This window comes from Lepisosteus oculatus, chromosome 14, assembly GCF_040954835.1.
Source record: "Lepisosteus oculatus isolate fLepOcu1 chromosome 14, fLepOcu1.hap2, whole genome shotgun sequence".
Taxonomy (NCBI): domain Eukaryota; kingdom Metazoa; phylum Chordata; class Actinopteri; order Semionotiformes; family Lepisosteidae; genus Lepisosteus; species Lepisosteus oculatus.
Window position 1 is genome coordinate 57,824,179 of NC_090709.1, and position 56,488 is coordinate 57,880,666.

The 56,488-nt window shown below is 40.9% G+C and overlaps 1 protein-coding gene and 2 non-coding genes across 3 annotated transcripts; 1 reads left to right on the forward strand and 2 right to left on the reverse strand.

Annotated features, from left to right (window-relative positions):
- The first annotated feature begins 11,098 nt into the window (after positions 1-11,098).
- On the forward strand, positions 11,099-11,192 carry trnai-uau (transfer RNA isoleucine (anticodon UAU)). Its single transcript has 2 exons — positions 11,099-11,136; positions 11,157-11,192. It is a non-coding gene; the product is annotated as a tRNA-Ile (tRNA).
- Positions 11,193-18,491: 7,299 nt separating this feature from the next.
- trnat-agu (transfer RNA threonine (anticodon AGU)) lies at positions 18,492-18,565 on the reverse strand. Its single transcript has one exon. It is a non-coding gene; the product is annotated as a tRNA-Thr (tRNA).
- A 17,039-nt stretch (positions 18,566-35,604) lies between these two features.
- LOC138243129 (uncharacterized) lies at positions 35,605-52,567 on the reverse strand. The gene is made up of 3 exons (XM_069198631.1): positions 52,115-52,567; positions 45,930-46,373; positions 35,605-38,262 (listed from the first exon to the last, which is right to left on the reverse strand). Exons 1-3 carry the CDS (start codon positions 52,500-52,502, stop codon positions 36,671-36,673), a joined length of 2,424 nt encoding a protein of 807 aa, XP_069054732.1. The 5' UTR covers positions 52,503-52,567; the 3' UTR covers positions 35,605-36,670.
- Between the last annotated feature and the right edge of the window lie 3,921 nt (positions 52,568-56,488).

Consider the following 56,488-nt stretch of genomic DNA (forward strand, 5'->3'; position numbering starts at 1 on the left):
TTGGTGTTGCTGGAGTCATCCTGGCAATCCTGGGAGTATGGGTCGGGATGAGGAGATCAAGGACGACGATCAGGAATGACGGGACCTATGAACTGACAAGGAGAGATGATGCCCCGAATGACAGCAGCTCAGCGATCAGTCCTCCAGCAGATCAACCAGAAACTGGTAGTAAGAATGGAGTCTGTCCTCAGGTCCCTGGTGTCCAGGTGACTGAGGAGACAGGAGACGGACACTCTAATCCTGTTGTCTCCAATGGACACAGACTGCAGGGGTGATGAGGAGAGTCAGGGCAGTATATTGGGGGTGTAGCAGCAATGCTTGTTAATAAGACAGAATTAAGTGTTGCTGCTTTCCCAACTGAGGCCTCATCTCTCCCTTCATCTCTGTGGTGCAACCACAGAGAAACTATTCATGCAGGCTGATTTAAAGATGTTTTCTTTCATAAGGGACAGCTCCCAAAGGGAGATGCACTTAGCTAAGCCTGGCTATCATGATCAAAGGTCATCCATTGGCGCCTATCTGTCTAGGGAGTGCCAGATATACATCTGGACTGCATTCCTAGGTGTCAGGAGTAAGTGACTCATAACTCACCTTGATCAACCAATCAGGGACTGGTAGGGCCGAGTAACCCACGTGGGACTCTGATGCCCATGGAACTTTCAGCCAATGAACGAGCTGAAGTTCCTCCAGGTAAAAACAGGCAACACAGAGGGCCTGGGAGACTTCTGAGGACTTTCTGAAAGGGAATTCAAAGGAGAATTCCAGGGTAGGACGGCCTTAGGAGCAGAAGGCTCCCAAGGGCAGGACATTCTCTCAGTGTGCCTCCTGACCATCCTGAGACTCAGCCTGGACAACCACGGAACGGCCAGTGTGTCTGAGTGCCAGAACTTTCCTTTGTTCTAAGAGTCTAGAGCGGAGGTTGCCAGAGAGTAACCAGAGGATCCACCCGAGGTTAGCATCAGCAGCAGGCCTCGTGAACAGGTCAGAACTGTGGACAGCTGAATCACTATTCAGAACTCTTCATCAGCAACGAACCGGTCCTCTTCCTTACTTGCTGGAGAAAGTCATCTGGAGAAAAGATGACTGTGGGTCCCAGCAAGTCAGGAAGAGGACCTGTTCGTTCCTGATGAAGAGCTAGTTCTGAATAGTGATTCAGCTGTCCACAGTTCCGACCTGTTCACGAGGCCTGTTGCTGGTTACTCTCTGGCAACCTCCACTCTAGACTCTTAGAACAAAGGAAAGTTCTGGCACTCGGACACACTGGCCGTTCCGTGGTTGTCCGGGCTGAGTCTCAGGATGGTCAGGAGGCGCGCTGAGAGAATGTCCTGCCCTTGGGAGCCTTCTGCTCCTGGGCCGTCCTGCCCTGGAATTCTCCTTTGAATTCCCTTTAGAACAGTCTACAGAATCCTCTCCAGAATCTTAATGAATCTTGTTGAATCTGAATCTGAATCTGAATCTCTCAGGCTCTCTGTGTTGCCTGTTTTTACCTGGAGGAACTTCAGCTCATTGATTGGCTGAAAGTTCCATGGGCATCAGAGTCCCACGTGGATTACTCGGCCCTACCAGTCCCTGATTGGTTGATCAAGGTGATATATGAGTCACTTAGCCCTGACACTTAGTAATGCAGTCCATTTGTCCAACTGACACTCCCTAGACAGATAGGCGCCAATGGATGACCATTGATCATGATAGCCAGGCTTAGCTAAGTGCATCCCCCTTTGGGAGCTGTCCTTATCAAAAGAAAACATCTTACATGAATAGTTTCTCTGTGGCTGCACCACAGAGATGAACAGAGAAATGGGGCCTCATTTGGGAAGGCTCAGAACACTTAATTCTGCCTTATTATTAAGACTCGCCGCTACACTAGTATGATTCCTTATTATTAGGTTACCCAAATAGTACCCTATCTACAGTACCTTTCAGAGAGGACATAGTGCTAAAATGATTCTAACCAAAACAATAAAACACAATCACATCATCGAAGTCCGAACCCCACTGACTTTCAATATCATACCATGTACATCTCCAGGCTTGGAGACTCACAAAAAAGAACAGCCTAGACACCAAAGTGATCCTTTTCTTCCAGTAAGATTATGGCAGGATGCTATCTAGATCAATGAACAGATTACGTTAACAATAGCGAGCAGGTAGCAGAGCATTTAGGCACACAGCCCCTAAATTGTGAAATATGTCAGACTTTATTAAGGATGCCCCATACCTACAAGCATATTTAACAATGTTGTAGTCTTCTACATCATCGCTGTAGTCTTCTTTATCCCGAGTGATCTAATTCTTTAGGAGGTGTAGAAACAGATATCAAGTGGGTAAGTAGACAACCACGTTGCAATTGTTTTTTTCTGCGTCTAACCCATTTTTTTTTCTCCACACCATGCCTGCCACTGTTCTCTCTTCGGTGCCATTGGTTGATATCGAGCTCCGTCCCCCATGACAAGGGATCCTCTTTGATTTCTGAAGCAAGAAACCCAGCCAATATGAGTCCCTACAAAACTCAAGATCCTGTACTGCTCAACCCAGTGGATGGGATACACTCAACATTAACATCTAGTCTGACATAATGTATAAAATAGAATTCAACGTGTCAATCTGCATGGTTGTGCATGTGAACTGTTTATAGTAACTGCTTTTCATACACAGCCGGGACCTGGAGGGGAGGTCAACCATCAGGCCTTGGACACCCAGAGATTTTTTTTTTCCTCCTTTGGAGTTTTTTGTTTTTCTCTCCTTCGCACCTGATGGTTACACAGTCTCATTATCAAGACTGCATACCACACCTTCATTGTGATTTGCTACAGATACAGCTTATTTAAAATTAGGACAAAACTAAAAGAAAAATGTGAAATAAAAAGAATGTCAAATCTAAAATTTTCAGATGTTGTGATGAAGCTTTTGACTCATGAATAGTACCCCCCATCCCAGTGTATTGCATGTTTAATCATAAAAAATAAAAAAAAGGTTTCACAACCCTAAGCAAGGTTGTATCAGGTGAGGGGGCCTACCTAGTGAGTAAAAACACTTGGTTATAGCATTGTGAATGTTGTGCTTGAAAAGCTATTGACTCGTGAATAGCCCTCCCCTATCCCCATGTACCGCCTGACTAATGGTGCCATAATGAAAAAAATCATAAAAATAAGGAAAAGTTTCACAACCAAAAGCAAGGTTGTATAAGGTGAGGGGGGCTGTCTGGTGTGTAAAACACTTGGTTGTAGCATTGTGGGTGCTGTGCTTAAAAAGCTATCGAGTCATGAAGAAGACCCCACTGTCTCAGTGTATTGCATGTCAAATGGTGCCATATTAAAATAAATATATATAAAAGGTTTCACAACCCAAAGCAAGGCTTGGGAAGGTCAGAGGACCTCCTTAGTGTGTAAAACACTTAATTGCAGCATTGTGGGTGCTGTGGTTTAAATGCTATTGGTTTGTGAACAGCATACCCCATCCCAGCGCAGAGTGTCACATTAAATAAAAGCATGAGAAAATGAGATTCAGAACGCAAAGCTGTATCACTCTTCTGTGTAAAAAGTCGGTTTGAACATCATGGGAGCTGTTTTAAATAAGCTGCTGAGTTTTCCGCTGTCAGCAGGATTGTGTATATAGTTGACCCTTACCAGAATTAAAACAAGACATAAAGAAAGGGTTTCAGAAATCAACCAAAGGTTTATTCCCATGCTTACAGTCTGGATAATTGGAGACTGCGCTATCCTGCTTCCTATAGTGATATATGGGTTTTTCACACAAAGCTAGTAGTAGTAGTAGTAAAATCAGAAAGTTCATGTGTAAATCCAACTATTTTCTAATCGCTTTATCCAGGACAGGTAACAGTTTCACCAATACTATTTGGTAACTTTTTACGATTGTCAGACTTCAGAATGCTTCCACTGATGCTTATAGATTTGACATAATGCGCACTGTGTTAAAGAGCTATTGAGCACAGAACATCTTTACACTTGTAATAAATACAAGTTTGTGAAAACAGTGACAAATCACCCCAAACAAAATACAATTTTAGAATACAAGCAGTTTGAAATGATTAGTTGTTATTAATAAATCACTTAACTTTGAACATGTTGTGATATTTAGAAATAACAACAAATCAATATAATTTACTATTTTAGTTTTTCAAATAAATGTTTTTGTTAAAGGAAAACTCATGCCAGGAGATGGGTTCAAACAAAGCTATAGCTGAAAAGGGCAGGCAAAACGTTTAAGTAATCATGGGTGAATGAGAAATTGATGCAGATGTTTAGAAAGAAAGTGGACTACAGTAATATTTTGAGCTTACAGCCTATCCAATGTTATTCATTATTAATCTTTTTTAATATTTTTTTTAATGTAAGAGGCAATACACAATTTGTGTCCTCTATAACACTTCAGTGTAGTTTTTAATCAGTTTAATGTTTAACAATGTAATACAAAGCTTAAACTTATTAAATTGTATATACCATTTAGACTGTTAAATTCTGTAATTGACAAAAGATTGTCCCTCAGCATTGACAGGGATTCAAAACAAAGTGTTTTCTGGCAAGAGCCCAAATGCTGCACATGATAGCTTTCATAGCTCCACCTGGTGGTTTTACAAGATATTCCACCCTACTTCGATACATCATGCGGTATCCTACAGTTCTTTGCAGAACGAGCACTGCGATTTACTGCAGCATACCTTGCACATTTTGAATGGTTGGATCTGTAGTTCTACTCAGTTTGGTGAATTCTTGATAAACCAAACTGGTGCCCTCCCTCTAACTCACCATTCCTCCCTTATGGTAGTGTATGCAGAGAAACCCATGTATATAAACCCATAGGGTCAAATGCAATGGACTTCCCGAGTTAAAACACAGCCGCGTACTAAGTTAGTATGGTACATTCTGGACATCATCTCCCGCTCCAAGTTCAATTGCAGCAAAAAATATGTGGAACAAAGTTGGAGCCCAGCTCAACTTGTGCTTAATCCGGTTCCAAGGGCTCGGCCTTGTTGTACTAATTAGCCCGAACTGGAGAGGACTGTACATCAGAACACTTCTGATTAGTAGAATAATATGTAGGCCACATTAATATTCAATTACTTTTCTGTTTCTCATTTATATTCAAACTAAATTTCCTGACAAATCAGTTAGTTTTTAATTTAAGAATTGCATTTAGTCGACAATTCACCTGATGAGGCTACATAGTTATTAATGAGATACCCAATTATAATTAGTCATGAAACAAATGAGAACAGCAGCTGTGCATTTGAAATTAAACACTACGGTATTATTGCAGAATTAATTTTGTTTAACACTCCAGATGAATAAGCAGACATCATTACAGCTAAATCGTTACAAAAGACACCGACTAATAATCAGTAAAGTTAAGTTTTATTTTTAACAGAACTGGAAATTAAACTTATAAAAATACTTGAGCAAAAAAAAAAAACAACACAACAATTGTTCCTCTGACCTTCTAAGCATTTTTTTAAGGCAATACATTTCTTTAGCAGGGTGTGCCTTGTGCTTACTTTTCAGAACTTTGATTTTCTCTCTCCTGTGTCAGTTCAGATTAAGCTCTTTAATCAGTTCCAACATCTTCCTTTCAAAGTGGGGAAGTGCTTGCTGGCGTGTTGTTTTGCCAAGTCGTGCCTATCCTTTATGACGGTATCTTCTGACACCTGCGCACAATCCAACAACATTACAAGACCAGCGCTATAACAGGAGTCATAAAAACACAAGAAGCCACATTGAACGAGCTTTCAGAATTGTAAAACAACGCTTTGCTTGTCTGTCATTTGGTTTGCATACCAGTCCATCAAGAGCTAGCACAACCCTGGCTGTTTCAACACAGTCATTGGATCACAGCCACAGGACAGAAAAGGGACTGTAAACCATCATAAATCACTTAAGATGCTGAGTTTTTTCCTTTAACATACTTGGGTGCCACCTATTTCCTCCTCATCCCTGCTTTCCTCCAATGACCACAAATACGGAGACCCATCACTAAAATATTTAACAAATCTATCCAGTTGACTCCTCGATTTTATAGAACACTTAAAAGCCTCAGGCTACATTTATATAAATAATAGCTTAAGTTCTGTTCTCTTCACTTCCAATGAATGGAGAAAATTTAAAAGAACAGTAGTCTGTCATTAAGTGAAGGGAGAATGTGTGATCCTAGCTGCAGAATAATTTTAGTTTCAGTGGTCTTTCTGATGTATGAGTTTGGAAAACCGTGCTCAGTACCATCGAGGTGTAAGAGGGTCAAGGATGAGCAGGAAACTTTGTTAATAAGGAGATGGACACCGCCCAACATGGGGTTTAAACCCACACCCCTGAGCTAAAGAGTCACATGCTCTACTGACTGAGCTAGCCGGGCACCAGTGTTCGCAAAGACGGTTTTCCAAACTCATACATCAGAAAGACCACCGAAACTAAAATTATTCTCACACATTCTCCCTTCCCTTAACGACAGACTACTGTTCTTTTCAAATTTTCTCCATTCATTGGAAGTTTCATTTCATACCTCTCTGCACCAATTCTGACTTCACACCTCTTGATTGGCCTCTCTTTCTGTCCCCTGCTCCCGCCTCTCACTCCTCCTCCCTCCCAACCTTTGTTCTCCCGCTACTTTACCTTTGTCTACTGCCCTGTCTCTCTCACACCTGAAGAAGGCTCCACGGCCGAAACGTTGTGTTCTCTTTCTTCTTTTTTTTCAGCATGGAATAAACCTTTTACTTGTTCCTTTGCAGCCTACGCATGCTGGCGCAGCTACCCACCTGAACTAAGACAATTAAACTGTCTGGTGATATTGCTGCACGGGGCGCAAGATCACAATAGAACACGTTATTGTAAAAAATGTTAACATTCGTGAATGAGTTTTTTTTTTAATTATACCAAATGTCCGTTAAATAATGAATGATGTTTTTCAGACCATAAACACTATTATATGAAAAAAAAACATTTACTATATATCCATTTAACTTGTTTTTTTTTAAAAAAAAACATTACAATACGGTAGATGAAAATTGTTGTTCAGCGCTCTTGTATTAAATATACTCTACCAGCCTTTTAAGTCATGTGTCAGAAATAAAGTGTATAAAATTCGCTAAATCAAACAAAACACAAACGCTACGAAAAAGAAAAAAAATGTGTTTATCCTGCAATTTTATCTCGTTGAAACGTTTTTTTTTTCTCTGTGGCACTAACGGGCTAACGGTTGGGATTCCTGGTTTCCTGATTACATAGAAATGTGTCTCTCTTCCCTTACGATGTCCAAATGATCAGTTCAGTGTAGAAAAGAGCACCGTAAAACCCCGTCAGGCGTGCAAAACGTAAAAATGAAAGAGATCGCTTTGTTTCTGCCCGCTTTCTCACTGAAGCCCTTTGGTGTGTTAATAGAAGGTTATAACCGCTACACCGTGCGATGTGGGGAGGGGTGATTTACAAGCAGAGTTGACCTTTGAGAAAGGACTCGTCTCGGGAATATATTTCCACATTTTGAAGAGATTTTCTCCATTTCTGTAGCCTGATTTCCACTATTGCTAGAGAGCTGTAGAATCTGGAATCACCTATCTGGGAACAGTGTGTAGATGACAGGTTTGTGACTTTCTCATGAGCACGGTATATGAATCCATCAGATTAAAGACACTGTGAGCATTTGAATAAAATTTAGGATAGTCTGTCCCAGCTCGCCGCGATGGTATAGTGGTCAGTACTTTGTGCTGTGACCGCAATACCCGCGCTTTGAATCCGGGTGACAGCAGCCCAAGAGAGTTTCCTTCGTCTATGTTATTTCAGTGAAGGGGGGCATGCGTGTACAGCGAGCGATCATCGAGTTGATGTGTTGCCCCATATAAGCAATGTGAACCAACACTGCTTTACAAAGGAGCACGGTCTGATCTTATAGTTGATAATCTGGAGACCAGACCGACCTCTTCTCTGACGAGAAGAAAAGGTCAGGAGCCGCAGTATTTAATATAAATAAGAGATTTCATTTTTTTCTGTGGCGCAACTAGTGCCAAACACTTAATCTCGGGGTTGTGAATTCGAGCTCCACGCTGGTAAGAAATCATATAGGTTATGATAAATTTACTTTTTTAAATAAAAAGTAATATTATAAAACTTTCTCGATACCAGTTTGCAGGTGACATGTTCTTTATAAAAATAATCTTTAGTATGGGATCAATAACCGCGCCGGAACAAATATCGGAAAGAATCGCCTGTCACTAAGGTATTTAAGTAAAGTAGAGATATAATCAGAAAACCTACATTTTAGTTGTTAGTTACTTTGTATGTGCTTTAGCGTTTTCTTTTATATACCGAAAAAAAGGTTCAAGGCGTTCTAGTCGCTGTACTCCTCGTAGATAATCTCAACGAAATCACAATACAGTACAGGACACGCAGTGAGAAGCTCACGCAACGAATAGTCTTGAACATGCCAAGCGTAAAGGCACACTGCACATCTGCGAAACATCACATCCTAGTTTAGTTTCAGTGAGATTATAGACTGGAAGCTAGGAAGTCTCAGATCACTTTTTTATTAAATGTTCAAGCAAACCCAAATACCTTTGCAAGAGACATTTCAGAATCCCAGTCAAATCCAGTATGATTGCTGGATCCCTCGAATTCGACAATATCACAGATCTGCAGTCCACGTTGTGCAAGACATACCGCACAGAGCATTTCTAAGACAGGAAATACATTTTCGTTACGAAAAGAGATATACTGTACGTAGAGTGAAATGGTCTGGTACGAGTCCTAAATTTGAATTAAACATTAAAGCTGTGCGGAGTTTATCTTGATTTACCTAGTTTAATCGTTTCAGAAAGTGTAATTGTATTATTTTATGTACCCTTGACGATTCTACTGATGTTATAAGTGCTCTTGTTTATATTGAATCTATTTTGTTGTTCAAATAAAAATTAAAAAAAAAAAAACATTCCGGATGCGTCTGCTGTAGAAATAAAATGACATCAAAGGCGTTGTACGTAGAGTTCTGAAGCCTGTTCCACAGAAGAACTAGCTGAGATGAAAAGCTCGATATTCTACTGACAGGGCTATTCCCATCAACTCAGTTTCTTTCTGAAACAACGTTTTCCAAGAAAAACTTACACTTTGCAAAATTTGAAATAAAATACTTGCTTAAAAGTGCAGATTATTTTTTTCCCAAAAACTGTAAAAGGAGAAAACCGACCCGTTGGAGTCTCTGTCGTACCATTGCTCAGTGCGGTCAGGTCGGGACTAAAACGATAGTAAGGTGCTGGTTCAAGCACATCTAGGCACGACTTTCTCACTGTTCCATCGTGAACATCATCTAGAGAAAAAGTGGCATGTAATGTTTAATACATTATTGGCCTTATTAATAATTTGAGGGAATATAAATGCTTTGGATGTATCGAATTACAGCACGTAACAACTGAGTACCTGAGTCGATATCACCGGGCAATTTCCAATAACGACCAACATCAGACACTTCAAGAAAAATAAGATTCCATATCTTGGAATGTAGGGCGGGAGAATTCATTTATACTCCTGTTGCATCTTGAGCTAAACTTTTTAAAAAAAAATACGACGCAGATTTGCTCAAGATAATTGTAATCGCCTTAAAGAGAGTTTTCATGAAAACGTACATCGGCTAGCTCTCCACTGTTAATTGACAGAACTTTTGAAGAAACTGTTCTTATATAAGCAACATTCAAATTACACATCTTAATGACCATGAAGGGAAATCTATGGAAGCCCGTTTCCGCCAGGGAGTAAAAAAAAACGCGCTATGGTATCTCATTGTATGTCCTTTTTACTTAAAAAAGGTCTTCTTTAGCTCAGCTGGCAAGACCTGGGTTCGAGCTAATGCAGTGAGGCACGAACTAGGGTGGGAGCTGCGAGGGCACAAGCCCTAGAACCCGAATCCATTACAATAACAAAAGGACAGACATTGAAATATGGGCTATTTCGAAGTCGCAAATGTGAGATATAAAGTCGGAATTCTGAGTTACTAAATCGCAATTCTGAGTTGCTAAGTCGGAATTCTGAGATACCATAGAGGTTTTTTTTGCTTACTGGCGGAAACGGGCTTCCATAGAAATCCGGGTTGTGAATAACAACTGTCACTACACACGATTGAGATCTTGAGGCTGGCACCTAAGACCACTCAGCCATCCTGACAAGCAGTGGAGGATGCCGGTTGCTTTGTTAAAGGATTATTAACTACTTTTCTTTTCTTATTACAGAGATTTCTACATTGCAAGACAATTGACGATTTAGATAAAGGTATATCGTGGTACGCAAACCAGGCACGGAGAGGGCTTGAACCCGCGCTCTTCGGTTTATGAGACCGATGCCTTACCACTTGACCACCGCGCACACAGTTTAGTTTTTTTCCCATCAAGGCTAATACATTTTGAAGAAAAAAATCTTTGCACAAATTGCAATGCCAGGAGAAGTAAAACAAATATGATTATGATGTACAGTAATTGTTCACTTAGTGAAATACTCACTTTTTTGGACCACTGAATATAGTTCTTCTGTGGAGCTGGCTTCAGACTCTGCTTATAGCGCCCGTCAAATAAAATAGATATTTAATTTTTACAGGAAGACGCATTCCGAAATGTATCTCTGCAGTTTTAGAAAACGCACAAACCGTATTCTAATTGCAGACTGCAGATCTGTGCAGCAATCGTACTACATTTCACTGTGATTCTGAAATACGTCTAGCAAACATATTCAGGTTTCCTTGAACTTTTAATAAAAAACGACTTCGCTTTCAATCTCTGATGTCACTGTAAACATCGGACGTGATGTTCCGCAGATGTGCAGTGTGTGCCTTCTTGTCTTATTCAAGTTTACTGGATTTTTGAAACGAAAATACAAACTGGACAGTTTCAGACACATGAAGACTCATAAATAGTGTAAATCCGCCGAGCTGATTTACGTGTCTGACCATCTCTCTCCTCCCTCTTTTGCAGTGAGCACTATTTTTTCATTTTCTTCCCTTGTAGTTTCCTCGCTCTTTTACTGTCCCTTTCTCCCACGGAGAGACGGAAAACGTGCCGAAATCGTTTTCACCCTGTGTTTGTTCAACGTCAGTGTGTGAAGGGAAAGCACTTTCCACGGCTCCAGTGGCGCAATCGGTCAGCGCGCGGTACTTATACAGCAGTGCACAGCGGAGTCATGCCGAGGTTGTGAGTTCGAGCCTCACCTGGAGCAGCGTGTCCTGTCTTTAGCTACTGAAAGCAACTGTCCACTTTAGATACTGCTACTTATAGGTCGTCCTTAACACTTTATCTAACGGGATTGTAGCCTGTTAGGTATTTGCTGGAAATCCGGTCTAAATTAACATCAACGGAACAGGTAAAGGTTTATTCCACGTCACACCCGAAGAAGGTTCCATGTTGTGTTTCCTTCTCCTTTCAGCATGGAATAAACCTATACTTTTTCCTTTGCACCTGACGCAGGTCACTACTTAAATTCCCATCAGCTGTGGACCCCCAGCTGATCTCTACACAGATAGATGAGAGATATCTTCTTAGATGAGAGGTCTACTGGGACTAAGGGAGCATGATGGGGTACCAAAGACTTGAAAAAGCTCTCGCATTAGATTCTGTTTTTGTTGTTTCCCAGATTTGTTTTTAATGTTCTTTTTGTTTTGAAGTTGTTCCTTTAAGTATTTTTTTTATTTTATTTTCTGTAGTCGTTAGACTACTACAGTGATTTACCTAGGTTCCCGGAAGGCTTCTCGCATCGTGGTTGTTGTGTTTTTGGGTTACAAGTATTTTTTTTCTATTGATAGGACCCCACGCATTACTGTGGGACTAGTTAACTTAAGTTCTTACATTGAACCTGAAATTACCACATAAACTACTACTCTGTTTTTCTTTTTTTAAATAAAGGCACAAATGATGTTTTTTTTTCTTGCAGCTGATTGGCAATGACCCTACAACGGGTCATTGCAACAAATGTGGCTGCTGAAATTTGTCAGCAGCTCCATACTAAACCTGTTCTCAATTGCAACAAACCTAAAATAACATATGCTGCCCATTAGATGCTACCGATGTAGGAGACTAACTTAAACCACCTCTTCACAGGGTTTATGTAGCTCAGTAGAGGAACAGTCGATCGCATTTGAACTGTTCTGAATGTAGTGGAAATAATATAGTCACAAAGTAACGAACAAACGCACCACTCGCTTGAAATATTTACTGTAGCTAAAATTGTTTTCTAGACACCACAACTATTCACAATGAATTTGATCAATACATGTCTTTATTAATAAAAGTGTAATTTATTAATAATTAAGATTAATGTATATCTTTATTAGTAGCTGTATTACCGGTAATGCATGTACAGTCCTTAATATGGGATAGTGAACTTTCAGGTATCCTGGGGAGGTAAGAAAACTGAAATGAAGGAAATACATATTTAAAGGGGGTGTAAGTCTTAAATGTGTTCTGTTACATCTGGGTGTTAACTGAATAGATTGTATTACTTATTGTGATTTGACACATGTCTTTCTCAGGAGACAGCAGAAAAATTGGGGAATTTGCAGGTACAGAAATGTTATGTTAAAGAAAAAAAAACTTTGTCACCTTTTTCAACATGATTATTTAAGACAGTTTATCAGAACCGTATCTCTCCTCGATTCTGTGGCTGTGGTCCAACAGTAACGGTGGTGAAACAAGCAGAATGCGCAGAAAGAATTGGAGACGTAACGGGAGACTCATCCAGTCGATAGAAGGGTTGTGTACGCTGAGAAGTGTAGTTTAAAAGCTTAACAAGCCAGGGAGGAGTCAAACCTACAATCTTCTGATCCAAAGTCAAACACATTATCCATTGCGCCACTGGCTCTGATACCCTAAAGCCACCACTGTGAGCTTTGTGCTGCTATTAGTAATACTGTAGTACTCCAGTGTTCACAACAGCCCCCCACCACCAGAGACTCAAACCCAGGCCTCCTGTATCACTCAACAGGGACCTAGCCTGTTGAGCTAAAGAGCAATCTCCCTTCAGTCCTGCGGCTGTGGCCCTGCTATTACAGGGAAGGGTAGTGACATCACCGCTCTGGTAAGCCGGCTCTTACACACTCAATGGTGGCCGTATGCGTTACACTCTCCCCCGCTTAACTCACCAACCTTAGCAAAGGGCTATCCCATCCCACTGCTGACACCAATGTAACGCTCCAGGGTTCACATGGGCATCCTCGCCACTGCCACATCAGGTCAGTCCCCCAACGTCAAGGACTCAAACCCAGGCCTCTGGCATCACTCAACAGGGACCCAGCTATGGTGGCGGTTGAGCTATGGTGGCGGTCGCAGGTTTGAGTCCCCGACGGTGGGGGGCTGACTTAAGTGGCAATGGCAAGGGTGCCCGCCTGAACCCCCAACCATTACAATACTATACATCGCTCTGGTCCAAATTTTCTCAATTAGATTCCCGTGTTTTCTAATTGTATTTAGCTACTAGGTCTTTCATTTGGTCTGTTTTAAAAATAGCATCTCAAACGATGTTATGTGTCATGCTGAAATTCACACACGGGGGATGTCACATGAAAGACAATCACAGATAAGATGTTGCGTTTAAAAAGAAATCCAGAGTGGCAGTAGAAAACAAAGCCTTATACACGAGATGCAAGTGCTCTACCACTGAACTAAACTGACAGGCACTTTTGCCTATGGCTCTTTAATTGAGTTAGGGAGAGTGAAGGGTCTACACAGTGTACAATTTAAAGGTCGAAGCAAGACAATCTGATGCCAGGAGAATTCACAAAACGAGCCACTGCTTTATCGTTTACTGAGCTTTCAATGAACATCTAAGTGAAAGACAAATTCACTATTTTCACTTTTTGTTTAAAGAACACTTTTATCACGTTCTGCACTCCCGATGGTGTTTAACGGTGCTCTTTTCTACACTCCTGATTTGAGGATCCCAAGCTAAAATATTTTTTAAATACAACAAAATTCCGATATATTGAATAGTATTTATGTTTACATTTATATTCACTCGTGCCAAAAGCTTGTGTTCTCTGCATATATCAGGATGTGGAAAGAGGCCCAATCACATTTGGAGTAGATAGTATTTAGGTCAAAGCTTATTCGAAGTGCATCTCTGGGTGTGTTTGAATTACCTACGTGTTTGACTGAAGGACAAGCTAAAAATTTAAGGACTCATAAAAATTGAGACTCGTCATCTTTTCTTCTACATTCACAGGTTTTACGCTAAAGACAAAAAAAAATTGTTGTCGTTTTCATGCCAGCTGGCACTAATTATTCTGCACCAACAGGGAAGATTAGTATTTTATCTATCGCAATATGTGTGGAATTTGTTTTTAAAAAAGTTGTTCCAGAAATGAACACTTCCATTAAAGTTAAGGCAGACACCTGTTGCTGTCCACAACGACCAACTCTGCATGGCAAGAGAGGAAGAAAAGCACTGTGGTGATTTGAACCCAGAAGCTTATTTACTAGACATGCATGTTAACCAGCTAAGCCACAGCACCAACAGAGCACTCTCCTTTTACAGCCTCTTAGACACACCGCTCTGAGATACCTGCGTTCTGTGTGCGCTGAGCCTGCTCGCTGAGCAAGTGATGAGAAATGGCTTTTATCTGGTAATTTCAAGTCCAAGGAGCTCAATATGCTTTTTATGTTTGACATCTTCAAGGAAAATGGTGAAATCGCAGGTGGAAGAGGAAAATGATCCTTGAGTAGAGGAAAGATGACCATCTTGAGCACTAACTCATGTCAGGAGGCTAACTTCTGGGATGAGGTGGTGGAGTGGTAAGGCGATGGACTACTAATCCATTGTGCTCTGCACATGTGGGTGTGAATCCCATCCTTGTGAAGTTCAGCAGTTGACAAATGTGCCTTTTTAAACTGGGTGTGCTTTCGTTTCATCTTTTGCTCCTGTACTACAGCAGTAATATTTCTAGATGTGCATGAACATGGTATAGTAGGCTGACGGCAGGAACACGGGGCCCACAAGCAGTGACAGTATCAGAGGTGTCTGCAGTGTGTTGGTTTGTGAGCACTAATAAAATAACTTGCCGTGGAAGCACGTGTGCCTGCATTAATACAGCTCCATTGAGCAGAAAAAGCAACACAAACACCGACTTGTCAACAGGAAGTTTCCGTAGCTGAAAACACAGCCATTGTGCTCCAGGTGAAGCTTGTGTCGCAGGATGTGTGTCATTGAGGCAGTCACGGTCTGGGATTGATTGGGTTATGTTGATTTGTGTTACAGGGTGTGAGTCATTGAGGCAGTAACAGGCTGTGATTGATTAGGTTATGTTGATTTCCAGGATGGTGTCAATGTTGCCTCTCACTCAAGGGGGTGACTGCAGTTGTCCCAATTAATACAGGAACAGTCAGTAAAAACAGTCAAACCCAAGTCGTTCAGGGAGCAATTAGGTATCGAGACTTGGAGGTGTGAGGAGTTGCTGAGCCAGTTTTAGCCAGACCAAGGGGTGAACTGATAAGGTTCCATGACACCTAGCTCAGCACTCCCACACCCCTCAAACAACACAAGCTTCCTCCTGGACCCGTTTCTGACAGGGACAGTGGAAACCCCCCTGAAAGGGATTGGCTAAGGAGAGGGATAAAAAGACCTGAGACAGAACAGAGGGGGCTCCCGATTCCCACTGGACCCTGGAGATGACACAGGCAGCACAAGGGAAGCTGCAGAGTGCAAGACCCCGAAGGTACTCCGCAGAGACTTCTAATACCTGGAGGCAAGGATCTACTGGTTCAGTAACTGACGACAATGAGAGACATTGGCATTGAAACAGGTACTGTACAGAGACTTTTAACACCTGAAGGTGAGGAACAAGGAAACTGGCACAGTTAGCTGATTCAAACTGAGAGGAATGTAATACAGTCGCAGAGGATTTCTATTGTTACCTGAACAGAGACTGGGTAAATAGGACTGGGCGATACCCCTCTCCTCAAAGTGGGCCATCAGAGACTACAGGTACTAAGTAGAGACGTTCGAGTGACCTCTCTTTAGTATTTTACAGGAAAGACTGCTGCCCCTCTCTATTCATTTTGACCCTGGGAAGGACCTCTTGCTGCTGTGAATTCTGTTTTCGTTGTGTTTTTGGGTGATAGTGCATGTGAATGTAGTTGGAAAATAAACAGGGCACTTATACAATACAAATGCTTGTCGCTGGTCTGTGTGTGCATTGGTAATTCTAGGAGATAACAGAACCTGTGGTAATGTAGAGGGGCCCTAGCACCCCGTTTGTATTGCTAGGTGGTGTAGTCGTACACGAGGCAGGAACATCCCTCGCCCATAGGGTTCACCTTACTGTGACACCTTCTTCGTCTATGTTTTTTGAGTGTACTGCAAATGATCTTAGTATCGAAGTGCCGTCCCACATAACCGATCCGAACAGTCTGCTTTACAGAGGAGCACTGCCGGAGCTTATCGTTGGCAAACTGAAGACCAGGCTGAACTCTTCTGTGACTCTTGAACACTGAGTCTCAAGGTTGTGAATTCAATCTCCACGCTGGCGGGAAATTCCATAGGTAATGATCACATTTTCTTGCATGCTAATCAAAAGAAATATTAAGAAACTTTTCCCGATACCAGTTTTTTACAAAAGTAAAGGCACATGGCACATGTGTGCCACATCACGTCCGAGTTTAGTGACAACTACCTCAGAGTTTGTAAGCTGGGTAGTTTCAGATCAGATCACTTTTTTTATCAAAGGTTCAAGCAAACCCGAATACTTTTGCAAGAGACATTTCAGAATCCCAGTCAAATCCAGTACGATTGCTGGATCCTTCGAATTCGACTGAACTATAGCACAGATCTGCAGTCCACCATTAGAATACTGTGGGTGTGTTGTATAAGCCATACCGCCCAAAATAGTTCTAAAACAGGAGATGCATCCTCGTTTAGGAATGTGATATAAAGTGAAATGGTCTGGGAAGAGTCCTATGTTTGAACAGTTCAAAATAGATGTAAAGGGGTATTTACGGATTCTTTTGAAATGTAAGACAAGCTGTGCGGACCTTATCTTTATTTACCTTGTGTAATCGTTTTTCATAAAGTGTAATTGTATTATAGCATGTGCCCCTGACGATTTTCTTGATACGTAATATGTGCTCTTGTTTGTATTGTATGTAGTTTTGTTGTTTAAATAAAATGTAAAAGACACAACTTTCCTGATGCGGCTGCTGTAAAAATAAAATGACATCAAGGGTGCTGTATGCAGAGGTCTGAAACCTGCTCAACAGAAGATCTTTATCAAGAGGTGTTAAAGAAGTCGAGATCTCACCATGAGAGGGGAAGCATCTCAGAAAAAGCAGGTGCAGTCGGTTCCACGGTCATAACGCCACTAATTCGGGCGACAAGAGCAAAACCCACCCGGCTTCCTCCGGGCAAGTAATGAGACAAAGAGACAGCATACAGCAGGTAATGTGGCCGAGCTGTCTAAGGCACTGGATTAAGGCTCCAGTCTCTTCGGGGGTGTGGGTTTGAATCCCACCGCTGCCAGGTGCTTCTGTCAAGACCCCCTTTCAGCTGGCTTCAGACGAAAGGGAGGGAACTGCTTTTTGGCAGTCTCTCGAGAAACTAAGCAAAGTGTTTAAAGATACTTTCTCAGCTTGACATCAAGGCACAAAACAAAAACCTTCTTGCGTCCTCTCAACCCAAAAGCGCTTTGCCACTTTTTGCGTTATGCAGGGAACGACGTCTGCCCAGATCACTTTTGTGTCAATGCAAATCGTAGTGTGCCCTCCGTTTTAATGTTGGCTGTGCTGGCGTGCTGCTTCTGTCTGTGAAACTTGAATGTTCTGCTTCTTCACACCAAATCATCGGCGGGGGTTGAGCTTGTTAAATCTTTGCGCATAGCGCTCCTTTGGAAGTACTTTGTCCAAGTTCAAAAGCGATTGTGGGATTTACTTCATGCGTGCCAAAAAGCATGCCTCGCACGACAGATTTAAATGGGGAATGGAGCCTGCTTCTTGCTGTTTTTCCTGTGGTTGCAGTTACAAAGTTGATCGTGCTTTCACATTCTGTTAACAGTATTCACTGGCTGAGCTTTATCAGTTGGTTCGTAAAGGAATCTCTGCTTCGGTTCCAGAAAAGTCATCTGTAGTGTGTTTTTTTCCGTGCCCATGGCAGTCTTTTAAAGCTGGTAGTAATGGCGGCGAAGTTAATTTTTTATCCTCTTTAAAAGAATAAGGACGGGCTGGGGCGAGCTCCATTTACCACTCTTTCAGCTAACCGCCAAACTCGCAAACTGATTACACTGCAGAGCCACAGGCGCCTCGCATTTCTCCATTCTCTGGGTTAGGGTGAAAAAAAAACTTTGCTGGTATTAGCTGGCCTGCTGGGAGTACCTCTTCTTCACTGATAAGCAAGATTTGTGTTTCATCTTTCGCAAGCTGTATAGATTTCTTTCAAAACAAGTTGTTCCAGAAAGGAAACGAACACTTGCATTCACCTGAATTAAAAGGCATGGGATTTGCCAATAAGGATAAATTCTGTACAGTAAGACAGGAAGAAAGGCACCGCTGGGAATCAGACCCAGGATCTCCTGTTTACTAGACAGGCGCTTTAGCCAACTAAGCCACGGCGCCGGCAAAGTGCTGTCCTTTGACAGCCACTTGGACACGTCTCAGCTGCTCTGAGACATCTGCGTTCAGTGTGCACCGAGCCTGCTCGCCTTGCAAGTTGCCTCATTTACATGCGATAGCTCCACCACTAAGAGAAAGGATGAGAAATGGCTTTTATCTGGCACTTTTCATGTCAGAGGATCTCAATCTGCTTTCCGTGTACAAGAGGATGTCCAACTCATGTAGCTAAAGACGTAGACGACAGTGGTCCACTGAAATCTTGATCTCACAACCCTCGGCATGACTCCGCTGTGTTCTGCTTTAGACAAAGGGGGGAAAAGACTTCTTTCATCACACGTTTTGCACTGTTTACGGTGTTTGCAGTGCTCTTTCTTAAATGAAAACCAGGAATCGGCACCATATGAGGTGAGACTAGATAATAGTGGAACAAGTAGCCTCGCCATTCCATGCGTGACGTGAGCAAAGTGTAATTCCTGTCTTTATAGTGTGCTTGTTAGAGACATAGCTGGCACCCAGAGCGCTTTAAATCCGGGAGTCAGCAGCCCAAGACAAGAGAGTTTCCTTTGTCTATGTTTTTTGCGTGAAGGGGGAAACCGTGCATGTGCTGCAAACGATCTTAGTATCGAAGTGCCGTCCCACATAACCGATCCGAACAATCTGCTTTACAGAGGAGCACTGCCGGAGCTTATCGTTGGCAAACTGAAGACCAGGCTGACCTCTTCTGTGACTCTTGAACACTGAGTCTCATGGTTGTGAATTCAAACTCCACGCTGGTGGGAAATTCCATAGGTAATGATCACATTTTCTTGCATGCTTCTGTAGGGTTTGGGCATTTACTTGGACAATTATTAATTGTGGCAGTAAATCACAAAATTGATTCTTTTGATGGCTTTAGAATCCAACCATGCAATATAACTCAAACAACGCACACACACAGGTACTAATACACGAGGATACATTTATTAATACATAGAATATGCATATAAACAGATCTTATCGAGAGGGTTATCAGAATACAAAAGGTATATATTCAGTCAGTTACAAAGAGTTACATATATCAAGAGGACATACATTCAGTATATCATTCATTTAGACCGTTTCGTAATTGAACTTGGTTATAACTTCTACATTAGATACTCAAAACAAGTACATAACTCTGGTTGGGATAACAATTGAATTCTCGAGCAGTAATGCATTGAAGTTGAATACTCATCCAATCTCTTGGGATTCAGATCTCCTGCGGGCACAAAGAAACAGTTGCAGGCTGTTGCTTTCCAATCCGCACTCTCTGGCTCGGTGCCAGGCTGTGCTGTGCGGCTTGCGACGGTGCGCTGCTGATGCTCACTGACCGGCTAGTTAGTGTTGGCTTTAACTAGCAAAGTTTGCACACAGGAGAAAAGATGACTGTGAGTCCCAGCAAGTCAGGAAGAGGACCGGTTCGTTCCTGATGAAGAGCTAGTTCTGAATAGTGATTCAGCTGTCCACAGTTCCGACCTGTTCACGAGGCCTGCTGCTGGTGCTAACCTCTGGTGGATCCTCTGGTTACTCTCTGGCAACCTCCGCTCTAGACTCTTAGAACAAAGGAAAGTTCTGGCACTGGCCGTTCCGTGGTTGTCCGGGCTGAGTCTCAGGATGGTCAGGAGGCGCGCTGCAAGAATGTCCTGCCCTTGGGAGCCTTCTGCTCCTGGGCCGTCCTGCTCTGGAATTCTCCTTTGAATTCCCTTTAGAAAAGTCCACAGAATTCTACACTAAAGGCTCTCTGTGTTGCCTGTTTTTACCTGGAGGAACTTCAGCTCGTTGATTGGCTGAAAGTTCCATGGGCATCAGAGTCCCACGTGGGTTATTCGGCCCTACCAGTCCCTGATTGGTTGATCAAGGTGAGATATGAGTCACTTACTCCTGACACTTAGGAATGCAATCCAGATGTCCATCTGGCACTCCCTAGACAGATAGGCGCCAATGGATGCCCATTGATCATGATAGCCAGGCTTAGCTAAGTGCACCCCCCTTTGGGAGCTGTCCCTTATCTTTAAATCAGCCTGCATGAATAGTTTCTCTGTGGCTGCACCACAGAGATGAACAGAGAGATGAGGCCTCATTTGGGAAAGCACTGAAACACTTAATTCTGTCTTATTAACAAGCATTGCCGCTACACTGGGATAGGACATTCCACACTGGAGTATTATTATTGAGAGACAGGCTCACTGTCTCTTCCTAAGGCTGGGAAAGGAGGTCACACACTGTATTATTATTATTATTGAGAGACAGGTTCACCGTCTGTTCTTCAGGCTGGGGCAGGAGATCACATTGTATTATTATTTTTGAGAGACAAGCTCACTGTTCCTCAGGCTGGAACAGGAGATGACACACTGTATTATTATTATTGAGATACAGCCTCAGTGCTCCCCAGGCTGGGTCAGGAGATCACACACTGATCTATTATTATTGAGAGACAAGCACACTTTTTGTTCCTCAGACTGGGACAGGACATCCTACACTGGATTATTATTATTGAGAGACAGGATCACTGTCTGTTCCTCAGGCTAAGAAAGGAGCTCACACACTGGATTATTATTATTGAGAGATAGGTTTACTCTCTGTTCCCCAGGCTGGGACAGGAGATCACACACTGTATTATTATTACTACTGAGATACAGGCTCACTGTCTGTTCCTCAGACTGGGACACGAGATCACACACTGTATTTTTATTATTGAGAGACAAGCTCACTTTTCCTCAGGCTGGGACTGGAGATCACACACTGTTCTATTATTATTGAGAGACATGCTCACTGTTTGTTCCCTAGACTGGGACAGGACATTCCACACTGGATTATTATTATTGAGAGATAGGTTTACTGTCTGTTCCCCAGGCTGGGACAGGAGATCACACACTGTATTATTATTATTGAGAGACAGGTTCACTGTCTGTTCCTCAGGCTGGGACAGGAGATCACACACTGGATTATTATTATTGAGAGACAGGTTCACTGTCTGTTCCTCAGGCTGGGACAGGAGATCACACACTGGATTATTATTATTGAGAGACAGGTTCACTGTCTGTTCCTCAGGCTGGGACAGGAGATCACACACTGGATTATTATTATTGAGAGACAAGCTCACTGTTCCTCAGGCTGGGACAGGAGATCACATTGTATTATTATTATTGACAGATAAACTCACTGTTCCTCACTGTAATTATTATTGAGAGTCTGGCTCCCTGTTCCCCAAGCTGGGACAGGAGGTCACACACTGTATTATTATTATTATTGAGAGACAGGCTCGCTGTCTGTTCCTCAGGCTGGGACAGGAGATCACACACTTTATTATTATTATTGAGAGACAGGCTCACTGTTTGTTCCTCAGGCTGGGACTGGAGATCACACACTGTTCTATTATTATTGAGAAACAGGCTCGCTGTCTGCTCCTCAGGCTGGGACAGGAGATCACACACTGTATTATTATTATTGAGAGACAGGGTCACTGTCTGTTCTTCAGGCTGGGATAGGAGATCACGCACTGTATTATTATAATTGAGAGACAGGCTCGGTGTCTGTTCCTCATGCTGGGAGAGGAGATCACACACTGTATTATTATTATTGAGAGACAGGTTCGGTGTCTGCTCCTCAGGCTGGGACAGGAGATCACACACTGTTGTAGTGTGCTCTCACGAGGCACCAGTTCTGTAGGGGTTTGGGCATTTACTGGGACAATTATTAATTGTGGCAGTTAATCACAGAATTGATTCTTTTAATGGTCTCAGAATCCAACCATGCGAGATAACTCAAACAACGCACACACAGGTACTAATACACGAGGTTAGATTCATTAATATATATAATACGCATGTAAACCAAACAGATCTTATCGTAAGGGTTATCAGAATACAAAAGATATATATTCATTCAGTTACAAAGAGTTACACATATCAAGAGGACATACGTTCGGTATATCATTCATTTAGACCGTTTCGTAATTTAACTTGGTTACAACTTCTGCATTAGATACTCAAAACAAGTACATAACTCTTAGGAATTAAATTGATATCAACTGGTTTGGATAACAATTGAATTCTCGAGCTGTAATGCAGTGAAGTTGAATACTCATCCAATCTCTGGGGATTCAGATCTCCTGCGGGCACAAAGAAACAGTTGCAGGCTGTTGCTGTCCAATCCGAGCTCTCTGGCTCGGTGCCAGGCTGTGTTGTGCGGCTTGCGACGGTGCGCTGCAGATGCTCACTGACCGGCTAGTTAGTGTTGGCTTTAACTAGCAAAGTTTGTGCACAGGAGAAAAGATGACTGTGAGTCCCAGCAGGTCAGGAAGAAGACCAGTTCGTTCCTGATGAAGCGCTAGTTCTGAATAGTGATTCAGCTGTCCACAGTTCTGACCTTTTCACGAGGCCTGCTGCTGGTGCTAACCTCGGGTGTATCCTCTGGTTACTCTTTGGCACCCTCTGCTCTCGACTCTTAGAACAAAGGAAAGTTCTGGCACTTGGACACACTGGCCGTTCCGTGGTGGTCCAGGCTGAGTCTCAGGATGGTCAGGAGGCGCACTGCGAGAATGTCCTGCCCTTGGGAGCCTTTCTGCTCCTGGGCCGTCCTGCCCTGGAATTGTCTCACACTCCTGGAATTCTCCTTTGAATTCCCTTTAGAATAGTCTTGGAGCTCTTGCTGCCTGTTTTTACCTGGAGGAACTTCAGCTCGTTCATTGGATGAAAGTTTCATGGGCATCAGAGACCCACGTGGGTTACTCGGCCCTACCAGTCCCTGATTGGTTGATCAAGGTGAGATATGAGTCACATACTCCTGACACTTAGGAATGCAGTCCAGATGTCCATCTGGCACTCCCTAGACAGATAGGCGCCAATGGATGCCCATTGATCATGATAGCCAGGCTTAGCTAAATGCATCCCCATTTGGGAGCTGTCCCTTATCAAAAGAAAACATCTTTAAATCAGCCTGCATGAATAGCTTCTCTGTGGCTGCACCACAGAGATGAAGAGAGAGATGGGGCCTCATTTGGGAAAGCACAGCAACACTTAATTCTGTCTTATTAACAAGCATTGTCGCTACAATTAGTAGGAAGAAAGATACAATGTTTTGAAAATGTAATATGTTTTAAAGGATTAAAGGGAAAAGAAATACTTTATATACGCAAACTAATTCAACTGAACTCCTCTAAACTATATAGCCTGAAGAATTGCCAAAGCACAATGTATCAATTTGGGTGACACTGGGGGGAAAGGATCACAACATTGAAAACCACAACGCTTATTTTTAACAGCAAAATTTGTGCTTGAAAATATTTGACAAAAAAAGGAATATTACACGCACGGAAACCAATATTTACCACTAGGGTAGAATGCAGCATAGAACAGTTGGATAGAAGGTTAATGTAACTCTATAGTGCATCACAGAGGTCAGTCTCTTCCCCCTCTTTATGCAGGCTGACTTGTTCACAGTGAACTGTCCTCCAGCGATAGTCAGCTGTAATCACTGACGCAGACCTGATGTTAATACTCTGACAGCATCTTGGCTGATTTGGTTAAAGTGTTTTCCTATTAAACAGGAGATTCTGCGTTCAAATCCCACCAGTGTCTTTCTTCCTGTCTTGTCTTACAAAATGTATCACTATGGATGATTACATGCAGCTTGATTTTGTTTAATGCAAGTTTTCATTCCCTTTCTGATGGCTCTCTCTACAGTAATTTTTAAAAGTACTAATCGGGATGGATTACTGTACATATCCTCAGTTAAGGGGAATATATAAGTAGTGACTATCCAAATTGCATTTTTGTGTGAAACACATTTCAGAAAATCGAAAACCAATTTTCAAAACTCACAAGTTCACTTTCACTTCATGCATATTTACCACAACCTTGCCTTCTGATCATAAAAAGTCTTAATTTTAATATAGCAGTTTTAAATGGGACATTCAGAACATGACATATGAGAATATATGGTTAACCGAGGATGAGCAAAGGATGATCGCACTTTCTGCTTATTGCTATGAACCTACCCCTGGTTATAAAAATGTCTCAAAATTCTGACACTGAGGTGTGAGACACAATGTAACAGGCTCTAATAATCCCGAAATACAATAAATTTTACTGTAGCGTTTTATAAATTTGACCCTGTGAACATTGCATGTCCCTCCTTCCTCATTACCAAAACATCTCATTTGTTTGTTACGTACATTTGTAATTACAACACTTCACTGTTTCATTTATGAGTTGTGACATTGTGAACATGGCATGTTAAAGTATATTGAAAATCTAGATCAGAACAGGCTAAATGCAATTCCTAGTGATTTATCATTTTCTTACTTTCTAAATGAAAAAAATATTTTTTCAGTGATTATGACACTTCAGTATGACATAAAACATGCTTCAATGACAGAATAAATAATAATAATAATAATAAATAATCATGGAAAAAATACCCAAAGTGGACATTCATAGTTGTGATTATAGAATGTTAGATATCAGGTGGGTAGCTGCGTCAGCATGCGTAGGCTGCAAAGGAACAAGTAAAGGACTATTCCAGCTGAAAAGAGAAGAAAAGAATCACAATGTTTCGGCTGTGGAGCCTTCTTCAGGTGTGAGAAAGACAGGGCAGTAAGCAAAGATAATTTTCATTTTATCTTTGCTGAGTGCAGTTTATCTCTGATGACAACATCAAAGACATTAAGGAGTTTTTATGGCTAACAGCTCCACATCAACTTCCTTTCATAACTAACCTCATCAGATCCTTCAACTCCCAAGTCTTCCAGTTTCTCACTTCAGAGAAGGATAAAAAACTCAAAATCCTCTACAGAGAAAAACCATCAACACCCTTATCACCTCCACCAATCCTAACCTTGGTGTTACTACACCCTCTGACCTTTCCCTTTCACCCCTTTGCATCCTCAGCTAACATATTTTAATAGTACAACAAAATTACAATAGATTGTACAGTATTTATGTTTAAAATTAAAGTAAATGTGTCAAAATATCGAAGTCCAAATGGACGTGCTAATGTAACAATGCTTGCAAGTTCCTAAACAAATCTGCATTGCATTTTTAAAATATTTCAGCAGAGGATGCAACGGGGGTATAAATGACGACTCGACTTTTTCTTGGGTGAATATGGTTTTCTGGGGAGTTGCGACGTTGGGCATACAGTAACTGGACATTTCCCGGTGATTCTGACACGTGTTAAGCACTCGCATTTCCTGCAAATATTAAAATGGTAAAGGTTTCGCTGAGAAATCCAATCGACCTTTGCGAAGACAATGTTTACATCGCAAAATAAACCCGTCCCTGGGTGGACTCAACCACCAACCTTTCAGTTAACAACCGAACACGCCACACAGACGGAATGGTGGGTCCGTGTCTTGCATCACAACTTTCCAGTTAAAAAAAAACTTTTTTTGCCAGCTGGTAATATTTCTTCTGCACTGATAATCAAGAATTGAATTTCATTTCTCGCAAGCTGTGTGAATTTCTTGAAATACAAGTTTCCCAGAAAGGGAATGAATACATGCATTTAACGAAATCAAGCCCTTTGTGACAGTCCGAAATGGTACGTTATGATAGAAGAAGATAGGAAAAAAACATGACTGGGATTTTAAGATACGTGACCTACGGTACCAGACCGGGGTAAAGTTAGCTTGAAGTTCGAAAACGATTTTGGCACGCCTGTAGCGTTTACACGAAACCTCTAAGAATCGCGAGAATACTTGTGTATAAAACACATTGTGAATGCTTTCTCAGCCTTTACTTTTTCATTTATATGACATTTTTTGGACCAAGCACGAATATTCTTTTGTCCATATCTTTGCAACGGAAGCACAGAACGCCTTCAAACCAAATACATTTTAAAGACCACGACATGTGGATATTTCCACAGCCTCTACATCAAAGTATCAGTGAGCTAATTATCTTTTTTTAAACCTCCGGTTTTTCATCGATGCGTAATTACGCACTAACTGGAGCCCGGGGGACCGCTGCATACACAAGTTCACAACGCGAGAAATACTGTTCAATACGGCTTCATGCGAAAAACCCGTATATGACTATAGGCAACAGAATAGTGCAGTCTCCAATTACTCAGACTGTAAGCACGCAAATAAAGCTTTGTCTGAATTCTGAAACCCTTCCTTTACGTCCTGTTTTCATTCAGGTAAGAGTCAACTATATGCACAATACTACTGACAGCAGGAAGACTAAAATATTCTTTACTCAGCAGCTAATTAAAAACAGCTCCCATGATGTTCAAACTGATTTTTTACACAGAACACTGACACAGCTTTGCGTTCTGAATCTCTTTTTCTCGTGCGTTTATTTAATGTGGCACAATGCACTGGGATAGGGGTATTCTGTTCACAAACCAATAACATTTAAACCACAGCACCCACAATGCTGCAAGTAAGTGTTTTGCACGCTAAGCAGAGAGCGATGTCTTCCTCGTTAGTATAGTGGCAAGTATCCCCACCTGCTACGCGGGAGACCAGGGTACATCAGGACATGCATTGAAGTGAAAGCAGGAAGCGCTGCGACATCCACTGTGCAGATCCCGCCACACTAAGAGGTGAGTGGGTCTGTTCGATCACAGCGCTAGGCAAATCACCAAACAGTGTGCGTGGCAACAAACGAAACGGGCCTGTTTCCGCCCGGTTTCGATCCGGGGAAATAAGGCCCAGTAGTGGCGGGATCTGTACAGTGCATGTCACAGTGCTTCAATGTGCTTCCTGATGTCCTACCCCGTGAAAAGAAAAAACAGCGTCCGCAGCAACAACAGCTCAAGTCTCTGCACAGGAGCTAAGCTGCCCCCATCTCCTCTGCTCTGCGGCTCCTGCAAAGTGGAGTCCTGCCTGGAGCCATGTTTGCAGGCGGCGGCTCCCCGCGCTCTGTCTGTGCGTCGTGTCCAAGAGCTCCTGGGAGGAAGAGAGAGCCCTCCCACTCGGGGGCTTTTCCACGGTCTGTGTGGGGAGGGGCGGGTGTGTCCAGTAGCTTATCGAGCATGTTGTGTATCTTAATAAAGAGCCTTTCTTATATGATTTAGACTATTTTATTAACTACACAAATCACGCTCTCACACCATATGTTCCCGCCTTCTACTCTCTCGTTCTGTTGTCTCGCGATGTCTATTCACTATACTACATCCCTTCATTTTGTGTGCGTACTCCTCATGATGTCTATGGATATCTTTTGTCTTTTGAATGTCCCTTGGCTCTTCTTCTTTCTTTTCCACGTTTGGTAGTTTAGTCCAGATATCACGCCCAAAGATAAGATTAGCTGGGGTTTCTCCAGATGCCCTGTGTGTTGTTGATCTATAAGTCAGCAGAATCTTAGGGAGTTCCTCTCTCTCTTTTTTCCTTCTGTCACAGCTGCTCTTAAGGCCTTTTTCAGGTATCTGTGAAATCTTTCAATTTTGCCATTACATTTCGGATAGTAAGGTGATGCACGGATGTGTTTAATTCCACAATTAGTCAGAAATGATTCAAACAACTGTCCTATGAATTGCCTGTCATTATCTATTACTACCTCTAGTGGATAAACAAATTGTGCAAAGATGTTCATCAGCTCTCTCTAATAACTGTGGCTGAAGATATGTCTGATACAACAACCGCCTCAGGTTAAGAAGTATAATAGTCTATGACAGTCAATATGTATTAATTCTGAATGGGACCTACCAGGGCAATGCCCAATTTTGTCAAAGGCCTTGGTGGTAATTCAAGTGGTTGGAGAGGTTGATCCTCCTGCTATGGCTGATTCAACACACAAGTGGAACAATTCCTGATTAGTCTTTCAACATCACTGTCCATGTTGGGCCAGTAAAAGTTGCTTCTCAGGTACTGTTTTGTACAAACTACACCGTGATGTGTCTCATGTGCTATTTTCAGTGCTTGTCTGATTTTTGTTTTCGGTAACACAATCCTCTGTCCTCTTAAAAGCAGTCCATCATATGTAGATAACTCCAACCTACACCTGTGGTATGGCTGCAGTTCGTCTGGAATTGGATTAGGCCATTGTCCTTTTTCCCACTATGGACATCAACAATTTCAATGTGTCATCTTCGTTTGTTGCTTGTTTAAGTTCCTCAAGTGTCAGTGCATGCAGTTCATAAGTGCTGATTGAAAGCACTCTATCAACATAGGTGTCTTCATAACCAGTGTCTTCTGTGTCTGGTAAAGGAAGACGTGACAATGAGTCTGCGGCATTGGTTTTCCCTACTATGTGTTCAATTTTGTAATCATAAGGCCATAATCTCAATCCAAGTCTTTGTATCCTGGGTGGTAACAATGTTGCCTTTTTGGGATTGAACATATAAATGAGGGGTTTATGATCCATATGAAGTGTGAACTTGCCTCCCCATAAATATGTCCTAAAATGTTCCACTGCCCAAACACAACCCAAGGCTTCACGCTCTATTTGTGAGTAATGCCTTTCTGTTGGGGTAAGTGAGCGACTTGCATATGCCACTGGTTTGTTCTGTCCATCTTCTTGTCTTTGTAGCAATACTGCTCCAAGTCCTACAGGATTCGCGTCACTGATCACTACTGTTGACGCATCTAGTTTGAAGTATGCCAGACATGGTTCAGTTACAAGTGCTCTTTTCAACTCGGCAATGGCTTTCTCAGTTTCCGATGTCCATTCCCACTTCTGTCCTTTCCTCGTTAGTTTTCTAAGGGTTCTGATATATCTGCATAATTAGGAATTAATTTAATCAAAAATCCACAAGTGCCTAAGAACAAGTGCAGAAGCGCAACATTCTCAGGTCTCGGTGCACTGCAAACAGCTCTCACCTTTTTCGGGTCTGGTTTTATTCCTTCTGCAGTGACCAAATGTCCCAGTATCTCGATCTCTTTTAGGCCAAAGATGCACTTATCTTTATTTAAAGTTAAGCCTCTGTCTTGGAATCTTTGGAATACTTGCCTGAGCCTCTCTTCAAGTTGTTCTTCATTTTCCGCATGTACTACAACATCATCCATATACCATACAACACCTGGCATTTCACACAACATTGAGTCCATAGCCTTCTGATAGGCCTCTGGGGCACTAGACAAGCCATAAGGAACTACTCTGAAACGGTAACAACCCCTGTGTGTGGTGAAGGTAGCAAGGTGTCTTGATGCCAGGGCCAACTCAACTTGCCAGAATCCTTTTCGAACATCTAACTTTGCAAAAACTTTGGCTCCTTGCACTGCTTGCAATATGCTGTCAACCGTTGGTACTAGATGTCTCTCTCTGATTACTGCTTTATTCACTTCTCACAGATCCACACACAGTCTCACATCATTGGTGTCTTTTTAGGTATTATCAGAATATTTTAGATCCATCTGCACCTTGATTCACTTCTTCAATAATTCCATCATCCAGGATTTTATCTAACTCCTGATTAACAGCTTCTATCACTGGACAGGGTACTCGTCTCAGACTTTGAGCTACTGGCAAAACTTTCTCATCTACTGTAACCTTGATCTGTCCTAAGCCTTTAAAGAGTGACTCATATTCCTGTGCTAACTGCTGAAACCTCTCTGAGGACTGGTCAACCACATTGACAGTGTCTCCTACATTCAGAATCTTAAGATCAAAACATGCTTTTCTTCCCAACAACTGTTCTACATTTCCTTCAGTTCCATAGGCTTTGTCCTTTATTACATTTTCCTACCATTTCAGCTGTGCCTCAAAGTAGCCAACACACTGAAGTGGACTAATTTGTGCATAGGCATAGCATTTCTTATTAGTCTGCTTAAGTTTAGTTCTGTGTGCAAACACTTTCTTGAAACGTTCTACTCCAATGAGGTTTCTTCCACTTCCTGTATCTATCACCATTTTTATCTCTTGGCCATTTATTTGAACAGTTTCTTTACCTTCAGGGTCAATGGAATAAACAAATTCATCTGAGTCTGAAGAAGGTTCTTGAACTGCGCTCACTGGTTTATCCGTTTTTTTAAGCTTTGTCCCTTCCTTATTTGTATTAACTTTCTTTTCTTTTTGGAAACTGATTTTCTTTCTAAACACTCTGGTGCATAATGACCTGTTTTCTTACAGTGTAGACATTTTGTTACTTGTGCTCCGCATTCATCTGCTTTGTGCGTTGGTAGTCCGCACCTCTAATGTCAGTTATGTAATGTCAGCCATCCCCTATTCTTCTATGTCTGTAACTTGACTGCGTCCTGCTGCTCAGCTTTTGTTTCTAAAGTTTGAGAGAGCAACCCGTTCAATGTTTCTTTTGAAGTAAACATGACTCTCTCTAGCTTTGTCACTGTGGTTAGAAAGCATTTTTTTGATTCTGCTTGAGCTGCTTCATAAATTCTAGCAACTGTAAGAGCTCTTTCTAAAGTCGATCTCTTAACATGTCAGCTTCCAATCCTTCAAAGTCACATGATTTGGCCAGTTCTCTTGGTGCATTTACAAAAGCATCAACAGACTCGTCCTGAGACTGAGATCTTGTCACAACCGCCAGCCAGCCCAGATAAACTAACCAGTGCCAGCAGCAGTTTGAAAATAACAATTGAGTCTTCTCTTAGAGAGCTCTACCTCGCCTTTCTTTGTACCTCGCTTACTATACTTCTCCTGGTTTCCGAACTATCCTTTTGGCCCTTGACCTTGAACCTCGCCTACTGATTTGGATTGTAATATTCTTGTAGCGGCGAGGCTTATTAATAAGGCAGAATTAAGTGTTTCTGAGCTTTCCCAAATGAGGCCCCATTTCTCTGTTCATCTCTGTGGTGCAGCCACAGAGAAACTATTCATGCAGGCTGATTTAAGGTTCCTTTGATAAAGGACAGCTCCCAAAGGGGGATGCACTTAGCTAAGCCTGCCTATCATGATCAATGGTCATTTATTGGCGCCTATCTGTCTAGGGAGTGCCAGATGGACATCTGGACTGCATTACTAAGTGTCAGGAGTAAGTGACTCATATCTCACCTTGATCAACCAATCAGGGACTGGTAGGGCCGAGTAACCCACGTGGGACAGCCAATGAATGAGCTGAAGTTCCTCCAGGTAAAAACAGGCAACACAGAGAGCCTGGGAGATTCAGAGGGGGATTCTGTGAGAATTCTGTGGACTTTTCTAAAGGGAATTCAAAAGAGAAATCCAGGGCAGGACGGCCCAGGAGCAGAAGGCTCCCAAGGGCAGGACATTCTCACAGCGCGCCTCCTGACCATCCTGAGACTCAGCCCGGACAACCACGGAACGGCCAGTGTGTCCGAGTGCCAGAACTTTCCTTTGTTCTAAGAGTCTAGAGCGGAGGTTGCAAGAGAGTAACCAGAGGATCCACCCAAGGTTAGTAGGCCTCGTGAACAGGTCTGAACTGTGGACAGCTGAATCACTATTCAGAACTAGCTCTTCATCAGGAACGAACCGGTCCTCTTCCTGACTTGCTGGGACCCACAGTCATCTTTTCTCCTGTGCACAAACTTTGCTAGTTAAAGCCAACACTAACTAGCTGGTCAGTGAGCATCTGCAGTGCACCGTCGCAAGCCGCACAGCACAGCCTGGCACCGAGCCAGAGAGCGCGGATTGGACAGCAACAGCCTGCAACTGTTTCTTTGTGCCCACAGGAGCTCTGAATCCCCAGAGATTGGATGAGTATTCAACTTCAATGCATTACTGCTTGAGAATTCAATTGTTATCCCAACCAGTTGATATCAATTTAATTCCTAAGAGTTATATACTTGTTTTGAGTATCTAATGTAGAAGTTATAACCAAGTTCATTTATGAAACAGTCTTAATGAATGATATACTGAACGTATGTCCTCTTGATTTATATAACTCTTTGTAACTGACTGAATATATACCTTTTGTATTGCGATAACCCTCTCGGTAAGATCTGTTAGTTTTACATGCATATTCTATGTATTAATAAATGTATCCTCGTGTATTAGTACCTGTGTGTGTGCGTTGTTTGAGTTATGTCGCATGGTTGGATTCTAAAGCCATCAAAAGAATCAATTTTGTGATTTACTGCTACAATTAATAATTGTCACAGTAAATGCCCAAACCCTACAGAACTGGTGCCTTCAGAGAGCCACTACCATTACATTTTGTCTATGGCAACATTACATTCTCTTTGGATCTCCTGGATTTTGAACTACCTTTCGACCACGATCTCGCCTGACGTTTTGGATTGTACGCCTGTTTTGATATCTACCTGGTCCTGCGTCTGCATACGATCTGCATACCTATTCGTTGGGGATTCCTTACAGATCCTTGTCTAAATTTATGCTATTCCAAAACCACATTTCTCTGCAGTGTAAAGTAAGCGTCTAAGGCAGCTACAGTCTGTTCATATGTACCTTTTTCTCCACAGAGGTTGGCGAAAATCCACTGCACAGGATTACAGTGCAGTAAGGTAGCATGATTCACGGCATCTGGAGCTCCTATAGATCCACTGGCTATTTAAAAAAATCTGTACGCCTCCATCCATATCTTGTATTCCGTATTCAAATCCGGAGCTCAAGGTTCAGTGGAAGCAGTGGAGAAAGCTGGGCATGAGCAAGGGTTCTTGGCGTGGCTGCCTTATCTTCCATGGCGCAGCTAAACCAACAGTCAGAAAATTCAAAAGTGTGGTTCCACCAGCAAGAAAACTAGAATCTGCAGTGTTCTGCTTGCTTTGAGTTCGTCAAGCACTCGTTTCTCGTCGCCATAAATGTTGTGTATCTTAATAAAGAACCATTCTCATATTCTTTTGACTGTTTTATTAACTACACAAATCACACCCTTATGCAATATTCCCACTTTCCACTCTCTCTTTCTGTTGTCTTATGATGTTTACTCATTATATTTCACAGAAGATGTTCATCATGAGACTCAATACATTCCTGTGTTTTCTTCGTGCGTGGACGAGTGAATATTTGAGGTGCAAATGTCAAAAATCAAAATCCTCTGCTATTAATGTCGCTTTTTTTCATAGTTTCTTGAAACTTAAGGATTAAAATTAAGGTAAACATGCCAAAATACCAAAATACATCTGTACAGTGCTAACCTTATAATAGTAACTTAGTAATGCTTGTCAAGTTCTTCAACAAATCTGAATATAAAGAGGGTTAAGGACAATGTTTATATCAAAATCCCAGAAGTGCCTCTCTTGGTAGGTTTGATCCACCTACCTTTCGGTTAACACTCAAACATACTAACTGATTACGCCTTAGAGACTCATGCACGTGACAACCAGAATTGAATTTCATCTTCCTCAATGTGTATGAATTTTTGTGATTGTCCAAAATGTCACATTCAACACAACCAGACAGGAAGAAAGGCACCAGTGGGATTCAAACCCAGAACCTTCTGTTTAGTAGATGGGTGCTGTAACCAACTAAGCCAAGGCACCAGAAGAGCCTTCTCCTTATACAGCCCCTTGGACACACCGCTCTGAGATGAAAAAAAAAATACCAGCACGATGCTCATGAGAGGAAAAAAAGTGAAAGCACTTGAACATGTCGGCGTAGTGGCAAATCTATGTCTTGTAAACAGAAGGTCACGGGTTTGACCTCAGTCAGGTTTACATAAGTATTACAATTATTTGCATCTCCCAAACAAAAACAAAAGACTCACACAAGCACTGTTAGCAAGTAGTAAACGCGCAATTCTGAATTTCAGGTTTACTTAAGTATTACAATTATAAGAAATTGAGTGTTAATCGCCAATTAAGTCTTCCTATGAATTTAGTTTTAATGTGCATTACAGAAACTAACTCCTGGAGAGGAACCAAAATGCAATCCCAGAAAAAACAGGCAACAGTGTGGACAAAAGCAAAACCACTGAAGCACATAAAGACTCTGAAATTGAAGAAGACGCATCTGAAACTGATGCAAACTAAATTGAGGATGATCTGGGATGATTGCAACTGTATAGCATTAGGGAGGATGATAGGAGAATAATTTGGATTATACCAGCAGTGTCTGGAGTAAAACTAGAAATGGAGCTAGACACAAGGTCAGCCCTTTTGAAACTTACACTGATGAGACTGTGCCGACTCTTGGGAAATTAAAGGAAATGTAGCCTCCAATTGAAAAACACGTAAGCCAGACCTTTATTTGCTGGAAAAGAGGTGTCTGTATCGTCAGGTCATGAGCGGTTGAAAAAAAGTCCCCTCAATGGGAGCTCCATCAGGGCACTAAATCTAGGCTCTTCCAGTAACAAACCCACTAAAAAGAGAATTTCACAGTTATTGCCTGATGCAAAACATGGAAATAAGGAAGGCATTGCAATCTTGAAGGGAATTAACACAAAAGCTACAGTTAATGAGATGGATCGCGACACCCTGTACCATATGTTATTTGTCTTAAGGTGGAGTCACAATTACAACATTTAGAGGAAATGGGAATCTTGTCTAAATCTGAATGGAATGAGAAAATCCAACAGTCCCAGTTCTGAACTGAGGAAAGGCTGGTGATGTGCACATTTGTAGAGATTTTAAAGTTACTATAAACCCTGTACTCCTCAGTGTTCATTACCCTTTACCTTGTGTAGAAGGCAATTTTGTAACGTTAGCAGGAGGTGAGCATTTCTCCAAGACTGACTCGGCCCAGGGATATCTTCAAATGGAAATTGAAGAATCATCAAAGCAATGTTTGACAATTAATACTAGCAAAGGCCTGTTTCAATACAATCACCTAGTTTCTGGGGCTCAAGCTCTATGGCAGAGGGTGATGGAACAAGCCCTGCAGGGAACTCCAGGTACACAGCGTTATCTGGACGACATTATTGTGAAGGATGGAGAACATTTAAAAAAAATAGATAGAACACTTACCAGGCTCAGAGACAAGACTAATATCTAAATATGTCAAGTGTGAATTTCCTTAAAGAGAAATCTCACGTGATTAACAATGATGGCCTTCAAGAGGCACAGGAAGAAGTGAAAGTAGTGTTGAGAGCACCACAACTACAAAATGTTTCACAACTATGTTGTTTTATTAAACTCATTGGTTTGAAATCTGTTTTAGTAAACACTACTTTGATTAAAAAACTCTTTTATTTTTAGATTTTGAGAACCAAAGGGGGTACAGGCTGCAATAAAACTGCAGTATAGCAGATAAGAACCACTGATATAAAAATGTGTTCTGGCATTTGAATATTTTTTTCTGGGACAGTGTACTCATGATATATATGATACAGAATTCCTTCATTTGAGAGTTGACCAAATGGGTGAATGACCTCAGCCATGCACTTATTAATTAAAAGGTGAATGGACGTGAAGTTTCAGAAGAATACACTGCTGATACATCATGCATAAGCAGGTGTGTTTAATTGCATTACAAGGTTAGATGACACATATGTAGCTGATGAGTTCTCATTCTGCAACACAATCAAACTGAACTTTGACAAAGAAATGAAACGGGAAACTCACATGTTTAAATATGAGAGTCCATTAAGAACATACAGTGAACCTCAAAAACTGCAATGTATTGATGTCTAGTTATAGGGATTTTCAACCTGAACTTGATGAAGATGAAGATGAAGAGCTTTCTGTGAAGCTAAAGCAACATTAAGAATCTAAAAAGAAAACCTCAATCAGAGCTGAACAGACAAGACAAAGTGCAGCTGTGGAGCTCAGTCACTCCAGAGAACGTAAACTGTCTGAACTGGAAGAGCTACCATTCATCTGCCCCTGCCAAACGTAACACTACACAACAGGAGGAAAATAACAGGCTAAGAAATTCAACAGTAAAAACATACCCTGAATACATATACACCTGAGTTTGAACTTATTATGCTTGAAGCAGAGGTGAAATCCACATTTCTGTTGTGAAAGTACTCAGGTTTGAAGAGCGAAACTCATATTGATAATGTTTCTAAGCAAAAAGGTAAACAATGTTATATAAAAACATAGTTTCACTACCGTGAAAATAAATTTAATGGCTGGATATAGAGAATGTTGGAGCTTACATGCACAAGTGTATCACTTGTATTTTTTTAAATGTGTTGTTTATGATGATGTAAGTTTAACTTGAGGGTGTTGTAAATGTAAAACCCGTAAAGACACCCAATCTGTGACTTCTGCTATGAGGTTAAACACCTCAGATATTCATTTATTTCATGAATCTAGCCATGGTGCAATAGATTAGAAAAAAAACAAGTATTTGAAGTTTCAAATTCATAAATCATTGTACAACTCTAAACTTCTGTGTACCATCTTATCATGTGTTTCTCTCCTCTGTGAATAAGCTGGTGTGTTTTTAAACTGCGTTGCAGACTAAAACTTTTCCCACACTGACTGCAGCTGAATGGTTTCTCTCCTGTATGACTAAGCTGGTGGGTTTTTAAATGGTTTTTCTGAGTAAACGTTTTCCCACACTGACTGCAGCTGAATGGTTTCTCTCCTGTATGACTAAGCTGGTGGGTTTTTAAATGGTTTTTCTGAGTAAACGTTTTCCCACACCGACTGCAGCTGAATGGTTTCTCTCCTGTATGACTAAGCTGGTGGGTTTTTAAATGGTTTTTCTGAGTAAACTTTTTCCCACACTGACTGCAGTTAAATGGTTTCTCACCTGTGTGAATGAGTTGGTGTTTTTGTAAACTGCTTGCCCTATTAAAACTCTTCCCACAATGGCGGCAGGTGAATGGTTTCTCTCCTGTGTGAATTCGTAAGTGGGTTTTTAAATGACTTGCCCGATTAAATCTTTTCCCACACTGACTGCAGGTTAATGGTTTCTCACCAGTATGAGTGCGCTGGTGACTTTTTAATTTACTTGGTTGCCGAAAACATTGTTGTCGTTTGTGCTGAACAGACATTTTCACCACTTTATCTGAACAAGATTTGGGATGAGTCTTCCTAAGTTTCTGGGCTTTAGTCTGCTGCACTGACAATCTCTGCATGTTTGCAGAAGAAGGGATCATTCTTATCAAGTCCTGTGGGCCTCCCTGTTGTTCCTCTCTTTCCTCTCGGTCCTGATCCCCCTCTGTGTGCTGTAACTCAGTGCTGTTCTCTTCGCCAGATATATCAGTCTGCTGCTCTGCAGGTTGAATCAGCTGGGACCCACTTTCCTGCTCCCTTAGACTGAAAACATTAAATTCCTTCTCTCCCTCTTCCCTGCACCCTTGTACAGAGACCAACTCTAGTTCTTTTATATGCTTTGCAATATTCTTAGTGTTCAGATTACACTTCTCTACAAAGTCCTTTGATACTAAGGGATTATCCGATTGTTTAAACCACTTCTGCAATGACAGTCTCTCCACCTTAACGGAACAAGGCCTTATTATCATCAAGCCCTGTTGGAGTTGTTGTTGTTCCTCCCTATAATGACTCTCCATTGTGTGCTGTGACTCAGTACTGTTCTCTTCACCAGGTATATCAGTCTGCTGCTCTGCAGGGTCAATCAACTGGGGCTCAACGTTCTGCTCTGTGAGATTAAACCCATCCAGGTCATTCAGCTCCTCCTCTTTGAGCCTCTGTATAGACAGAGATTCTAGAGCATTGAAATTTATTGTAATAGTATTATTGTCCAGAATATTAACTTTCCCTGTAAAATCATCAAATACTAAGAACCCAGCTGTCTCACTCTCAGGCTCTGTTTTAATCACAGGCACAGAGTCCAGATCCTCAACACTCTGTCTGCTCTCTGTGTGCTGCTCATTAGGTGTCTCTGTCCCTTCTGCAGTAGTGAGACCTGTATCCTGCATCAGACTGGAGCCCCACTCCTCCTTACTGTGCTGCTCTTCAAGAGGAGCACTTTCCCCAGCATCAGGGAGAGCACTGGCCTCTGAGCCTATAACACAGGACAAGATGACAAGACCTTTAGCATGAGCTTGGAGAAGTGATGAAAATGAAGTCATTCCAATACAAAAAAAAATCTTAAAATTTAAATATGAGATAGCAAAGACATTCTGTAGTATCTGCATATAAGTAAAGTTGTAAAAACTCAAATAATCATGAATTATGTAGTGTAATTACATAATTACATCATTTTCACACAAATTCATGTATACCTAGTCAGTGGTGAAAAAAATACAAGTAGTGTAAATACAAATTTAAAAAATGCAGAAAATTTCACAAAATGAACTCACACATCTGAGCTGCTCTTTGGGATCTGGTCACTTGTAATTATGCAGCATTACCATCAATATGACAAGTACAAAGAGGAAAGGCAAGGCAAGAATAGTTCAATTGTATCATTGTTTTTATTATACTTTAAACCAGTTACTTAAGTATTACAATTATGAGAAATGAGGTGTTAATCGGCAATTACATATTCCTATGAATTCAGTCTTAATGTGCATTAAAGAAACGAACTCCTGGAGAGGAACTAAAATAAATATAAAAAGATAGTTTGCTGTATTTTTTTCTTTGCCTGAAATATTTTAAAACCTTCTGAAAAGACATTTAAAGAAAATGTGGTTGCCCTGTGGAATCATTTGAGCTGAAAGCCATTGATCATAGTGGAGAGATTTCCATTTCATAAATGAAACCAGTGAAAGACTGAAAGCATATCAGAATACTTCGCAGCGCTACATAGATCATCAGAACAGTGTCAGTTTGGCTCCGGGCTGTCAAATGCTTTGATGGACAGACTGGTGAGTGGGTTGCTCAGTGAAAACACACAGACTCAGCTGCTCACTGAGCACAATTTAACACTGCGGCACGCTTTAAACATTGTGATTTTGATGGAAATGGCTACCAAAGATGCAAACGAATTGCATCAGAAAATAGTTGCATGTGTTACACAAAAGATTTTTGTTAAAAAATACTGGAAAGGGCAGCCTTGTTTTCATGGTGGCAAATCCTCACATGACCCCACTGACTGGGGACACATGTTGGTTTAGAGAAAAAGACTGTGGAAACTGCCACAAACGTGGCTACATTAAGAATGTGTAGAGCAGCGAAAATGAAATCCCAGAAAAACAGGCAACAGTGTTGGAAAAAAGCAAAACCACTAAAGCACATACTCTGAAATTGAACAAGGTGCATCACATACTGATACAAACTCAATTGGGGATGATCTGGGATGATTGCAACTGTATAGCATTAGGGAGGATGATAGGAGAATGATTTGGATAATACCAGAAGTGTCTGGAGTAAAACTAGAAATGGAGCTAGACACAACTTTCACTGGTGAGACTGTGCCGACTCTTGGGAAATTAAAGGAAATGTAGCCTCCAATGTAAAAACACGTAAGCAGACCTTTATTTGCTGGAAAAGAGGTGTCTGTATTGTCAGGTCATGAGTGGTTGAAAAAAAGTCCCCTCGATGGGAGCTCCATCAGGGCACTAAATCTAGGCTCTTCCAGTAACAAACCCACCAAAAAGAGAATTTCACAGTTGTTTCCTAATGCAAAACTTGGAATTAAGTAAGTCAATGTAACCTTGAAGGAAATTAACACAAAAACTGCAGTTAATGAGATGGATCGTGACACCCTGTACCATATGTTATTTGTCTTAAGGTGGAGCCACAATTACAACATTTAGAGGAAATGGGAATCTTGTCTAAATCTGAATGGAATGAAATCCAACAGTCCCAGTTCTGAACTGAGGAAAGGTTGGTGATGTGCACATTTGTAAAGATTTTAAAGTTACTATAAACCCTGTACCTCTCAGTGTTCATTACCCTTTACCTTGTATAGAAGGCAATTTTGTAACGTTAGCAGGAGATGAGCATTTCTCCAAGACTGACTCGGCCTAGAGATATCTTCAAATGGAGACTGAAGAATCATCAAAGCAACGTTTGACAATTAATACTAGCAATACAATCACCTACAGATGCAACCATTCAAAGTGCGCGGTACAGACACGTACCGGAAGTAATTGGCTACGGCGTCGCGCATCGTGACGCAAGATGACGTGGGGTACCGCGGTACATGATTGGTTGACCGACAGGGGCACTCGTGGTCCGTTGGTCTGTCGTAGAAAGATTTACAGTAAACGTCTTTACTCTGCTCATTGTAGATATTGAATTTTACCACTGAAGGGAAATCTTAGTAGCTGAGCATAAAAAGAATAGGAGCATACTGCAACGCGTGTGAAGGCCATAAACGATATTAATTTTGGAACATAAACATACAGTATATGGCTGGTCTCGGTACTTTAAAGAAAACATACACGAAACATGGTTTCATTATGACCAGTATCGGTCTTGAGATATTTTTAACTTGATTTACAGTATTTGAGAGGAATGTCTTGACACTGATACTACGTAAATACTGCTCACGTATATGTTTCTAGGTTTATATTATGCATTTCATACGGTCAAATTACTTTTGAGCAACTGATAAGAAGCACGAAACGGTATGCCCAGGGCGTTTTAGTTTTCGTTTTGTTTTAATGCAGTGCAGTGGATTGATTAGAGATATCAAGTACATACAAGTCATTTTTTAAATGTTGTAGTTCGTCTTGTAAAAATGTTACAAGTACATCATCTGTCAACAATTACACAGGTTCTGTTTTCATATTGCGGATTTTGGTTACGTAATATTATTTTCTAATTTCACGTTGTGAATATCTGATTTGGGCAAACAGAGCCGCAAAGAAGTACATTATGGGTTGTTGTTTTTTTTTGCAGTTTTATCTAGAACAAGCGATGCTTAAACCTTTGTCTGATTCTTGTGAAACTATCCACACGAGAGTTACCTAGGAGTTGACTTCAGTGATGTCACTGATGGGATGTTTCTAAAAATCCATCCACTGTAAAATGTCTTCTCCACTTGTCCTGCATATGTATTCGCTAATGAAGCTGTGTGTTCTGAGCCTGGATCTCTACATTTCTGTATGAACCAGCTTAGAGGGCTAAAGACAGCTTGTGTTTAAATTGAGTGAAAGGTAATTTATGCTTCTAAAGTCATGGTCAGCATTTATTATTGTACTGTGCTGTAAAATTCTTCTGTGTCTAATTACATTATTTTATAGCTTTATCAAATCTGTACATTGTCTGTCGATAATGTTTCTGTAGTGCTTTTTTAGCCCTCAGCATGTGACTGTGCCGGTGGCGCTGTGGGTTAGGTGCCTGACTTCCACGTCACACGGTCTGTGATCAAATCCCATGGAACTATGACTTTATTTTTTAACAAACATTTCTTTGAAAAAATGAAACGTTTCCCTTGGTCAAAGATTAAATAAAACCTCACTCGCACCAAACAAATTTATATTTCTAAATATCACAACATGATCGAATTTAAGTCTTTTTAATAACAATGAATAGTCACCTATGCGTTACAAAATAAACATTTATATTGATTTGAATCGCGTTTTGATTTAAATCGTAAACGCGTGTTTAAATATATGTGTTTAAAGGCGATATACTGTATAAAAGCGCTGATTCTTATGGAATGTGTTCCGCCCGGGATTAAAAAAATTCTTATTTTTTTTAAATCGCGTATCTAAGGAAAATTGCAGTATAACTTTATTCATGCACATCATTATACAGTATCTCATTTTGTATTTCTATAAAAAAAATTGTTTGCCCAGCCACTATTGTTGTTATTGTTTTTATCCTGTAAAGCGCTTTGAGGAGCACAGCTTTCTCACCACTTAGATTACTTTTTGACACCATCCTTACACAAAGCAGAAACTGATTGTATTTTCCGATGACATACAAGTGCAAAGATTACAGATTTTAATCGTCTTTTTTCTGAACCAGGGAAAATCTGATCATGTTTCTCTATAACAATAATAAAAAACTTTATTTTACATATCACCTTTAAAAGTGGCATCTCAAAACAATACAGTAGATGTAAACCACAGATTACAAAGTAAATACCCAGACAAACGCAAACGCGTTTTTAATAAAATGCTTTCATTCATTCAACAGAGAGAGAGCGTAAAACCTGGGTGTAACAGCTGTTCCTTTTTCTGATCACTCGCTCTCTGGATAAACGTCTCGCCTGTCCAGTTCTATCAATTTATTTTAGTCAAAATTTTATATATCACCTTTAAAAGTGGAATCTCAAAGCAAAGTAAATACCCAACACTGATTGTACCCATCTGTCATGCTAATAAAACACCTTGAATTGAATTGAGGGAGAGAGGGGGGGAGGGCGAGCGAGATAACCAGGACGCAAGGCAAATAAGATACACTCCACAGGCATTCACAACAGCAACATATGAAACGTTTGCACATATAGTTAGGTTATTACTTGGTTTTCAAAGTGCAATGAAATACAATATTGTTGTTGTTGCTGTTCTTGTTGTTTTTATCCTGTAAAGTGTTTTGAGAAGCAACCTCTAAAGGCGATATATACTGTAAAAGCGCTGATTCTTATGGAATGTGTTCCGCCGGGGATTCAAAATTTTTTTTATTTGTTTTTTAATCGCGTATCTAAGGAAATCTCAGTATAACTTTGTTCATGAACAAACAGTGGCATGTTACATTATTATTAGTTTTTTTGTTAACAAGGCTCACCAGCTAATGTGAATCGAAACCTGTCTTTCTAGCTTTTAAAGTCGTGCGATGTGTAAGCCACAATTCAAATAGAGAAAAAAGAGCTGACTGACAAGATTTAAGATGTGGCTGTCAATGTTGGATTAAAAAAAACACATTGCCCGACGTTTGTTGCATTGCTTGAAAAATAACTTTATTTCGAGAGACTGGATAAGTAATTCAAGTGTTTTTTTTAACTTCCTGAAAAACAACTAATAATTTAACTATATGTGCAAACGTTTTATATGTCGCTGTTGTGAATGTGGAAATGTGCTGGCTGGACAGGAGGATCTACTGTACACAGAGAGGGGCGGGAGGAGGGGACAAGCCGATACATACTCTTAGAGTTTGATTAATAGGGAATATAATACAAAAATATAGTACTAAAAATAAGATACACTCTACAGACATTCACAACGGCGACTGTCAGAAGATAGGACACCGCGGCTTAGGCACCCGCTGAATGGAAAAGGGGCACTTTAATGTTCTGTATGGCTAATACTAAAGCCAATACTAATATTCAATACTTTTATATTCTTTTCTGTATATTTAACAATAGTGGGTACTGGCCTAATTCGTCCCTGCTCCCATTGTTAGGTGTTAATGTGTTGTTAAGTGTGAATTTCTACCTGTTTCCCTGAGGTCTGGCTTTTTTTCTGGAAAACCATAACTCTGGTCTTGTCCAGATTGATTGTCGGCACCCAGGTCTGACAGTGCTGCTCCAGCAGTGCCAGGTTCTGGCGCAGCCTCTGTTCTGTGGGCGACAGTGGGACCAGGTCGTCTGCAAAGAGCAGGAACTCAATTTCCATAATTAATGCAGATCAGTAAATCAAGGGACAAAACAACTATTGCGCCCGGGTCCTCAATGGGCTTTGACGTGCTAATGCGTTGGTTTAACAGTCCGGGTGTGGCAAGCCTCTAATGTTTAACCTTTAACTGTTTTTCCATCTACTGTATTGCTTTGAGATGCCACTTTTAAAGGTGATATGTAAAATAAAGTTTTTTATTATTGTTATAGAGAAACATGATCAGATTTTCCCTGGTTCAGAAAAAAAGATCTAAAGTGCTACACCTAACTTTCTTAATTCGATGTATTTAAAGCAGTGAACTACTGTAGGTGTAACATAACATTCAGAAATACAATCGAGAATAGTTTTGTGGTGTTTGTTTAGATAAAACATTCCTAAAACGTATAACGTAACAAAATTAAAGACGATTAAAATCTGTAATCTTTCCACTTGTACTGTATGTCATCAGAAAGTTTCTGCTTTGTGTAAGGATGGTATCAAAAAGTAATCTTAAGTGGTGAGAAAGCTGTGCTCAATGTATTTAAGGGACTTAAAAGTAAAAGGAGATGCTTCATATTGCTTGACTAATTTTAAAAACTAAGTTATAAATGCAGACGCTCCCTCGGTGCCGTGCCGGGTGTAAATATCAAAATATACATTCGTCCCGGGCAGAGGCCGAAGAGCGCACGGCTGGGGTGCGCGGGGAAGAGCAGGACAGGAGTGAAAGGCGAGGTTTAGGAAGGCGTACTGTCTGGGCAGGTATAGATTACACTTTTCTAAAAATAATTTGAAAAATAAAAACGATTACAACCTAATCCTTCCACGTTTGATCCCAAAATCCCAAGAAATATAAATCTAAACGGGTAGAAAGCTATGCTGAAAGTTTATTAAGATACTTAGAAGACAAAGATACTGTATCAATTTATGTTGCATTAGCCTGATTATGATAAAAAAACACATATAATTAAACACGCGTTTGGGATTTAAATCAAAACACGATTTAAATCAATATAAATGTTTATATTGTAACGCATACTGTCCAGCCTCCATTTCTCTATAAAAATTTACTCTATTACACACACACACACACAATAGAAGCAGGAAGCAGAAGCAGGGACCGTTGTCAGAAGGGAAGAAGGTAACTATTCATTGTTATCAAAAATGACTTAGAATCGATCATGTTGTGATATTTTGAAATATAAAAGTCAATTGATTGTCCATAATATTGCTATTCTATTTTTTCAAAGAAATGTTTGTTAAAAGAAAAGTCCAGCACCAGCTGGATTTGAACACACAATCCATGAGTTGGTAATCGGGCACGTAGACCAGTAAGCTACAAGGGAAGGCGCATGAAGAGAAAGGCGAAACAGCCCTACACAGCCCTGTCGCAGTACACGAATATAATCATATCGTTCTTAAATTCTTTAGATACGCGATTCCATATTATATTAGCAGAAAAGCTTAAAACTACCACTTTTTCACACGCTATTTCACATGCTAGTTAAATACTTCGATGCTTAAAATCGTTAGGGAGAAATGGAATACCGGTGTGTATTTTTCCTTTAAAGTACCGATTCCTGGAATCTGACTGGCTGACACCATTCTGAAGTGGTTCCATAAAATCTGGTATATGGAAAAGAAAGCGTTGATAACAAAGTATGGCTTGGACAGATTCCAAGTGCTTGTACAAATGTGCTTAAGAAATTATACTTTGAGTATACAGCTTGTCCAATGTCACTCATTATTAATACTATTATTAATATCTTCGGTAAAGGCTTTGATGCATAAATATTTCTGATAAAGGTAGGTTGTGTACTTTTGTCCAACTGAGCAATCTTGCTTTCATAAAATATACCAACATGACTGATGATTAACATGCTGTAATACACAGTTCAAAATTAAAAGCTCAAATGCTGTACATGAGAGGTTAAGCTCCCCCTGGCGGTTTTACAAGGTGACGCCGGATAGTTTCCGGCATGACGTCAAATGACGCGATTAACTGCGTGATACTGTGTGATACTGCATGATAACACGTGATAACCCGACACGCCCACTGGTGTATGCCGCGAAATACCCCACCCATTTTGAATGGCTGCATCTGTAGTTTCTAGGGCTCAAGCTGTATGGCAGAGGGTGATGGAACAAGCCATGCAGGGAACTACAGGTACACAGTGTTATCTGGACGACATTATTGTGAAAGATGGAGAACATTTTTTTAAAAATTAGAAAGAACACTTACCAGGCTCAGAGACAAGACTAAGATCTAAAAATGTCTGCTGCTCTGCGGGATCAATTAGCTGGATCACCATGTACTGCTCTGTAAGATTAAACCCATCCAGTTCATCCAGCTCCTCCTCTTTGATCCTCTGTACAGACACAGATTCTAGAGCATTGTAATTTATTGTAATAGTATTATTGTCCAGAATATTAACCTTCCTTGTAAAATCCTCACATCCTAATAACCCAGTTGTCTCACTCTCCGGCTCTGTCTTCATCATGGGCACAGAGTCCAGATCCTTGACACTCTGTCTGCTCTCTGTGTGCTGCTCCCTGAGTGTCTCTTTCCCTTCTGCAGCAGGGAGCTCTGTCTCCTGCATCAGACTGGAGCCCCACTCCTCCTCTCTGTGTTGCTGTTCAAGAGGAGCCCTTTCCCCAGGATCAGGAAGAGCACGGGCCACTGAGCCTGAAAACACAGGAGAAGACGACGAGACCTTTAGCATGAGCTTAGAAAAAATGTAAAAATGTAAATAATGCAGGAAATTTCAAGAACTCAACTCTAATAGCTCAACTCTAGTAGCACACATCTGAGCTGCTCTTTGGGATTTGGTCACTTGTTATCATGCAGCATCACCATATTTGACAAGTACGAAGAGGAAAGGCAAGGCGAGTTAAGTTATATCACTGTTTGTATTATACTTTAAACCAGTAATTCTCAAAGTGTGGTCCGCGGGCTCACCTAATCATTTTTCTTAAAACTGTTTAAGTCAGAGGAAAGAATATTGTAGTGTCCGCTATGAAGGGGCTAGGGGCACTGTTAAGAACTGCAAGCTGTAAAAAGTGGGAGCAGGGACTTGTGTGTTGAGTCTAGGTATTGGGGTTTCAGCAGTCTTTAAGGAGACTGTGTGTCATTAGTGGGGCGCGCACCAGCCTAGTCGAAGGCTTGGCTGGCTTGAGGGTCTGCCAAAAGGCAGTTTCAACTCATTCTTTTTGGCTGTACCCTTCAGTTGCCTTTGTGTTTTAATGAAGCTTGAGTTATGACAGACCACCTCTCCTTCACTCTCCCCATCAGCACCTATCGCTTCAGTGTTTAAGTTTTATGCACCTAGAATGAAATGATGTCAGTTTGGTGGCGATGTCCTTGCCGCTGTGCAGCAGTCTATTGTCTTTAGTGATGCACAGGTCATCTTTTTTTTACCCAAACCCCCACCAAACTGATCTTAAATCTTTTTTTTAACCCGAGTCAACCTCGGTTGATGTGGTGGTGTTCTGATTATATGTGATTTTGGATATACAGGCTTTGTCAGGAGCCTAATTACAATGTAAAATGTGAGTCTACTGTAATAATATCACTACTACAGATGCAGCCATTCAAAGTGCGCGGTACAGACACGTACCGGAGGTAATTGGCTACGGCGTCACGCATCGTGACGCAAGATGACGCGGGGTACCGCTGTACGTGATTGGTTGACCGACAGGGGCACTCGTGGTCCGTTGGTCTGTCGTAGAAAGACTTACAGTAAACGTCTTTTCTGTGCCCGTTGTAGATATTGAATTTTACCACTGAAGGGAAATCTTAGTAGCTGAGCATAAAAAGAATAGGAGCATACTGTAACGCGTGTGAAGGCCATAAACGATATTAATTTTGGAACATAAACATACAGTATATAGCTGGTCTTGGTACTTTAAAGAAAAAATACACACCAGTATTCCATTTCTCCCTAAACATTTTAAGCATCAAAATCTTACCGGAGTCAACAAGCATATTTTTAGAATTTGATTAAAAGGGAATATAATATGGAATCGCGTATCTAAAGAATTTAAGAACGATATGATTATATTAGTGTACTGCGACAGGGCTGTGTAGGGCAGTTTCTCCTCACTCTTCATGCGACTTCCCTTGTAGCCTACTGGTCTACGTGCCCAATTATCAACTCATGGGTTGTGTGTTCAAATCCAGCTGGTGCTGGACTTCTCTTTTAACAAACATTTCTTCGAAAAAATAGAATAGCGATATTATGGACAATCAATTGACTTTTATATTTCGAAATATCACAACATGATCAGCATAGCTTTCTACCCATTTAGATTTATATTTCTTGGGATTTTGGGATCAAACGTGGAAGGATTAGATTGTAATCGGTTTTAATCGGTGTATATTTTGATATTTACACCCGGCGCAGCACCGAGGGAGCGTCTGCATTTATAACTTAGTTTTTAAAATTAGTCAAGCAATATGAAGCATCTCCTTTTACTTTTAAGTCCCTTAAATACATTGAGCACAGCTTTCTCACCACTTAAGATTACTTTTTGATATCATCCTTACACAAAGCAGAAACTTTCCGATGATATACAGTACAAGTGGAAAGATTACAGATTTTAATCGTCTTTAATTTTGTTACGTTATACGTTTTAGGAACGTTTCATCTAAACAAACACCACAAAACTATTCTCAATTGTATTTCTGAAAGTTATGTTACACCTACATTAGTTCACTGCTTTAAATACATCGAATTAAGAAAGTTAGGTGTAGCACTTTAGATCTTTTTTTCTGAACCAGGGAAAATCTGATCATGTTTCTCTATAACAATAATAAAAAACTTTATTTTACAAATCACCTTTAAAAGTGGCATCTCAAAGCAATACAGTAGATCGAAAAACAGTTAAAAGGGACCAAAGTAAATACCAGACAAACGCAAACGCGTTTTTAATAAAATGCTTTTATTCATTCAGCAGAGAGTGAGAGGGACGTCCAGCAGAGAGAGACACACACACCGGTTTTCATTGACAAAAAGTAATTGTTTTTTTTACATGCAGTTCATTGTGCAATTAACCCTTGTATGTGCTGTCCACGCTCAAAATACAATTTAAAAAAAGTCAAAAACCGCGCTCAAAATGCAATTTAAAGCTTTCTGGCAAGAGGAGACACCCAAATCAATGTAACATGCCACAGTTTGTGCATGAACAGGGTCATACTGCCTATTCCCTTTGATACCCAATTAAAAAAAAATAAAAAATGTTTTGAATCCCCGGCGGAACCGGGCATCCATATGAATCAAGTAACATTCATATTTTGACAGGTTTATTCCATGCTGAAAAAAAGAAGAAAGAAAAAACACATTCCATAAGAATTGACTGAGCTCCGCTCCAGCTAATGTGAATTGAAACCTGTCTTTCTAGCTTTTCAAAATATATTTATTTTCAAAACCAATACCTCAACACTCCATACAATGTGTTTTTTTAATCCTACATTGACAGCCACATCTTAAATCTTGCCAGTCAGCTCTTTTTTCTCTATTTGAATTGTGGCTTACACTTCGCACGACTTTAAAAGCTAGAAAGACAGGTTTCGATTCACATTAGCTGGCGAGCCTTGTTAACAAAAAAACTAATAATAATGTAACATGCCACTGTTTGTTCATGAACATAGTTATACTGAGATTTCCTTAGATACACGATTAAAAAAAAAAATTGAATCCCCGGCGGAACACATTCCATAAGAATCAGCGCTTTTACAGTACATATCGCCTTTAAAGGTGGCTTCTCAAAACGCTTTACAGGATAAAAACAACAAGAACAGCAACAACTACAATATTGTATTTCATTGCACTTTGAAAACCAAGTAATAACTTAACTATACGTGCAAACGTTTCATATGTTGCTGTTGTGAATGCCTGTGGAGTGTATCTTATTTGCCTTGCGTCCTGGTTATCTCGCTCGCCCTCCCCCCCCCCCTCCACTTGTACTGTATGTCATCAGAAAGTTTCTGCTTTGTGTAAGGATGGTATCAAAAAGTAATCTTAAGTGGTGAGAAAGCTGTGCTCAATGTATTTAAAGTAAAAGGAGATGCTTCATATTGCTTGACTAATTTTAAAAACTAAGTTATAAATGCAGACGCTCCCTCGGTGCCGCGCCGGGTGTAAATATCAAAATATACATTCATCCTGGGCAGAGGCCGAAGAGCGCCCAGCTGGGGTGCGCGGGGAAGAGCAGGACAGGAGTGAAAGGCGAGGTTTAGGAAGGCGTACAGTCTGGGCAGGTATAGATTACACTTTTCTAAAACGTATTTGAAAAATAAAAACGATTACAACCTAATCCTTCCACGTTTGATCCCAAAATCCCAAGAAATATAAATCTAAACGGGTAGAAAGCTATGCTGAAAGTTTATTAAGATACTTAGAAGACAAAGATACTGTATCAATTTATGTTGCATTAGCCTGATTATGATAAAAAAACACATATAATTAAACACGCGTTTGCAATTTAAATCAAAACACGATTTAAATCAATATAAATGTTTATATTGTAACGCATACTGTCCAGCCTCCATTTCTCTATAAAAATTTACTCTATTACACACACACACAATAGAAGCAGGAAGCAGAAGCAGGGACCGTTGTCAGAAGGGAAGAAGGTGACTATTCATTGTTATCAAAAATGACTTGGAATCGATCATGTTGTGATATTTTGAAATATAAAAGTCAATCGATTGTCCATAATATCGCTATTCTATTTTTTCAAAGAAATGTTTGTCAAAATAAAAGTCCAGCACCAGCTGGATTTGAACACACAATCCACGAGTTGGTAATCAGGCACGTAGACCAGTAGGCTACAAGGGAAGTCGCATGAAGAGAGAGGCGAAACAGCCCTATACAGCCCTGTCGCAGTACACGAATATGAATATAGTCATATCGTTCTTAAATTCTTTAGATACGCGATTCCATATTATATTAGCAGAAAAGTTTAAAACTACCACTTTTTCACACGCTATTTCACATGCTAGTTAAATACTTCGATGCTTAAAATCGTTTGGGAGAAATGGAATACCGATGTGTATTTTTCCTTTAAAGTACCGATTCCTGGAATCTGACTGGCTGACACCCTTCTGAAGTGGTTCCATAAAATCTGGTATACGGAAAAGAAAGCGTTGATAAAAAAGCCTGGATTCTCATGTATCTCATACAAGTATCTTTTAATACAGTCTTTGCTGTGCTCTTGAGGATCCTTGTGATATTTTGAGCTCTAGTTGAATGATAAGTGTCGCATTTTAAATCATTTTCGTAGTTAGAAACTATGAAATGCCCTGTTAAAAGCAAGGGAGTTTTTATGCCTGACAAAGTATGGCCTGGACAGATTCCAAGTGCTTGTACAAATGTGCTAAAGAAATTATACTTTGAGTATACAGCTTGTCCAAAGTCATTCATTATTAATACTATTAGTAATATCTTCAGTAAAGGCTTTGATGCATAAATATTTCTGATAAAGGTAGGTTGTGCACTTTTGTCCAACTGAGCAATCTTGCTTTCATAAAATATACCAACATTTTAATGACTGATGATTAACATGCTGTAATACACAGTTCAAAATTAAAAGCTCAAATGCTGTACATGAGAGGTTAAGCTCCCCCTGGCGGTTTTACAAGGTGACTCCGGATAGTTTTCGGCATGATGTCAAATGACGCGATTAACCGCGTGATACCGCGACACGCCCACCGGGGTATGCTGCGAAATACCCCACCCATTTTGAATGGCTGCATCTGTACATACAATTAACACTGCACTGACAGTGAGGGTTTACTACAGACACACTGACTGGACATTACAGTACATTAACACTGCATTGAAAGAGAGGGGTTAATACAGACACACTGACTGGACACTCCAGTACATTAACACTGCACCGAGAGAAAGAGGGGTTAATACAGACACACTGACTGGACACTCCAGTACATTAACACTGCACTGAGAGAGAGAGCGTAATACAGACACACTGACTGGACACCACAGTACATTAACACTGCACTTAGAGAGAGAGCGTAATACAGACACACTGACTTGACACTCCAGGACATGAACACTGCACTGAGAGAGAGAGGGGTTAATATAGACACACTGACTGGACACTACAGGACATTAACACTGCACTGAGAGAGAGGGGTTAATACAGACACAGTAACTGAACACTACAGTACATTTACCCTGCACTGAGAGAGAGGGGTTAATACAGACGCATGATCATTGCTATACATATACAAATCTAAACCAATACAACGTAAATGCAAACTGAATAGTTTTTTCCTAATGACATACCTGTAGGATTATACAATAATCCAGGGAAACAACTAGTATGTCTGAACGAAGTATTATAATCGCCATAATCAGACAACAACAGTTCAGACACTAACTTCATACAAGTCACCCCACTGACCTGACAGCTCCAGTTTCGCGTACATTTCTTCCTTTATTCCTGCGGTGACTCCACAGGGAAGCGTGTGTCCAACACGATCTGTCTGTCCCCGATCTCCTCCTGCTCCCGACTCCTTCTCCCTCAGCTGCAATCTCCGCTTCAGGCTCTCGTTCTCCTTCTTCAGCTGCGCCATTTCACTCCCGACACTGTCCTCCACCCACTGTGTGATTTTAAACACGGCCCGCCTCACCAGAGTCTGTGAGACGCTGCGGAGTTTGTCTTGAAACTTGTCCTCGGAGTCAGACATCCTGTTTCTGAAAACTTCTGACACATCATACACGATCGATTTGAGTAACATATCTATGAAAGAGTGAATCTCGGTTTGTAGATTCAACAAACACGTCGCCATCCTTCTTCAGAGTCAATCATAAACAAAGGCTGACTTAAACTCAAGAACTTTATTTTTATTCTTCACAGATTCTGTAAGAATAAAAATATTTGATTCTGTCAAATATGAACACAACCGACAAGACATAGCATATTCAGACCCTGAAACGGTACTAAAAAAACAGAATAACTTTCCTCTTTATTATTTAGCTAAAGCAAGCGTTTCAATCAACGCCAAGTGGATGACATATCGTCAGAGCCGCTGCAGCGGTTTAAAAAAAACGAGCGGGAATGGTAAACAAGAGTTTCTGCAGCCGGATATAAACCTGACGGCACCTTCTAGCGCCACCTATTGAGGAGGAGTGAATTATATGCTAAGTTAACGATGCTCGTATCGATTTAGTGCAACTGATAATATATTTCCACGTTTTACTTGCAGGATACTATAATGTACATTATTATCGATGTAGGATTTGATGTAAAACTATTCTTAAATTCATTTAAAAAAAACACTGATGGATTTACACCTGTGTCGATTATTTTATGAAAGAGATTCGGGGGCTGAATTGTGTGAAAGGGAGAGCTGTAATCTATCACCAAGGCCCATGTGTACTTACTGGGGGCCTCAAGGTGCTGGATGTCAGAGAGTTCGTGTTGATGTGAGTCTAGGTGGGTGATGAGCACATGCTTACCAATTTGCCATTCAAACACTGAAATAGTGGCTGATCTTACTGTCCTGTAATACTTTAAACATGTTATACTCAACAACTTTGGCACTGGGATAATAACAGTAGACTTACTAATAAAATTGTTTGTGCTCTAAAACCTATTTTTAAGAATAAACAAATACAGTCTGAGGATACATTTTCAATGTTGCATGTATGTTTTCAATGTTAACCCATTGTTCTTGTTTGGAGTTTAAAAATATATAATACAAATACAAAAATTGTGTCAGAAGCTGATGTTGTTCTAGATCTGGGAGATTTAACCCACCTTCTGAGCTGGGCAGATGTAGACGTTGCCTTCTTACTCCATGAGTGTGTTTAGATCATATAAAATCTTTGATAATTGAAGAAGGTGTTCTGAAAAATGTTTTTGGAAGAGTTACTGGGATCATTGAAATAAACTTAGGTAACTATAATTTTACAGCTTTGGGTGACGGAAGTGGGAAGAGTAAAACACTCCTAACTTCCAAGGAGGGAGGATGTTTGCTAAGGTTTGAGGGGTCCCTTGAGCTGAAATAGTTGTAAGGTTTATCTTAGCACACCTATATACATTGTAGATTCATGATTGGCAAGGAGCAGCATGGCCATACACAAATTATCATGACATGAAAACACAGAGAGAGAAGAGAGAAGACAAGGTGGAAGAGGAGAAACAAGGAGAGGAGAGAGAAGTCCGCAGGAGTTGGGACTTGACGCTTACGCCAGGCAAGATCCCCTACTTCTTGGTCATCTGAACCAAACCGGACTGCAGCTAAGTATCTGAACCTTGTTAGGGAGAGAGATCTAACTGCAGGTTGCATTGTATTTAATGAGAAGGCACCTCGTCTCCTATGTGGCCTCTGTAGGCATTAAGAATTCAGTCCGTAGTAACAGTCCAGAGTTTTCTGGGTGACCAGAATGTTAGACCTCTGAGATGATTTGTGTGTAAATACTTTATATAAAGTAACATGTGTGTTGTATGTTTTGTTGGGTGTAGTGCAGTTTGTGTTTTGTGATTGCAATAAATATTTGTTTTTAACAATGTGTGCCTGTATTATTACACTTCTCAACAAGGTGGTCAAGGATCTGTCTTTTAATACAAGCATTTACCACACCTAGCATAGGGCTCAAATACTGTACATGACCCTGAGATTAAGAGTCTCATGCTCTAACAGCTGGGCTAGTCAGGCACTGGTTATTGTCCCGGCTAACAATAACAATTTGTCAATTTGACGTATAACAGCTGGCTGTCACGATTATAGTCCCCCCTCCTTAAGGGTGCTCCAGCCCTTTCACGTGAGACCTTATTCTGTGCACCTGCTCCCTATTCCCAGCCCACCTTAAAAGCCAGGCGCTGACGCTCATCCGGGCTCTGCACCTGATTTCCGTATCGTGCGAGTCCGGGACCTGGAAGCGCCTGGTCCCGGTCCCGGTCCGCCGGTTCCGCCGGTTCCGACCCAGCCTTCGTGGTTTTAACTTCGTGTTTTGATGGATCTCCTGGTTTTGGACTTTCTCGTGTGTTTTTGGATACTCTAAGGATTACTCTTTGGGATTGTTCGCCTCGGCCACACCTCCCCCGTGCACCAGCGCACCTTGGACACGCCCCCCTGTCTTCAGCCCCGTATTCCTGCATGACGTTTCCCTAGTGTTCCCCCACTTCGTCGGATTGTGTCGTCCGCATAGGGTCCGGAAAGAACTGTTCGTTACACTGGCTTTTAATGATGTGGTAGTCCAGAGTCTAGTGTTGTGGCCTGTGTGGTGTGCAAAAAGACAGATCAGCGATATTAGTAGGTTAGGACTGTACAGTTATATTTTTATATTTTCGTTTATTTACCTTAACTTTAATAATCTGTAACCATAAATGCTGTTCAATCTATTGTAATGTTGATGTAGTTTTAAAAGATTTAATCTGAGAATGCAAGGAGAAGTATTATACCTGGTGAAATATCTACGACAACAGTAAAAGAGGCTGGTATTTTAATAAAATTGGCGATCAAAAGAAAACCACAATTTGTACGATATTGTCACCCAATATCGACATTCAGTTGAAGGATTTAAAGAAACTATCAAAGAAGCAACAGCAATAGGGGAGGATTTTGATTCTGAATTGATTTTTGCAACACAGTAATCCATTCGTCCTCAAAAGAAGAAAAGACCAGAATGTCTTGAGTCTCATGATGATCTTCTCCTACTTGCCTACATTTAGCGTTCGGTACCAATAACACGGCTGATATTGAGTGAAAGATTTATTGACATTTTTATCTAAGCGATAAGTTGAAATTCATGGCACACTGCAATTTGCACTGACTCAAAAGTGATCTCTGCAGACATTGTTCCCTGCATAACACAGAAGGTGGCAAAGCGCATTTGGGTTGAGAGGATGCAAGGAAGTTTTTATTTTTCTCCCTTGATGTCAAGCTGACAAAGTATCTTTAAACACTTTGCTTAGTTTTTCAAGAGACTGTCCAAAAGCAATTCCCTTCCTTGTGATTGAAGTCAGTTGAAAGGGGGTCTTGACAGCGCCTAGCAGCAGTGGGATTCAAACCCATGCCCCCAAAGAGACTGAATCCTTAATTAAGTGCCTTTGACTGCTCAGCCACACTACCCACTCTGCTGTATCTGTTTGTCTCATTAATTGCACGGAGAAAGCCGGTTGGCTTTTGCTCTTGTCATCTGACTTAGTGGCGTTATGACTGTGGAACCCACTGCCCCTGCTTTTTCTGAGATGCTTCCCCTCTCATGGAGAAAACTTGACTTCTTTAGCACCTCTGGATGTAGTTCTTCTGTGGAACTTCAGAAGGCCTGAACAGGCTTCAGACCTCTGCGTACAGCGCCCTTGATGTCATTTCATTTTTACAGCAGCACGCATCTGGAAAGCTATTTTTTACTTTTAATTTTAACAACAAAAATGCATAAAATACAAACAAGAGCACATATAACATATCAATAGCATCGTCGGGGGCACATGCTATTGTAACGCATACGGCCAACATTACAGGTTGTGCGAGCTGGTTTGGTGACGTCACCACCCTTCCCTGTGCAGTCGGCCAGGGCCTTCATGATCACTGAGAAGCGAAGCTTTTGCATTTTGAGGCTACTGATTCTTTCATTATAAATCCCCAAATCTTCAATGAAATTCAGTGAAATGGGAACCGGGAGACACTCAGGTCCTATTGTGAAAGAAATATGATAGAAGTGTTTGAGAATCTCCTTCACAGCACAGACATGGATTTCAATTTGTTCTCCATCGCACAGCGTGTACTGTATGTGTGCTCCCTCAATATCCTAGTTTGTAAAGCCACAA

Excerpts from the sequence above, each read along its gene's own strand:
- LOC138243129 (XM_069198631.1), bottom strand. The coding sequence starts at position 52,502 with ATGGCGACGTGTTTGTTGAATCTACAAACCGAGATTCACTCTTTCATA. Across the intron at positions 46,374-52,114 it reads CGCGAAACTGGAGCTGTCAG|GCTCAGTGGCCCGTGCTCTT; the intron begins GTCAGTGGGGTG and ends CTGTGTTTTCAG. Across the intron at positions 38,263-45,929 it reads TAGTCTTGTCTCTGAGCCTG|GCTCAGAGGCCAGTGCTCTC; the intron begins GTAAGTGTTCTT and ends CCTGTGTTATAG.